The sequence below is a fragment of the Numenius arquata genome, chromosome 7 (assembly GCF_964106895.1).
Source record: "Numenius arquata chromosome 7, bNumArq3.hap1.1, whole genome shotgun sequence".
Lineage (NCBI taxonomy): Eukaryota > Metazoa > Chordata > Aves > Charadriiformes > Scolopacidae > Numenius > Numenius arquata.
In genome coordinates, this window is record NC_133582.1 from 62,153,474 (window position 1) to 62,213,512 (window position 60,039).

Sequence of the window (60,039 nt, forward strand, 5' to 3'; positions counted from 1 at the left end):
TGCAACACCCTCCTTTATTCATCATCTAGGATATACGATTAACTTACTTTTTTCAAAGTTGTTGCCTTAAGCTCTGGGTGGTGACTACCCCCCTGTGAGGAACTACACCTTGTTCAGTGTTGGCCCATGTTTCCATCTCTTTGGGCTGAAAATTCATGAGGCTGGATCTGTGCATTGCATAACCTGGCCAAAATGGTACTGGCATCCAAGGTTTGGTTCCTGCTAAGTGTGTTCCATCCCCCAGTTTATCCAAGGGCTCCACCTTGACATGGAAACTTCTCCAAAGTACCACTGATTTATTGCACCAAACCACACAGGATTTAAGTTCAGGGACTCACACAGTCTTGCCCATGTAAGACAATGCATGTGGAACCTCTAAATAGAATGTGCAACATTCAGTCTGGGTGAGTCAAGTTACATTTGCTACAAATCCTGGTCTCAGCCCTTTTCAGTAAATTTTGTAATAAATTATTCAGTCAAGGGAGATGGAATGGCCATTAATGCACAGGAAAAAATAATTAAAAATCTTATTGCCAGAGGTGAAGATTTACTCACCCAGCTTGCATTTGCCAATGTGTGCTCATCTAGCCCATTGTTTTCTTTAATAATTCCTCTGGAGCTACTTCTGTGCATCCAGGGAGTGTATCATCACCTAGATGCACTCCAGGGCCTCTGCTCTGCTAAAAAGAACAAAAAAAAAAAGAAGTTAATTCAAAGTATAAATATTCTCTTGTTTCCACAAGCAGGACCTCTGAAGTGCAGAGGACCTTACTTAGTTGCATCACCCACAGAAGGTGTATAGCTTTGGGCAGCCACAGATTAGCAGAATTTAGAAGTTCTCATTTTTCAGCCATAAACTCCAATAATTGTATTTCACAGATGCTTTTGAACAGACACCCACTCTTACCTTCCCAGGTCAGGGAGGTTTGCTTTGATGTGGATTACAAAAAAAAAAAGGCTGAAACGAGGAATTTTTGTAGATAACTTAAGAACTGATGAACAATGAAGACACAAGAATTAGTTCAGAATTTTTACCTAATTTAGTCATCAGACTAACTTCTCTATGCAGAATTTACAAGAAATTAAGCCAAATTAAAACCTAGAGATTTAGGAACGGCAGAGCTCACAGAAAGATGAAAATATTAATTTAGTGATACTCATATTGGACTAAGTAGCCTACCAATCTGAGTACTGCAGACATTTTAAGAGATTCAGATAATGGTTCTGCTACTATTTTTTCACCCGTGATAAATCAGTAGATGTACAGTATTTATTCTCTGCACCATCATACAAGATGCAGCCTTGCCCAATACAGAGCAAGGAGAGAAAAATCAAACTTACCACCGTCTAGCTATTTTTCTGTTTTTCTAGAATATCAGTTAAAAACACAGATAGAAATACTAATTCTTTGAACCAACTGTTCCCTAAAAGCTTTGACCACAGGAAAAATTGTGTGAGGGAAATCACAGTCTTTTTTCTTTTAAACTAAAGCAGGAGCCATTCAGTGAGCAGTATGGTGTGTGAAATGGAAGTCTCTCATAAAAGCAAAGCACACCTTGATATTGTCTGGCTCGCGGCTGCCCAACAGTGCCCTACGGAGGGAGAGAGGGGCTGTCGAGGTTTTGACCGGATTGACCAATGATAATGACAGATGGCCCCTCCCTCCCCCCTCTAAGGAAAGGAGAGGAGAGGAAGAGATAAAAGAGATTTATGAGTTTAGAAAAAACTAAACTACTTTAATGAAAATATTAATAAATAATGAAATAATAAATAATTAAAAAAAGGTAAAAAAAGGGGGGGGGGGGGAGTATACAGTATATACAAAACCGTATCAAGCTCCCAGGGTGATGATCACGTCACCAACAGCAACAGGCACAGGGGAAAGTCCCAGGCTGGACTCGGTGATGGACAGGAGCTGGATTCCGCATCTGGAGTCAGGATTGCTCGGATCGGGATCAAAGGCAGACGAACAGACAGGGTCCTCCTCAGATGTCGGCCACTGAAGGAAGAGAGATGACCCTTTGATTCCTCAGCTTTTATACTGAGCATGATGCAGATGGGATGGAATACCCTGTTGGTCAGTTTTGGGTCACCTCTCCTGTCCGCTCCTCCCTACAGGTGTGACCCCTCTACGCTTTTCCGCTTCCGACCCTCCAATGGGGCAAATAACAAATTTACCTGACCTTGGTTGTTACAGCAATAAGTATAAGCAAGGGCCTCTCTGCTCACCATTCCTTGGTATTATCAGGTCTTACCACTGTGAGAGCGAGCAGTTTCTGAACAATGTGCCGTTAATTTCAGAGTTTAGTTAGTTAGAAGAGGCCCAGCTGAAAAGGAAAAATTACTGAACAGAAAATGAGTTCTGTTTTACCTCAAACCAGGACAGGGGCGAAGAGGGGCCATTTGTACACATAAAGAGAATGGAAACTCTCCTGAAATGTTGGCAGGAACCAGTATTTCAGGTGCGGGAGCACATGTTTGAAAAGCCACAAGAACTACTCAGAGGTGTGAAACTACAACCTCTCTAGTAAGGGCAAAGTCACCGACACTGAGGGCCACTGGCTGTACAAGTGCTGGCTGAGCACAGCGAAGCTGCCTGTGGGCTGCTTTAACTCACACTGCACTTCTACTTTCTTCCAAGCTCTTTTTTTTTATTATTTGTTCTTGTTTACCACATCCCTATTTGGACATATGTAGCCTTCTTGCTCCAAACATGTGGTATTTTCCAAAATACATGCCAAATTCTAGAGAAAACTACTACAGTACATAATTCAATCTTTTGAGCTTCTCTTAACCATTTAAAATTCCAGGAAAAGATAAAATACATGGGCTAAATCAGCTAAAAAAACAGCTCATAAAAACCTATTTCTGTTCAACTCTGTAAGTTAATTTTGAATAATGTGCTTTGTTTCAATGAGCATCTGTTGGGTGCATTTCACATAATATTACAATTCTTCAAAACCTAAGTTTTTAAGATTTTTTTTGTTGCGTATAGTGTCCTGTAGCACCGCTGCATATAAAACATATAAACACTGCATAAAAACTAACAGTCACAAATTACCACATTAATGTGCCAAAAGGCTTCCAGTAAACTTTAGGAAGACAGAAGCAGAAAAGAAATAAGAATTCTTGGAATGTGATGAAAGGTGGTGTTATGAACTCAGGACTTGCAAACTGGAACACAAATTGTAGTTGTTCTTTTTATGTCTTACACAATAAATTGCTATACGACTTGCTAACCTTACCAAAAGCTATATACAGATGCACAAATATTTTCCCCACAAGAGGCAAATGGATCAGCCTGTGTTCCTTCTGCATGAAGCTGGCAACAGAAGGTGTCTGAAGAACAAAAGAAATCTTTGAACCACGGCTGCAGAATGCACGGGGAAACAGTTATTGTCCCTACTGCATCCCTCAAAAGTGAGGGGGTTATACTCCAGAATTAAAAAAATTTTAGCTAAAAACTCTTGTAGTGTTAGAAGACAGCTTTTCCACTTACCAAAGCAAATGCACTATATATGGAATACAGAACAATTTCTGTAAAAATGTCTCATCACTGCATCCCTTTCCATTAATTTCTATTACAGGCTGCTAAATTACAGTAAAGGAGAAAGAAATACTGCACCTGTACGGCTTTGTACGCTCCTGTAAGGGAACGAACCAAAAAATCACACAGCACTTCAGAGTGGCAGAAGGTCTACTCAAAATTACAACATGCTGCGGAACAGAGAGTACTTCAGGCAGAGGTAAATGAAGGAGTGTGATTTCTGCTCTTAAATAGCTGTATAGTCAAATTAAAAATGTAAATATATTCTGAAAGAAATACTTTCTTTCAGTGGAAAGAGAATAAAGGATCCTTTATCTGGGATAATAAGCTGGCTGACTAAACCAGAGTATTTTGCACCTTAATGTCGGGCAGAACTTCTATACTGAAGGAACTCTTACTGTGTAAAGTTCCCCTTCATGAGATGGATTCATGGAAATTTAGAGACTAAAGCCGGACAGGGTAAAGCCTTCTAGTTGTCTTTTTTCCCCCTGATTATATAGAGTTCAATAAGGTCACTACAATTTGAGTAAGCCAGTTTATATGTCTTCCTTCCAAACCTCAAAAGCACAAAATTATTATTATTTTTTGCAAATGCATTTGGCGCTCGAGTGGAAGTGCTTATGAAATTTCATGAGGAATCAAAATTCTGTATGCAGAACAAAGGAGGGAAGGTCATTTTCATGGATAATGGAAGACTTACTGCAATTTGCAAATATCGAACATGACAATGTCTTCCTCCAGAGGGAGAAAATACAAGTAGAAACAGATCTATTTGTTGAGCTGGGGCTTTAGTTGTGGAAGGCAAAAAAATATCTTCAATGGTATTCTATGCAATTCCAAGCAAGTATTTCACAGAAACTCTCCATCCAAGCCTTGCCCCTATTTAAATGTACTTCTATACCAGTCTATACAGCAAAACATTTACAAAGTATTTGTCAAAAAATCTACTCTCCCATGCATAACTCCTCTAAGACACCGCAAGTTTAAATAATGAGATAATCAGACCTACCAAATAATACATAAAAGCAGGGATGGCTCTGGATGGGGTTCTGTATGTAGTTCTATTACAGGGACTACTCGTATATATACCATATAGAAAGCTGACAGAGTGGAGATCCCTAAAATATAAAGCTGTATTTACATAGCGCCGTGTCTTAAGTGGTTATGTATAACATATACACACACCTACCCACAAAATACATCACCATTGCCAGGAACTGTATTTGACAATATTCTTCCTTCCCGCACAGGGGGGTTTGCTTCCACAGTGGAGCAAATACCGTCACAGCTTTTGGGCTACGCCACAGACTGACATGGCAGTCAAAAATCAGTAATTAGTCCAGACAGCATAATGAAGGCAGTGTGAAGTGAGGCAACGCGGAATGATCAGGCATGATTTAGGAAAGCGGGTGCAACTTTCAATGGAGACACAAAGCTGCAAGAGGAGCGACCCGTCTCCACGCAGAGGGGACCCCTGACCATCCACCCCCTCCAGGCACCCTACTCACTCCTCCGCCACTTTGGATTTACGTGTACAACAGGGATATAGGCTTAAACGGGGGCAAGGTGTTCAGAAAACTGAGGATGCAAGGGTTTAGCCGAATGTCCTCCAAGGGCACACCACAGCTGGGTGCAGCAGGCAAACCTGAGGTGTCCTGCTTTCACGGGTGGGATGGGACCCCTCAGGAGAAGGGACGGGGCCGCCAGAGGCTACCTGTTGTAGCCAGGTGACACAACCGCCGCGTTCCCTTCCCCTCCCGGCCCACCAACAGCGGCTCGCTTCCCCGCGACCTCCTTCCCGCCACGTCTGCCTTAAGTGAGACCGGCCGGGCCCTGGCCGCCTCGCCGGTGAGATAGCGCCGAACCCCGGCAGGGCCGGGCGGGCACTTGGCCCGAGAGGCCCACAAACCGCCTTCAGGGGAAAACGGGTCCTCTGGACTCCGCTCCCTCAGAACCCCGCACCGGTCGGCGGAACACCCTGCCCCGGCTCTCCCAACATGGCGGCCGCCACCGGGGTGCGGCGGCCAGCTCCTCCCGGCATGCCCCGCGGGGCCGCCGCGCTGCCTGGCGACCGCCGCCGGGGCGGGGCGGGGCGGGGAGGATGCTGCGGCCGCCGCGGGGCGAGGCGGTGGCGGGGCACGGCGCGGAGGATGCGGCGGCGGTGGTGGCGGCAGCAGCCGGCGGAGGAGCGGGCAGCGATGTGGTGCTGCGCGGCGGGGCCCTGGCCGCACAGCGGGGGAGCCCTCACCACCCTCCTGCTGACAGGTCGGTCGCGGCGGCGTTTCACCGCGGCTGCGGGCCTCGCCTGCGGTGCCCCCCCTCTCCTGCGGGCTTCGTGTCCCCACCCCGCGCCGCCCCTCCTTGTGCCCCCCTTTCCTTCCATTCCGTGTCCCCTGTCGGTGCGGGGTCTGAGCTGCCGCGGCGGAGGACACCCCGATGACGGCCCGCCCGCCCCTCGCCGTCCCCCGCGGGGAGGACCCCCGGCCTCGGGGGGGAACGCTGAGGGGCTGTGGCGGAGGCGGCCGGGCCGGGCCGGGGGACGAGACCTCGCGGTGCGGGAGCGGGTTTGCCGGCAGGGCCCGGGAGCCGAGGCCTGGCTGAGGGCCGCGGGATGGCGGGGGCGGCTCCGCTCCCCGGGACAGGGCCGGGCCGGGCCGGGCGGCAGCGGCCGCTGCTCCCCTCCCTCGGCCCGAGAGGGCTGTGCCTGTCCCCGAGGGGCCGGGCTGTTGTGAGCACAGGGGGGATCTCTCATACCCCCACCCCCGGAAAATTATTTCCCGGTTTGACCACTTAATCCAGCTGTGTCAGAATGAAGACTTTGAGACTGCACGAAAAGTGTTAATCCTGCTCCCTAATGCATGTTCCAGGAGCTGTCATGCAGCAAGGCGGGTTTCGCACCCACAAGGTTCTTCCCAGTGAAATACTTCAAAGGGGTGACACTTAAGAGCAGCCCAGCCACGGGAGCGCCTTTGAGAGGCTGTTGCTGCCCCAGGAGCAAGTTAACAGCAAGAAATCTTTTTCTTTAGGTTATTTTGTGGTCTCTGGGGTTGGTGGTGTGTCATCTGAAAGCTACCGATCTGCTCAATTTCTTCTTCAATAATATTTAGGTACACTTCCAGTACTTCTTTAAGTATATGGCCATACTTGTCACAGGATGCTGACAGCAGGAGTGACACCAGGCATTGAATACATTAGAGATGCAGTTAGCACATAAGTGTGAAGTTGCTCAGCGTGAGGATAACACTTTGCATTTGTCAGATGCAAGACACTGCTTTCTCCATATGTGGAAATATATCTTCCTGCCTCCTCTGCCTCCCTCTCCCAAGGCCAGCTGTGGGATAGCGACCAAGAAAGAACTAGGACAGTTAGGATAAGCTTTCGGAATTGACTAAGATAGTAAGTTTAAAAGAGTTCAACTGAAATGAGCTTCTAAAAGCTGAGTTTTGAGCTTGATCCACAGGTCTCTGCCACCCTACATGGTAAGGGAAGAGGTCTTAAGGCTTTTTTTTAGACTTAGGCTTTTTGCACTTAAAGATGTATGAAACATGTACTTAAAGGTGTTTTGGAGGGGGCTGGCTGCTGTCAGAAGTCCAGATTGTCCCCCTCCCACTCCTCCCTACCTTCCCTGTGGCAAAACATTATCTCAAAATCTAGGCATTTCAAAAGATTTAAGAGTTTAAAGGGTGTAAGAGTGATTTCAGAAGTCCAACATGTGCTCCTAGGGGGCTAATATGGCACTCAAATTGAAGGTACTGCCTCTCAAACACTAGCTGATCATCCTTTTCTCCACTGCTAAAAGTGGGACATTGTTGTGAGAAGTGACATTTAGGGTTAAGCATGTCTAATACAAACTATGTAGTTGTTCTTTGACTCTAGCTTCACCGTAACAGATTTGATAGAAGTTTACTAGATTAAACTAATAAAGGTGTTTGGCAGAGCAATAAATTGGTGCATATTCTGCTTCTGCAGAGAAAGTGGTCATCAAAATGTTTGAATGACTGTGGCCGTTTTATGGTTGTTGCCCATCTATTTGTACACTTAAAGAAGTAGTTGTTGGTGCCTGTGTAACGTTCTTGATCTGAAATCAGTTTACTGACCAGGACCGGCACAGGATCGGTTACACTGGTGTGTGCTGGGTGGCCAAGAACATCCTGGGAATCCTGCCTTTCAGCAGGGCTGCGAATATATCCTACTTTAACACAGCTGTGAAATCAGGGGCCAGGATGGGTGCTCAGGACTCTGAGCTAGGTCCCTGCGCTCATCCCGCTGTTCCCCATCGGCAACACTCAGCTTCTCAGGCGTGCCAAGCAGAGGGAGGCAGAACTTTTCACGGAGGATCTGTTCCGTCAGTGTTTTCAAACAAATACTACAGCGGACCTGCTGGTTTTTTCTTTTGTGGGTGTCACCGTTAGGGCAAAGAAACAGTTTATCTTCATACAAGGCTCTCAGTCTCTGCCCGTGAAGATGATGCCTGTCAAGTCTTTGTACTAATCTGGCCCAGATCAATAAATACAATCTATTGTCAGTAAGTACTTGCTTGAATAAGTAATTATGGAAGGGAAAAGCCAGCCATTGCATTAGTATGCTTTTCATTACACAGGCACGTTATTTATAGATGGTGTAGTTTACATGGAGATGTCTTAGAGGCCCTAAAGTCAGACAATAAGAACTCAGCTTTACAGCAGGAATTCGTCTCCTAGATGTAACTTCTAGTATGTGAAGAGAGGCTTATTTTTGCTCCTTAATGTTTTTTTAGATTTGGTTAGAAGTTCATTCAAGTACTTTAGAAGTTACGGTTGCCAAAGTAAAACTCTTTCTTCTTAGTCCGTTTGTGAACAATCTATAGAAGAAAGAAAGGATTTCAAACCTACACAAGAGTATCTATTTTGGTGCTGCATTTGGGCTCTTCTTGAGTAGATATCCATAAATTCAGGCACAATCAGTCTACAGTGCCGCCTTTTGGCAGAGCTCTAGAGAAAAGGAGGGCGTTGGTAGTTTTGATGACTTCCCTAGGAATTTGAAATAAACAGAAGAGCCAAGAAACCAGAGGACGCATATTAGTTTACCTCCTCAGCAGCTGAACTGCTGTTCAAGCAAGTAGTAGCAAGAAGTAGTAGAACCAAGAAGTGCTCTAACCGGAGAAGAGTTTTTACATGATTATCTTGCTGAAGTGTTCCCGATGCACAACAGGCTGCTGCAGATCCAGAGCTGAAGGTCTGGGTTTCAGCATTCACTGACGAGTATTGCTGTGCTGGAATTAGCATGGACGTAGTACAGAGGTTAAAAGCACACATCGTTTTGTTAACAGCGTAGTTATGGTGCTCATTATGTAATACTAAAAAAAATTCTTTACATAAACATAGACTGTGCCTAAATGTTGTTACAATTGCAACACAAACCACCAAAATGCCTTTAAAATGTAGATTACTTTTAGTCGCAGTCCAAGCCATGAAGACGAAAAATTAGAAGGAGCAATCTAGTGATCAGACAGAAATCTCGGCGTCTTGAAATCTATACCTTTTCTGAATTTCTGCAGTCTTTTAAATCAATTGCCACCTCTGAAATTTGGAATATAATTGCAGGGATACTCTGGTAATTCATATCAAGAGAGGGTAGAAATGGAGGGAGCATCCTGGCATAGCAGCTTTAGAGGATGACCTGGCCATACCCCTTGGTTCCACCACGGCCTTGGCACTGACTGCAGGAGCAAGCAATGCTTTCCTCGCCTTCATGGAAAAGCTCATCTAAATCGGTTCCCTTGTCAGGCCTGCAGTAGGAGGGAGGACGGTGCTGGGTAAATGTTACTATTAATAACGCAGGAAGGTTTTGTTCTCCCGGTATTTAATTTGCAGCATTCCCCAGAATGTAAATGCCAAAGTTTCACAGGGAGACTGACAAAATACCTTACTCTGTTATTTTCTCCTGTTGTTACAAGCCCTGGTGGGTGCTGCAGCAGCTGTGGCAGTGTGTGTCACAAACTGAAGAGCATGACACTATTAACAATTTTTTTCCGTGTGAGTACAAGGCTGATCAAATTATTCTAAACAATCTCTTTGATAAAATGCATAGTTTGAATCCCTGCATTCTGTAGTGTAAAGCCTTTCTTGTCATCCTTTAATCATATTCACAGATCTTCCCTGAGCTTTCTTCACGTTGTCACCGTGCTTCCTGAAGGCTCTGTGTAGGTACCAGGCACAGCGTTTGAACAGTGATGGCATCTGTGTCAGGTGCCAAAATATAATCTCGTTCCGCCTTGATGTTGTTGTATCCGCCTTGGTTGTGTATCAGCCGTAACCAGCCTTCTGCCGAGAGCTTCTCTTCAACCGCGTATTACCTGACATATGTCCCCATTTTTTGTCAAAGTTCAGCATCCCTGAGGTGCGTGGTGTGCATATGCTGGGCCGCCTTTCTGCCTGGGTCTGCATTCACACTTGATTGTGTTGAAGTGCATCTCACTGATCACCTTTTTACCAGACAATGCAGGCTGTTCTGCGCTAGTAGTGTGTCATCTCCATTATTTGTCAGTCTGCTAGCCTTCGTTTTTACCTGCAAATTTTATCAGTATACATTATACATCTAGGTCATTTATATATATGTGTGTGTGTGTATATATATATATACACAATATATATACATTATATATATATGTGTAGGTCAAATTGCATAAGGCCGATGCCAGAACCTTGTGAGGCCCATCAGAAATCTCATATAACAAATTAACTGTCCAGTAGCCCTATTCCCTTGCTTGTGGTGAAGGCTGGTCAGTGGGCAGTGTGCTCCTGGATTGTTTCATTTCACACCTGTCCTTTGAAATCAAATAGAGTTTAATGTGTGTTTATATTAAAACATCAGACTGTAAACTCCAGGACCTGCAAAGAGGCACACTGGGTGCTTTTCCAGTTCCCTTGTGAAATGCAGCATAGGGTGGAGAGGTGATAGGGAACCTCCTTAATGCCCACAGCTAAACCAAGCACAACTTGTGAACCCAAATCAAAGGCACTTACCGATCATTTATATAAAAAAATACACCTTAGAACCTGTCTTTATTTTTTTTCTTTTAATTCCATTTAAATATGCTAGAATGATTTTGTATCTAGTTTCTCAGACGAAGTGCTAGGTGATACGCTGTATATCTATGGGTAACATGTCATTATTGATGTCTTTATCAGAACGTTGGCTCATCAAAAGCATCTGAAAAAATGCATTAAATCCTTGTTGACTGCAATAAATACAATAATCAAATCTTGTACTAATCGCTTTGTTTGGTGCGGGTTTTAGCTGACAAGCCTCTGATTGCCCAGTTTATCCTGTTGAAATACTGAAATAACTTTATTTTACCTTTTTGGAATTTCTTGAGTGCTTGAAGAATTGTGGAAAATGTACAGTAAAGGTCGTACGCAGGACTGGGTTGGATCAGCGCTCGGATGAGATTACAATAAGACTTGCAATGTGTGCAGGTCAGTTCAGCGGGGAGAAAGTTGTCTGTCTTGCAAGACAGATGTAAACCATGATGTGAATAATACCTTTTTCATGGAATCATAGAATGGTTCGGGTTGGAAGGGACCTTAAAGATCAGATCCATTGTTGACATTGAAAATCTAAAGAAGCCTAACAAATTCATCATTTAGAAATGTCATTGTGTTGGTATGGTAATTTGAACACGTAATTTTTTTATTACACTTCATCTTCAATTCAATTTTAGGTGTTTTGTGTAAAATATCACTACTAAACGGCTCGCTCAGGCGCACAGATCGAGTACTTGTGTACCTTGAGTACTGCTTAAGACGGATCTGCTGGGCCTCCTGAACTGTGTTTGGCGAATGCGGCACCAGTAAGGGGATGGCTGACTGGTGTACCTGTCAGCAGAAGTTTCCAGGGATGTTTAAGCTTCCAGTGTAAATAATATTTGCGTACTTTGAGCGTTTGCCAGTAAGTGTTTGTTCCTGCAGACTGGTGTATCTCAACACAAGTACTGCTGTTTGTTTGTTTCTGAGGCTGCTGTTTCTACAAGGCAGTTGAGATGCTAATCCAGCAGCACCTCGTCACTGGGGTTTGACGGGAGTTTTCACTTGCAAACTATTTCAAAAGAAAGACTATTTATTATGGCCGCTTTCCCTTTCCCACCGTCTGACTGCAGTACCTTCCCTTTCAGTTGGCAAGTGACTGTACAAACAGCTGATATATCAGCTACCGGTCACAGAAGAAAGGGAAGAAAAGATCAGAAAATGGGAGGTGAGGGGGGAGCGTTCCCAGGCGGTTCCCCTGCTGCTGAGGGGGAGTCTTTCAGCCAGCTCCACAGCTGCTCTCCAGCTCCTCTCATCATTTACTCCTTACCACCTTTAAACCCTCCTGCACCTCCAGCTGCGCTGATCCCGCTGTTTCCAAGCTGTGTTCTGGCTGTGTGGGATGAAGACAAACTTTTTTACTGGTTCTTTTTCCAAAATTGCTTATTGGTTACACCTGCAAGGCAAGGCCATCAGCCATGTGTCTTTATCTAAGCAAAGCTGTGCTCTTGGTTATGTTACTTTCCCTACTTTGGCCAAAATGTACTATGCCAGTGAAAGTAACTTTAGATACATCTTTCCCTGTATATGAGGTTTTGCCAGTGCAAATATATTTATCAGAGAATGCTCTTTATCTTTATTATCAGTGTAATTCTGTCAGGAGAAGTGTCTGCAGAAGTTTAAGCATGTAGTGTAAATTAAGCTTATTTGGAAAAATGAGTGTCGAAAAGGTGACTGTCAGAGAGATTAGTATATGTTGACATATTCAAATCAAACACCACCAGGTTCTTAACCTGAGGTCCCTAAACTCTGACTAAAGCCAAAACCAGATTTCAAGGGCATCCGATCCCTTCTGGTGCTTGGGTTGTGGGAGTCTGTTGATCTGACTAATTTTTTTTTTTTTTTTGCATTTGTTTTATTCTGAAAAGCTTTTTTGTTAAGCTCTGCTGATGGCAATAATGGAACAGTTAACTGGACGACTAAGCGAGCCCACAGTTATATTATCAGCAGAATAAAGGCTGTTGAGAAGAATGGTGAGTTTAGGTTGTAAATTTAAGTCCCGTGTTGGTTCAGTCAAATCTGCTTTTAATATTACTCTTGCTTTTTCAGTCATGTCCTTGTTTTAGGAATTAGGTGCTATTTTAAGGTAAGTGATTTGGAAAATTTTACGTTTCTTCAATCTTTTAAACATTCACAGACTTGTGTGTCTTTGAGTCTTCCCCAACTTTTCCTGTTCCTGTAGCTTTGCTTGGAATAACGGCTGTGTGTGTACCTAATGTCGCACGGTTTCTGACCATGGCTGGTTGCTTGGAGGTACCGCTGCAGTTTGCTTAATACAATAACTCGTCTGTAACATTTAAAAAAAAAAGCTTTTCATATACGTCTGCAAAAAGACTATTTTACTGTCATTTATGCGGGTACACACAGAATATTTTAACTAGTGTACACTAGCTGAGACAAGGCCTGGCACTGATTGCCCGCCCAGGACGGCCATCTGGATTGGCCCCCAAATCACGTTATTTCTGGGATCGTGATTCATCTGCTAAAAATCCGTGGGGAGAGAACCCACTGAAATTCTCAGGAAAAAAATTCTAGGTGGATTTTTTTTTTTTTTTCCTGAAGATCAGCAGCATACAGGCTTCAACCAGCACGGTAAATCTTCTGAAATTTCTGGAGACGGGGTGATCCGTACGTGATAACAGGCTGATACAATCCTAGCAGAATTCCTGGTGCTGCCCATGTTCAACACCCCCAAGAAGAACAACTGCCATAGTTTCTTTATATGTTTAAAAAGAGCAAGGTGTGTTTTCCAACCTTCAGTTCCCAGTTAATCTACTTCTTTCCCAGTCTCCAGAACTTCTAACCTTTCTGCACAGATCTATCTTGGGATCTGCAGAAAGTCCTCCAAGGGATCTGGAAACAAGAAGGGAGAAGACGGTGCTGGCGGGGTAGCTGATAGTGTCTTTTTTTCTAGCAGGGATCTGCTACATACATAGTGAAGAGTTTGAATTTCCCATGGTTAGTTTTACAGAAGCCTTTCACAGTCCCTGAGATTTTTGTCTACCCCAGGGAATTTGCCCAGGCAATTCCCATCTGGCAGGCTGCTTTATTACACTAGTAGCTAGAAGTTGGTAAGTACGTTCAGCGTCATCCCTAGATCACCTCAGATGATGGCACATTCATCTCCAGTCTCAGGCAGGCTTATGAAAATAATTCGAGGTTTTAAAAGCTTCTGAAGAAACTAGCATTACCGGTTTGGTTATTGAAAAGCAGTGATTGCTACAGTGGGGTGAAGACTCGTCATTTTCCTTCTGATGTTGAAGGAAATTCACAGAGGGACAAGAAGAGAGCTGCTCTGGTAAGGAGGGCGAGAACTTTCAGATTCTTGATCTCCATACTCGTGTCATTACAATGTGTTTGTTGTTATAAGATAAAATAGGCTTGTGGATTTTTTTCCTTCTGAGAGGCATTTTTAGACTTCCACCGAGATGACCATTTTCTATCTGCATGTGATCCCGCCTGGTATGTTTCCCAGCAACAGAACTTCTCATTACTGGGAATGGGCAGGCATTTAGTGGTGGCAATAGATTTCTCTAACAGACAAAATAAATATGTTGTATGGGGTTTTTTTTCAGTAACTGCTGATACTAACATTCTTCTTCCTTTCTAAAACTATTGCTTATGGAGGAAATAGACATTATTTTTTCACTGTTCTTCCTGTTTGAAATGGATTTTCATTGTGGAGTCAAAGCATCAGAAATGGAAAAATGGATTTTTTTTCTAGATATTTGAGGCATTTTCAGCCAGCCACCGTATTTTTGTTGGCTTTTCTGTTATATTAATGTTACAAATTACTTTTTATGCTTTTCTTGAAAATATTTTAAAGGAAATTGATGAGTTTCCTTGCTCTATTTACAGCTCGTTCACAGAAGTGAGTGCAAAAGTTTTTTTGGGTCATCAATTTACAACTATTGATTATACAAATCAAATAGCAATGTTACTGTACTTAAATCTGCATAATTAAAATTACATTAACTGGTTTATTAACCACACAAAATTGTAATAAACTATTTAAATTTCAGGATTCATTTTAATTTTGTCTTTATGGTAGAAGTATTAGAAAGGTACTCTGTTCAGTACTGTGTTAAAAGCAGTTTCCAAAAGTGGGGAAAGAGACTGCTGTGGGATTTGATCAGTAATATATCCAGAGCTTGGTATATTGATGATGTGCTATTGATACACTATTAATTCTGCACTGTCAGGCTGGAGGAGAGGGAAGTAACTAAACATAGACTAAATCTGCCTCTCCTCCCGGCAGCCTCTGCAGCCAGTAGGGATCTAGTCAGTGCAGTCAGGAATCTGGGACTTGTTTCATCTCATTTTACAGGAGAAATCAAATTAATCAACCCCTAGAAGCGCCTGTTTCTTCTCCGCTGACTATAAAAGGAGCTTGACTAGCTCAGTGGTGGATGTTGTTTCTGTAGGCATCTAAAATTAGGTGAGAGAGATTCCACACTGAGGACGTGGTGGGAGGGATGGAATTGCTGTGATTATTGCCTAATTAGCAGTGGCTTTTTAAGCAGATCTCCAGTAAGAGGGTTGGTGTAGTGATAAGGCTGGAGAAATTATACCAGGATTAGTAACTGACACCAGCTGGATCCACATTTCAAATGTATCTTGCATATTGATGCAAGTGTTGAAATGAGCCCGTTTATCTTCTAGGAGGTGTCAGTTTGTTCCTAGTGGGTTTGTTACAAGGGCTCTGAAAGCTCTTCTGGAGTTGCTCTTCCCCGTTTGGCAAGCACGGCGGGTAGCCGTGTGTCCCCCTACCTGTGGCGTATCTCCATTTGCCACCTGTGTAATCCTCACCTCGTTGACAAAAATTGTCAGCAGTGATTCAGGGCGTTGACTTAAATTGAATCATGATGTGGAACAGTAGTACGACCTACAGCGTGTCCTGTTAAGACACCATGAGAAACATCTATTAGATCAGTATTCTCCATTTATACTTTAAACTTGTCGATAAAGTGGTTTCTTATCCATTTAATGCATCACAATGATGTTTGTATTCTAATTCATCACAATGTATATATAGTACTATGTCAAATGTTATACATAAATAAGATTTGCGTTTATCAACTAAATTTGTAATTACATAAAAAATAGCATATTGCTTTTTACATATGCTGCTGGTTCTGAGTCAAGTTTCCTTCAGGTTTCTGATTCTGAGTCCTGTAAAATATAGCTTCGTTTTTTTGTTTGGTATCAGTGACACCTGACTGGGCTGTAATTGCCCATGTCCCTCTGTTTTATCCTTCAATACAAGCGCACCTTCAATAACGAGCTCTGTAGCCAGGTTTTTAGCTGTATGTTACCTGAACTTGTTGGGCTGAGAAAGTCTAGCTTTGAGAACTCGCAGAAACCCTGAGCTGAACGGAATCCCTTAGTCCTTTTCTGCACAACTGAAAAATCTGGCACTTCCATTCAGTGGGGTATCAGTGCCATTGGTTGGTAAGGTTCCTCTGTAGTTCTCATGTTCCTCATTTTTATGTAAAATAGCAAGAAAACACGATTGTATGGTTCATTTAACCTACTCTTATTCATGTACCATTACAAATAAACCAGTTATAAAATTACAATAGCCTCCCTTGTTTGGTTTTTTGTTGTTGCAATAAAACCAAAGAGCTGGTGCAAGTCCTGCAATCCTGCCGCAGCCGGTTGTTCATGGCAGTGTGGGACCGGAGAGAGGGTTTGCTCTGTGTTCTCTTCCTAAAGCTCTGCAACCTTTTAAAACAACATATTAACAGTATCTAATATTTGTTGTTTTCCTTCCCCTGGATTGCCCGCGTTGCTGTTGCAGTGCATGCTGTGTTCTCTAGGGCATGTCTCATTTTGGCTGTTTTCTGTCTCTTTTCTTCCCTTCTGCCTTTCAGTGTACACCATTCTGTCTAAGGTGCACTCTGACCGGAATGTCTACCCTTCTGCTGGAGTTCTCTTTGTTCATGTTTTGGAGAGAGAGTACTTTAAGGGGGAATTCCCTCCTTACCCAAAGCCTGGTATGGGATGCTAAGATCTTCCATATTATATAAAAATGCAGGAAAAAAAAGTGTTTAAAAAAATTCAAGTTTATTTAGCGTACCTTACAGTTCAGCATGTAACGTATAAAGGACAGGTTTTAATTTCTATTGAAATATTGTCAAATAAGTGGCCCTACGAGTTTAAAATGTTCTGTTTTGTGATCATCATTTGTGAAAAAATGCATATAATTGTGTATTGGGAAAAAATACTTAATAATTTGGGAAGGCATAATAACACATTATATATCTGGGATTAGGAAATATACTTTTTCTTCACTTTCACATTAAATATGAAACTGTGGAAGTTGAATGGCTGTTAAATATGCCATTTATCTGATCACTGTTTCAGATGTAGTATGGATGAGGCTATAGGAAGGAGTGCTTTAAAAGCATATCGTAAACTTGAGACAAAATAGAAGATTAAATCAAATACGAGACTACGTAATGATCGTTTCTTTCATTTAAAACAAATGCTCCTTCGGATTCAGCCTCCTTCCTGTACTTCGGAACGGTTTAATGTTAGTAAGCGGTTTGTTTGTAGAGAAGGAGCTGTGATTTCCTCGGTGTGGTGTTTTGACGTACCCCCAAGGCAAGCCTAGAGCATTGGTCACTGGCAGGTTAGAATGTGTATGAGCAATCTGGGGAGGGACGAGAAAAAGAAACATTCAGCCCCACATGCTTATTAACAATGAAAAGGAATAATAAATATAGAAATATATCTTATTTATATAAATATAACTATCCTATTTTTCTATAAAATTAGGAAAAACCTATAATAAATGTGCAGCGCACACATAATCAAAACCTATTTTGTTAATAAGCTTTTGAACTGATTTGGAAGTATGGTTTTCAAAACTCAAAGAAAAAATAAGCTTCTGTTGGCATTGGTTAAATTTTGTCAGGAATAAACCCAAATGTTTTAAAAATTCCCTCTCCTAGTCAATGAGTGCGAGCACAGGGCGTTAGCCAGGGCTCTGAGAAGCACAAGCACATTCATCTCTGCCCTTGGCTGCGCTCCTCAGATACTAATTGCTTAGTACCTGCTGGTGCCGAGCGGGAGTTCACCTCTTTCTGATACGGGGAAGGTTAGCAATTTTTTTGTTGTTTTCTTTTTGGAAATTTTTAGAAGATGTAACTGGGATACTAAATAAGATTTCCTAATGGAAACATCAAAATCAGCGTATAGTATTTTCTTGCAAGTATTCTAATGCAATTTTTCTTACCTAGGTGAAATAAGTAATGATCCTATAACGTTTAATACCAACCTGATGGGTTACCCTGACAGACCCGGCTGGCTGCGCTACATACAAAGGACACCCTACAGCGATGGGGTGCTCTATGGCTCCCCAACAGTGGAAAACGTGGGCAAACCAACCGTCATCGAGGTATTGTCTTTGAAAGGCTCAAAAGGATTTATCTGGGTTTAGAGTATAAGATTCAGAATTGTCAACAAGTATTGCCTCTTTTTTTTTTGAAAAGTTAATCTTTCTCTTTTTTAATTGTAATTATAAGGCAGGGACAAGGACTTGTTACGTTAACATTTTCTCTTAGCTACCATTGTATCCTCTTTGGAGAGTAAGCCGAATTGTGTGAGATTCCATATTGTACTTTTAAGGTATAACTAGTAAATAGCAATAACATTTAAGCTTAATATTCCTTGATGAAATACCTTTGGATTCTTGCCCTTCATCTTTCTGAGGGGCATTTAATTTCAGTAAATTAGGAATATATTAAAGTTGTATTAAAAATATAGGAAAAAACCTTTTGTAAACAAGTGTACTTGAAGACTATCTGAATTTTGAACTTTGTGACGTTCCACCGTAAATATGAGCCAGACTTTTCCCCACTGGAAAATACAGCGTTCAGTCAATAAACAGGCTTTGGGTTTGTTTTTTTAAATTAAATTATTTTTCATCAAATATTTTCTGGTTCATTATTCATGTTTATTGATAGATTTAATTTTAATTAGCACTCGCATGTATTTAATTCTAGCCTTATAAGCGTAACAACGACAAAACCCACTAATTTATTTTTGACAATTAGCTATCCAAATGTTTAAAAGCGCCAATTATTCCTTGAGCAGCAATTGAAAGGGAAAAAGAACTGTGTTTTCCACCAGGCGTGTCATAGACAGCAGCCTCAATCAGACTCTGTGCTTCACAGTGTTAAGGAAAATCTGCTCGTTAACTTGCGCCAGGCATTTTGCTGCTTCAGCAGTGTATTTGTCTTAAACCCTCCATGAGTTTCTTTTTTTTCTAAATTGTATTTGGTATAGTTGTTCTTCCTCAAGAACGACGTCTCTAAACGTTAAGTAATACTGTGGATAATTTCACCCATGCTTAATTGAATATACATGATCGGGTTTTGATTTCAGCAGGACTAATGACATCTGTAAAATTCATCATGTGCAGAAGTACTTGTCGATGGTTTGTGTTGCGTATTTTGAGTACAACTTCAATATATCCATAATTTCTGCGCGGCAGCTCTCAGGGCTGGAGTGCAGACTGCCCTGTTCTGTATGGAGCTTGCGCAACCAGAGACTTAGTTTCTCTAAGTATTAATGCTTAAAGTGCTGTTGAAACAACCCTTTGAAAAATAAACAGAAATGAGGATTTGACAAATCTCAGGAATTTATTTTCTATTAATTTTATAATGAAATCGTTACATAAGATGTAATGGCGTCAGGTAAGCTTTTCCCTCTACTCTTAAATGAACCTGCAGAAGATATTCCAGAGCATTTTGTTTCATCTAAATCCCTTAAAAGAGGTGCAACATCTCTGACACTGTTTAATGATCATTGTCATGGTGCTTTGGAGCGCTGTTTGCTGGGGAGCAGCAGAGTTCTGTCACTATTGCTGCTCCTCTACCTCTCCTTTGGTGCTGAAATGAACGAACTGTAGTCTAAAATGAGGAAGACGGTCGATTGCAATTTGTTTCATGAAAGATTTATCACCTTTCAGGAGCAAAAAAAAAAAAAAAGTAGAGAAAATACTACTTAATTATACTGCTGTCCAGCCTCGTTCTGTATTTGTTATGAACGAGTACATCATCCCAGTACAACTTCGGAGTACAGTCACCACTGATACATTCACATACATCCTTGGATATATGTGATTATGGATATATCCTTTATATTCACATAGACCTCTTGGATAATTGTATTTTGCTGTAGACTGGTCAAGAAAATTCCAGTATTTTCACTTGAAGGTAGTACCGCATGAAATAAATTGATTATACCTTTCAGATTTTATATTTACATTTCAAAATAAAGAGGCAAAGCATTTAAAAGGGCAATAAGAATTTCTAAATTATCAATTTAATTTTCATTGATGTTTCATTTACATGATTTTCATATTTACATTGTTGTTTTGAAATCACATCTTTTATTTTTCCCCCAGATCACTGCATACAACAGGCGTACCTTTGAGACAGCAAGACATAATTTAATCATTAATATAATGTCAGCAGAAGGTATGTACGGAAAATAGCTTCATGTGTTTTGAACTGAATGAGCAAAGCCATCTCATGGGCTCCTATTCTTTTAAGTTTAAAAAATTAATGTAAAATAGTTGTCTGGTGTCCAAGCCAAATGCGAGGACACAAAGGAGGAAGTAAGAGAGTTTTCTCTCTTTTGATTCAATTTGTTAATTTTATCTAAATTTTTTATAATTTCATTTTTTTCTCCTGTCTTTTCAAATGGACCTTGCATGAAGGATTTTATTCTCTGTCTGCATGTTCGTTATGCAGAGAGTGATCCTATTGGCAGATGCAGAAAACAACAGATTATGGCATATATGGACATTACAATTAAAAAAAGTAGGATAGTTTATATCCTTAAAATTAGTTCTCTTCATCATGTTTACATATTTATAGTCATATTTATGTATTTATATCTATATTGCAGGTTGGGATCCATTGTCACTGCAGATCAGTTTTGATCCCCCAAATTAGCATGAGAGTAATTTTACCTGTTTAATGAAAATTTACCAACAGAGACTCTTCTTCAGTCTGCTCCGTCATCTCCCAGTTGCTTTATAAATAGCCGGTGGTTTTCAGCTTAAGTAACAGCTAATAGTACTAATTATTTAATTAAACGTAATCACATTAGGTTGAAAAATGAGCTGGTTCAAGTACAAGATTTTTGGAAAGGTGTGTCAATCTTACAGCGGTACTGTGTTAATAGTTACTGCAAATTCTCTGTAAGGGAGCCTTTGTTTAAGGCAAAACCCTTCCTTTTTTACCACAACTAGATTTTCCTCTACCGTATCAAGCGGAGTTCTTCATAAGGAATATGAACGTAGAGGAAATGTTAGCAAGTGAGGTTCTCGGTGACTTTCTGGGAGCGGTGAAAAATGTGTGGCAGCCGGAACGCCTGAACGCCATAAACATAACCTCAGCCCTCGACAGGGGAGGGAGAGTCCCCCTCCCTATCAATGACATGAAGGAGGGGTAAGCACGGCTTTGCTTTATGCTTTTTTTTCTTACTTAAAAGCTTAATATTTTTTCAGGTTTTCTAGAAACTTTGCAATTGCGGTTTTGTATTTTGGAAATCCAAATTGGTATCAGATAGGAAAAGTTTCCTGATGTTCCGAGCCCCCGTTACAGCATGGGTTTATCACGGTAGACACCATTTCAGGAGGTGACAGTTCCTATAGATTGATTTCACAATCCAAGGAATACCGATAAATTCCACTAATCATAAAACAACTGGTAGTAAGTATGCTGATTTTGTAACTGCAGTCTTACTTCTGAGCAGCCATTTGACATTTTCGAGTATTCAGTAGTTCCCAATTCACAAAACGTCATGGTCCTGTGGGGTTGTGGGGGTGTCCTGACGGCTGTCACTCGTCTCCCTGCAGCGTCTACGTCATGGTCGGGGCAGACGTTCCCTTCTCTTCCTGCTTGCGGGAAGTGGAAAACCCACAAAATCAGCTGAGGTGCAGTCAAGAAATGGAGCCCGTTATAACCTGCGATAAGAAGTTCCGTACGCAATTCCACATTGACTGGTGTAAAATCTCCCTGGTGAGTTTATTACTGCATAAACATGACGTTTGTAGAAGTACAGTATTTTATGCCAGGCGTGGTTTAGGTAAGAGTTTTGCCGGCCCGGCCAGACAGCTCTGCCAAATTCCACTTCACCATGACTGATGTATGTTGTCTTTCATCTGGCAGGCACCCTTAAGATTGGGACAGGATCGAAGGGAGGACGGAGCTGTGCTTCCCTCCGCCTCGTCCCAGCTTGCTTTTCCCAAGCCAAGCCAAGGGGCAGGGAGTCCCCCAGGATCCAGGGGCTGGGAGGGAGGTGGGCTCCATTGCCCACAGCCACAGCAGAGACCAGCGAGTGAGAATGCAACCGTCGCATCCTCTTCCTCCTACTTCTGATGGGGTGGTGTTGGGGGTTAGCACCTAAATCGGAGAGTAGATTTAAGCTTGTGGGTGCCAGATACTGGAAAGAGGGGCAACTTATACCTGTTTCCTCTTAAGGCTGCTTTCCCACGCTGTGCATGGGCCTCTCAGTCACAGCAGTAGCTTCACTCTTCTTTCTGCCTCTGCTTTGGGCTTGAGATTCAGCCGAGCAGCCAGGTAGAATCCACAGTTCAGTATATTAAAATATACTGCCGAAGTTAGTAAGTCAAGAATACCTAAATTAACTTCTGTCAAACTGCACTTTAAGTTAACTGATTCTATATTATAGATATTATAATATATATATATGATCTCTATGCATTTGAAGCTCAACATAATACTATTTCTAGACTTCCATGAAAACATGTTCATCCATTGCCTAAGTTTTAATACGGCATTTTATGACTTAAAGTGTAAATTATAAAGAAATGACCATCAATTGCAAGATTTCTCGATGAACAGTCAGGCAAAAGGTCAAGCGTGTAGCAAAATATAATTTATTTTTATTAATGATCTGGAGAGCTTGATTTTCTGAGCACGGGATGCAGAGCTCGGTAGGAAGGAGGAGGAAGGAAAAAATGCAGAGGGACCTCCACTCTTCATCTCTGCCACCTTCACACGGGAGAGGGCAGTAGTGTTACTGAGGAAGACCAGTAGGAAATGCATTAATTCAGCCAAAAGAAATCAGTATCAGATAATTAATCTGCATAAAAACGTTTACAGCATTTTTACTCAAATACTGTTTGTGTGAGAGATCCCTAAAATTAAACTGTAAAACACACAGTATCTCTGATAGGCACAAAATAAAGTAGTAATGTGATAAAAAGTGCTATTTCTTACTGAATTGATGAGAAGCTTTCAATGAAATGCAAAGTTTTATTGGTTTAAAAAAGTGGTTGGATGAAATTGTACAGAATTTGTCAGATGTGTGACGTGGGTTGTTGTATCTGTTACGGCGGGGTGAACACTGCCTGGTTTTACACTCTCTTGCTTTGATATATAATTGTCTCTTTTTTTCCTTCTTTTTTTTTTTTTTTTTTCCTGGCCACCAGGTTGACAACACAAAGCAAGTTTCCACCTTTCAGGAAGTGATTCGTGGCGAGGGGATATTACCCGATGGTGGGGAGTACAAGCCCCCTTCCGATACCCTGAAAAGCAGAGACTATTACTCGGATTTCCTAATCACCCTGGCGGTGCCCTCGGCAATAGCACTGGTGCTTTTTCTAATCCTGGCCTATATCATGTGCTGCCGACGGGAAGGAGTGTGAGTACTTTAACACAATAATCACTAATTGTAGATGATTTTTTTTAAGATTATAACGCCCAGAAGACTGTTTGTTAGAAGAATTCCATTCAGTTCATTCAAAACATTTAAAACAGGCCAGAAGATACTTGCTTGAAACACTGAAGTGTGTCTCGTCTAAGCACATCCAGTAATTTCCCAGGGAGCTGAAACAGGGCCTTTAACTGTTCTGGTTGAAAGGGTTAAACATCTTAGCATACACACAAAACTCCACAGCTCTCCACATGTGCACAACTCTCCAAAATGCCCCAAACAAATAAAATACTAATAAAGGATCGTCGATTCAGGAAAACATTAAATAATTTCTAAAATGCTAACTTAGAAAATAACTCCAGTTGAGGATACGAACTGAACTTAGACGTATCGTAAAAGAAAAACACATAAAAGGAAAGCAGCAAGTAACGCAGTTTCTGCCATTTCTTACACAAACTACAGTTCCATTTTGTCACGGAATTTATTTTAGCCAGAAGCTCGTCCTTTAACTTGCCTTTTCATTTCTGTGTGTGTGTCTGCGTGTGCCATCAGTATCGCACCTCTCTTCCTGCCTCCATCCAAACCCCGCTCCAAATGCTGCCAAGCTGCGCTCAGCAGTAACCTTGTCAGCATTTCCACACCATGGACTATTCTCATCATCAGACAGATTTAATGTTCCAACTATCAATGCTATTATTTAATTCATAAATTTTGTTTTGTTTTTAGGGAAAAGAGAAACATGCAAACACCAGAGTAAGTGTCTTCTTTCCTGTTATTTTTCTTTTACCATTTAATTTTCATTCTCAGTAGCTTGTCATGCTTCATACATGTGTGTCATAATCTTCTCTCATTCTCTCTAATCCATGGTTTAATTCATAATGTGAAAGCTGCTTTTAAATCAGAGTCTTGGCGAGGATAGAAGCCCAGAATAAAAAGGGTTTGAAATTAACAACTGTCAATTCAGAATAAAATAGTGCTGTTAGAGTAAAATATGCTAATATGGAATTTATACTCCTGGTTATTGGACTTCCCAGCCTATACCTTAAGGCAGTGGAGAGGAGAACAAATACCCTGGGAGGTACCCAGTGCCTGTCTATGGAGTGTTCTAAAAGCAATCTGTGAGTTTTTATGGATCTACCACAAGAATCAGGAGTCAACCAAAATTTTTATTTTAACGGCAGCAAATAAACGGAACATTAGCAGCAAATTGCACATTCTTGGATCCTATGCAAACTCCTTACCTAGCCAGCAAAATCTAATGGAATAATTACTGCCTTAAAAATGAAATAAATCCAATATTTATTAAATTAACTATGTAAAGGTGTACTGTAATTGCTGCACTAGAGCATGCGTCGAGGTCCTTGCATTTTAAAGAAAAACAGTAATCGTAAAAGCCTATCCATTTTGATAGAGCATTTAAAATATGTATTTACTATTTTATTTCCTTCTGCCGTAGCATCCAGCTGGTGCACCACAGCGCTATCCAGAAGTCAACCAAAGAGCTGCGGGACATGTCTAAAAACAGAGAGATAGCCTGGCCCCTCTCCACGCTGCCCGTGTTCCACCCCGTCACCGGCGAGATCGTGCCGGCCCTTCACACGGACAGCTTCGAGAACACCAGCATGCCGCTGATGCAGACCCAGCAGTAAGCGTCCAGGCTTTTATTTTATTTGTTAATGCTCATTAACTAGGGATTCCAGTGCCTGTCGTCTGGAATGTGTTTGTTATGAAAGTGTCGGTGATGACTGTAGTTCGGGATCGCTCTGACGTTGGCATTCCAAGCAGAAGGAAAGGTCTTCTGTTATAAAATTAAATGGCTGGGTTTCAAACGGCAAAGAAGCGTTGGGTGGAACAGTTATATTTCTGTGTATTTTGGAGGAAAAGCTACTTTTGACAGAGGAGTCATTGAAAACTGGTCTATTTTAGACACCCTGCCTCTTAACCCATGTCTTTGGAGTTCTCCTATAAAACTACCACCAGGTTGGTCGTTTCGTATCAGAAAATCCAGACTGTGTAAGTGTTATAGCGCGTGTGACAGGTCCATGAGTGCTGTTCGAAGTGTTAGCATTGACCAGAAGAGCTTATTCCTTTACGCAGGCAATAAACACACACTTGCCAAGGAAGACTTTCAGAATCATAGAATGGTCTGGGTTGGAAGGAACCTTTCAGATCGTTGAGTCCAACCATCAACCTAACCCTGACAAAAACCATCACTAACCCATGTCCCTCAGCGCCACGTCTGCCCGGCTTTTAAACACCTCCAGGGACGGTGACTCCACCACTGCCCTGGGCAGCCTCTGCCAAGGCTTGACAACACTTTCAATGTAAACATTGTTCCTAATATCCGTCCTAGACCTCCCCTGGTGCAACTTGAGGCCATTTCCTCTTGTCCCATTGCCTGTTCCTTGGGAGAAATAAACACTTACACAGGACACAAAAATGCATCTTTGCCTTGATGAGTGCCCTGTCAGTCAGTCAGTCATTCCACGGTCAGTAATTAAGTTGCAAAGACTCTCACTTTTTCTCTGTTCATCACTTACGGAAACGGAACTTTGCATAACGTCAGAGCGCTTTGGCGACTCTTGTCACCTTTGGTATTTCACCAGCTCTGAGCCTTTGAACCCAGCTGACCTGTGAAATAACAGGAACTTCCCCGAAACACTCATTTTTTTCTTTCGTTGACTTGGCTGACCGTTGGCACAGCGAAAAGGGATTATTGCTTCATGAGCAGAAGAATGAAGTTTAAACGCTGCACTTTCACGCGTGATATACTGCAGCCCTTGTATGGAAGCACTAAAGGTACGAAATTGCTTTTTGCAGGAACCTGCCGCACCAGACTCGGATCCCGCAGCAGCAGAGCGCAGGTCAGTCCTGAGGAACACCGGGACACGAGGTGACCGGCGCCGAGGAGTCACCGGTCACGGCGCGGGCAGGGGGAACCCTTCACATCTAGTGAAGTATCACACTGTTGTCCTTCCAGACAGTTTTCATACATCAGGGAAAATTCTGGGATGGGATTGATTGACCGAGGGGCTAAGGATGGTGCAAGGACAGTGTAGAGGCCAGAGTACCATTTCTGAATATTCGAAGCCGTATTTCGGCAGAACTCTCTGTATTTATATGTATTGAACATAATTTGGGAGCTGTGGCTCCAAGAGGAAGACTTGTTTTAACTCGGGAGTTACAAAAGCGACTCTTTTCATTCCAACTCCTTTTTCTTCATTACTGCTTTCGGGGATTAAAGGAGAATTTCGTATGACAACATTTCAAAGATTTGAGGCAAGTATATAACAGACGCTCCTGCCCGTGTGGTCGGGTCTTTTGTTATCTGGAAATTGAATACGCATTAAAAAAACAAAACGCCAAACAGCCCTGGGTGCAGTTCTGCCATTTGTGAGCTGGTTTTGTGCTCTGTTCCACGTATCTGGCTGGCTGTGGATATACTGGAAGTGGCAGATGGTCCCGGTGGTCTCCACCCAGAGCCCCCGGCGCTGGCTGGGCTTGCTTTGGCGCTTGTGAGTCGCTCTGAAGAGCTGCCAGAAAAATAGTTTTGAACTCCTGCTGTGCCTGTGTTTCTGTAGTACCTTATTTTGGTAGAGGACACGTCTTCTGTCACATTCATCACAGACGCTGCCTGTGACGAGCTCTCAGAAATCAGGGGGACGGCAAATGTTTTAGGGACAGAGGGTGTTTCTTCTTCCCTTAGCTTACGCCGACACCTCCCCTCGTCACCCAGCCGTGCGGGTGACGCTGCAGGTGACACTGCGGGCAACTCCTTGACATAGTGTCTGCTGAAGGGTATCCGTGGCTCAGGTGGTCGGGAGGTTGGATTTTTAGAATGTTTTGATGTTGGACAAAATTGAGGCACCCCTGAGAGTTGTGGTAGCATCAGCACAAACTCCGCAATCGCTGTTATTGAGCTGCTCAGATAAGAATTTTACAGAAGTAAACCACTTTGGGCCAAAAAATCTATAGAACTAGACATTCAGTGTTTCGTTTTCTTCCTTTCCTACAGAAAATTCCCAATAATATACCCAGGATTAGCAACACACTCTCAGTCACCACCACCAAAGAAGATACTTCTATTTTAAAGCTTCCGTAGAGCGTATCAGTAATTGGAAGGGCAGCCCCTGGCCAGTGACCCCTGTCCCCCTCAGGAACCCCCCGAGGCCCCAGTAAGAAACAGTTTGGTTTTAACCCGTGTATGAAAATGCAGATTTAGCAGCTGAGCGAATGCTTGATTGTTTCACAAAGTGAAACCGTAATCGGGACAGAATTACACGCAAGCGACGACTCCCAGCTAAGGTTTCTATTACCCTGGTCTCCAATATGGAAAGGCGCATTAAGGTTTCCGATTGTCCCTGTGTCAGGTGGCAGAGTCGATGAGCCCTGTGTGAAGGTGCCGAGGGAGGGGTTTGTGGGATATTCCTATAATGGCAAAGACTAAATAGTGCCCGTGCACCCCGTACTGCATCTCTGCATCTGGAGCTTCACGGTCTCCCTGGGAAGCCCGGTAGATCCCGAATAGAAAGATAAGTTCCCGGTTAAACCATCTTTTCCCAGGTCTCTGCCATCCCAGAAGCAAACGAGCGAAGCTTTCTGGTGTAAATGTTGTGTTTTGCTCCGGGTTGTGGTGTTTCTCGTGCAGGTGTTGCTAAAAAGGACTATCAGTGCCGTGTGTGCTGTGCCGCCCGGTGACAGCTCAGCGGGGCTTCGGCCGGGGACGGGGTGTAACCCCTCTCCTCTCTCTGCAGGTAAATGGTATTCCTGAGGAGCGGAAGCTGACGGACGCCATCAATTTGTAATCGGAAAAGGCGGCGAATGGTCTTGTTTCCTCCCTCGGCCTGACGGACACAGGAGCGTTCCGGGTGCGGCGTTGGGGTGGTTCCGTGCTGGAGCGCGGGATCCTTCCCGAAACTCGAGGTACCGGAGCCTTTTGTACCGGGCGCTTCGGACGATTTGTAAACACACCCATAGCTTTTTATATTTGTTACATTCAGAAAATAATCTCTCACCCACATGTATTGATAAATACCCGACTTTATTCTGGCTTGTGATCTCTCCTGAAAGTTTTCCCAGGGAAATCAAAGCTTCTGGAGAAGGGTTTCAGGGTGGTCGGGGGGGTGATGCCACTGCCCCACCTTACGCTGTCGCGCGGTCCGGGCGAGCAGCAGAACTCGGGCGACAGGCTGAGGCTCAGAAAGAGCGTCCCAGATTTATTCAGCAATAATGTTGGAGAGATTATCAAAATGTAACGAACAAAAGTTATTTTTGAAAAAAAACCCCAACAAAAAACCTAAAGAAAAACCTAAAACTATTCCTGTTGAAGATTGGATTTCTGTTTCTGTACCCCATTTGACAACTCGTAAGCAATAAACCATTTCAAATCTGGCCATTCGTTCTTCTGGGGGAGAGGGGGCTCAGGCCCCGCTCCCAGCAGTTGAAAAACAAAGTTGTTTTTGAAGCCGTTGGGATAAAGCCCATTCTGGGGCCCGGAAGGTACCGGGGGAGATGGTTCAGTCGGCCCCCGGGAGCCGTGCCCCCTGTTCCCAGCAGCTTCGGGTGGGCGCCGCTGAAAAGCAAATGAGAAAACTGTCCCCTGAGATTGAGAGGAAATGAAAAATGTCCATCCTTTATCCGAGCTGTGAAAGAGCCGAGTGGAATTGGCGTTTGGTTTCTATTCCTCTTCCCAGCTGCGTGAGCCGGCAGCGCTTCGGAGCAGACATGAATGGAATGGCTTTTAAATCATGTTTTTTAATGCAACGTAAACCTGAACTTTGTAACTCGTACTGGGTTTGGGTCATACCCATTCCTGACAATCAACGGGGTCCCTCTTCAGCTGCTCGCTCGTATTTGCATTAAGGGGTAACAGCGCAAAGAGCCCGAAGGCCATTTCCTCACCTGTTGCTGCAAAAAGAGCCCGTTTGTCCCAGCGGGGGCTTCACCTGCTCCGAAAAGAGCCTGATGGTGTTGGGGTGTCGGGCATTAAACACACCCCGACTGGTCTGTGACTGAAAACTTCATTTCTCTGAGATACGTTTAATACCAAATTGTTTATTTTTACTTAGGGAAACACTACCTATGGCAGCCTGGCTGTATAGAGCTGGCTAAAGACAAAGTAGTTAGAAGTGCTGGAAGTTAAAGGTGTAATTTCACAGCCTCGTGTGAGGGTGTGACCCCACGGTGGATTGGTGAAGCGACACCTGGAACCCAGTTAAGCAGCAGGCACCACCCCCGCCTTTGTAAATACCTGAAATGTAAAAGCTAATAAAGAGGAAACCGTTAAGCAGCGACGCCTCCGCCTGGTTATTGCCGGTGCTGCCTGAGCGGCTTTGTGTCACCGCTGTTACCGGGACGGACAGCGACGGGGACGGCGAGTGTGTGAGGACGAGGAGGAGCCCCTTGGGTTTAACTGGGGGAGATGCTGAACTGGGGGCAGTAACTGGGAAGGACGGGGAGCGTTTGCATCACAGAGTTCAAGTGCCCACCTCGGGTGGCGTCTCCCCGATGACACAAGGAGCCTTGGGGACAGGAACTGCCCCGAGTCCTTTGACTGAGGAGCCCCTTCCTCTGTGGGGGACTTGAATTCCCAAATCAAAAGCTCAGTGGCTTCACCCAGACCTTACGGGTGCGTTTCCTGCCGGTGCCAGGCGGAGGGAAAGCCGAGGCAGCTCCTGGACGCTCACACACAGCTCAGCCATGGTTTTGGGCTTGTAACCCTGGGGGAAAGAGTATTCACCCCCCCCCGTGGGGGCCGTGGATTCTGCTGAAGCCCCAGCTCCTGGGGGGGAACTGGCTTCAATTCCCTCCGACCCGGACAGCGGGATTCACTGCAGAGGAATCTCCCTCCATCGCATCTGAAACCCTTTGTGAGAATCTGCCCCTCAGCTGGAACAGTAATACCCAAACCACCACTCCGGAGACACGTCTGCGATTTAAGGCAGGCACAAGAGGGAACTCGAGCAATAACGAGTCTTTACTTAATTGATGCTGCTCCCATTACAAAAATAAGCATCCACAGCACATTTATTTCATGTTTAAATTACATCATCTTTTTACATAACCTGAAAAGAAAATATATTTATCCCACGTACAGTCATAGTAAACAAGTGCATTATTTCCAACATTAAAAATAAATCTTTTGACCAAGTCTGTACAACAGATAAATAACATTATATCTACAATACTTAAGTTGTGAAGAACAAAACAAAAATTATCCCTTGAACTCACCGTTCCCCATTGCTCCTAATACTGGCGTAGATGAAGGTCCTGGGTCCTGTCCCCCCCCAGCGCTCACCGGCACCGCCTCCTTCAGCCGCTCGCACGCCCCGACGGAGGAGTTTAACACGTCCCAAACGCGGGCAGTCGCACACAAACACCACACGGCTGAGCGTCCTCCCAGTAGCTTCAAAATTAGAATTAGTAAAACTCCTGAATCCGGGGGAAGCCAACGATTCGTTTTCTCTTCCATGATGAGTGACTGGTCATTCTTTAAAGGAACCTGATTCTCCACCAAAGAAACGTAACTGAAGCTGTTCTTTACGTAATTTTTTTTTGCACTCGGTGGTGGCTGCGAGTTTGAATTCCATTTTTTAACCGGGGTGAGATGAAACGCATGTCCACGACGGCCCATCCGGTACCAATCGGGATCCGCGTTGTTTATAATCACACGTAATGGCACGCACGCTCGGAGAACAACACTGCGCTCGTGGCTCTGACCGCCAACGAGTAACCAGCAGAAGAATGCAGCGAGAAAGCAAGGAGAGGTCAAAATACCACTTGAACCAAAGCCACCGACAGCAAAGCGATTTGGAGATTTTACAGAGGGTTGTACACAGTTAAATCAATTGGTGAAAAACGTATGAAAAAGCAAACCATTTTAGGGAAAAAAAAATTCTTTATAAAAAAAATTCACCTCAGAATTCACACTATTTGCTGAAAACATCTTAAATTCCTAAAAAAAAAACAACCCATAAAACATGATGTAAACTTGTATATAATCCTAAATCACTGAACTGGTGATGGTTTCTTATTTCCACGTATAAAGGGTTTCATCTAACGCACACTATATCCACCCAAAATACTCATTTCCAAACAAAAAACTGACCGTTTGCTGGGAGCGCCGCCCCGGTTGAGCAGTAACGCCGTGCTCCGGGCCGGCTGAGGGTCTCCCTCGGGGAGCGATCCCAGGTTTGCCCTCCTGTCCCCGGCTGAGGACGGTGACAGCCCGCGTTCCCCACAGCCGCCTGGAACTCCCGCTCCCCGGCCCCGGGGATCCCGGGACACGCACACGGGGTCGTTAAACCACTTCACCTCTTGGTGCCACCTCCAGAGGGGTTTGTAAACACAAATCCAGTAGAAAAGACTCGTTTTCACATGCAGTTCTGTCCAGTGCATTCTCGTCCCTCGGGTGACTCGAGAAGGCCGTTTCCACACAAAATATGTACATCTGCACTATATACATTTTTCCACACACATAATTTAAATGTCTTCTTGTACCTCCAGTTGAGAATTCCGGTTCAGGCAGACACACAGGAAACCTGAAGAAAGTTCCCAAGAATCTCTTCAAGTTAATGCCGCGACTGCTCTTGCATCGCTGAGAAGAGGAGAAGTCCCGAAAAAAACCCAGCTACGCACAGCAGCCTCTTCAGCAGAGTGGAGTTGTCTTTCGGAACCACAATCTGCGCCAGGTCGTTGGTGATCTGAGAGATTTCGTGGGCCACGCACACGAATATGAAAGTGCTGACCAGGACGTTGAACATGGGGTACCCGGGAATGAGCACCAGGATGCCCTTGGTGTCTGCCGCCAGCCAGATGTGGTACTGGCAGATGAAGAGCTGAGAGAAGATAAGAGCGTCCTTAATAATACTTAAATATATAGATATTTTTTATTTATATAAAGACATATAATTATTACATTGTCTCCACGGGGTCAGAACAGCCTCCGCTCAGGCACTGCGTCTCTGTGAGGGGCTGACCTAACGCGCCTGCAAATAAAGATAATGCTTCAACTGCTGAGGAACACAACGGTCCCGGGAGCCAATCAGCATGTTGGAGTTCACAGAATCACAGAACGGTTGGGGTTGGGACCTCTGGAGATCATCCAGTCCAACCCCCTGCCAGAGCAGGGTCACCCAGAGCAGGTCCCACAGGAACGTGTCCAGGTGGGTCTGAATGTCCCCAGAGAAGGAGACTCCACCACCTCTCTGGGCAGCCTCTTCCAGGGCTCTGCCACCCTCACAGGAAAGAAGTTCCTCCTCATGTTTAGATGGAACTTCTTATGTTCAAGTTTGTGCCCGTTCCCTCTTGTCCTGTCCCTGGGCACCACTGAAAAAAGACTGGCCCCATCCTCCTGACAACCACCCGTTGAGTATTTATAGGTGTTGCTCAGATCCCCCCTCAGTCTGCTCTTCTCCAGACTAAACAGACCCAAGTCCCTCAGTTCACCAGGAATCAGAACACTGAAAATGGGATCCTTAAAAAAAAATAATCTCAAAACCGTGTGTGACATCGACACTGTGTTACAATGGGTTCCTCCGACAAGTTCCTTTCCCTTTTGAAAATCTATTTTAGTAATACAATAACATTAACCATTTAATATTACTAAACAACAAATAAAATGGAACACCAGATAATTCCCACTGTTTCAGAATACACACTGGATGGAACAAGGTCACGTTCGCACTGAGAAGGGGTTGGTTGGGGGAGTTCCATTTGTTTATCAGCGCAGGAAGGACATTCCCAGCAGTAGTCACTCCGCTCAGCGTAGCTCCTGCTGGTCCCTCAGCTGCCCTGAATTCTCACCTCCCACCTGCGCCCGTGCCAGAGCTCGCTCCAGCCTTGAATCCCTGCTCCCACAGCCCCCATCTCCCCCCAGACCAGCGTAAGACATCGGTTGGGCGCTGGGAGGCCGATGTTTCAGCTGTGGTTTGTAAGCGCAGAGGGAAGCTGCGATGCCAGGAGAGGTGAAACAGCGTGGCACTGAATAACCCAACACACGCCTTCCCTACTCCCGTGTCACCCCACAGTTTAGGTGACAAAGCCTCCTCACAGCTCTAAGTGTCAATTCACTGAACCTCCGATCATTCCACTTACCTCGAGGGAGATCTTGCCGAACCAGGCGAAGAAGGAGCTATACACAGATCGGACATAGCCGGGAATGTTCCTGATGAGGATGAAAGCTAAAATCTTTTTTTTTTTTTAAAAAAAAAAAAAAAAAGAAGGTAAAAAAAAGGTGACCGGATGACAGGCAGGTTACACACACACAAAGAAGATGCATTCATTTTCCCTCTCTAAACTGAAGCGCATCATGCATTTAATTTTCTTTAAAATCTAATAAATATATGAAGCAAATAATAATCCATGCAGTTTACACTTCACCAAGCAGGGCTTGAAACCGCAGATCTCTCACACACACTGTTAGAGCAGAGCAAGTCACATTTACACCTTCAGTAGAACGGTGGCCCCGACGCTGACAGATGTCACCGTACACTTGGGAGGCACCGCCACAGAGCACGTTACACCCCGCCAGCCTCAAAAGAAGGCGGCCACAAATCTGAGGTAACCCCCAATTTTTAAAGAGAAGGTGTCAAGATGGACAAATGAGTATTAAAAAAATTAAGGTACACATGCTGCCCCTCAAGAGAGCAGGGCAAACCGTTAAATAAAACAGGGAACAGTCAGAGAGCTGGGGTACACTGGGGCAAGGGACACAACCAGAGGAAAATCTAAACTTAAGAAAACCACACGCACGTCCCCGTGGGCCACTTCTTCTCTGTCTAAAAGTGTCTGCAGGGTCCCAGAGGTGGCTTCCTGCACTAACACCCCCCAAACACCCGTGTGTCCCTGCTGCTCTCCCACTGCCATGCCACCGGGCAAAAGCTGGGTTTGGACTTAAACAGTGCTAAGGAGATCGGGGTTCATCAAAAGCCCAACCACACCATGGGATCTCAGTGCTCAGAGGCACTGACAAACAGCGAGCAACGGAGTTAAACCCTTCTCCACTCTCAGACAGGAGAATGAAGCTCACTGTCTGACATTCCACGCTAACGCAAAAATATCTTTAAAAGCCCAAATAAGAACAGAGTAGAGACTATCACCGTAAGGAAAAGGACTAGAGTGATAATTACCTGTACCACAGAAACAGAAGGATGTAATTCATTGCACTCTGTCTTGTTTTTACAGCTACTGGCCCAAATAGAGTAGGTCTAAAAGATAGAATCACAGAATCATAGAATGGTCTGGGTTGGAAGGGACCTTTCAGATCATCGAGTCCAACCATCAACATAACTCTGATAAAAACCATCACTAAACCATGTCTCTAAGCTCCGTGTCAACCCGTCTTTTAAATCCCTCCAGGGATGGTGCCTCAGCCACTTCCCTGGGCAGCCCATCCCAAGGCTTAATAACCCTTTCAGGGTAAAAATTTTTCCTAATATCCATCCTAACCCTCCCCTGGCACAGCTTGAGGCCATTTCCTCTTGTCCTATCAGTCCACTATATGTACCATTTCAAAACGAAACCAGAGGTAAGCTCTTCTGAAGTGCTGCAGCAGCAGCTGGTCACTAAGAAGTGTAGCAGCAAGAGAAAAAAACGACACTCTGTTTAGTTCTGTGTCTGTCTCCAATCCCTCTCCGCAGCCGACGGAGAAGGACTGGAGACAATCCCATTGCCCACTGACACCCCGCGGTGCAGCCCCGGCGCTGACCGTTCGTTCATTCCTCACACAGACATCAGGCAAGAGCCGAGACTAGAGCCGCCTTATCTACCAGATCATTTTTATCATCCTGCTTTCTTGTAGCCTTTGCAACGACCCGAAAAAGCGATGATGTTTTCATCTACAGTTGACTGAAAGGATAAATATTTGAGTGAGCAGACAGGTAGGGCTGTGCACAGAACCGCAGCTGAAATATCTCCAGATCAAGATTTGCTTTTTTAAAATCAATATATTTCCTAAAAAAGAACTTCAGAAAACTTATTCTTCAGAGATTTACCAACCTGATTGTGCTAGTTATACTCGGTACGTACCAGAAAGGATACAATTGAAATAAATAATAGAACATTTGAAACTCTGCTGGAGAAAAGAGGATCTCCCTTTCCTTCTGAGATCATCTGACGCTTCTGCAGTGCCAGATAAATAAAAGCAAACAGCATCCCATGAAAAACCACCTGTAAAAGACAAACAGAACGCAATGAATATTTCATGGCTTTTACAAGTACTTCAGGTACAAACCCTTAACAGAAAGGCTACAGGAGAAACTATCTGTAACACCAAAACTCAGGTGTAAAAAGGTCTTTTCCCAAATTTAGTGAAGCAAACAAACCGAGGCTTTTCTCCACTCCACTGCCATGAGCTGCATTTGTACCTCAGCTCAGAAACGATGACTGAAGCACTCTCAGGAAGGCTTCACTGAGCGCTACAGGCACGGCAAGGAAATCTCAAGAAGCTCTCCAGTATCTCCTGTCCCCTCTGCAATCTGTGCCAGCCTGGAAAAGGCCTTCTCTGGGGAAAAGCCACCGGGATCTGGCTGGTGAGAATGTTCCCGAGACGCCACCAGTGCCTCCGTCCCCCAGACACCACCCTTGGGCAGAGCCAAAGCACTTTCCCACTGCAAAACCATTTGAAAATATGTGCAGGAATAATCGGCTTTTGGCATCAAGGCCCTGATTCTGACAGTGTTTTAAAGGTTACCTTAAAAGAAATATATCCCTAACTGATACGACTTTCAGAAAGCATTACTAAGAAAGCCACTACATAATTCCCCCTGCATGCCTACAGCCTGAAGTGCTACAGGGGGTACATTTTCACAGTAAAATTTTTGAGAAAAGACAAATCTAGGTCACTTTATGACTTTTTTTTTTCTTTAAAGCAAACTAAGCAGGATTCGCAAATAAATCAAGCCCCATGTTTTAAGCGAGGCTCCGACAGATGTTTGCAGAGTGAGGTGGATGCAGCTTAGCCTTCTGTTAAACCATCCAGGGGGACAAACTCCTGCTTTCCCTGGAGGAAAGGAAAACAAGCCCTCCCTCCACCCCCTAATTAAAAAAATACACTTTAAAGTGTATTTAAATTTATGAAATAATATATAAATATATATTTAAATAAATTTTAAATAAATATATATATAAAATAAATATATATAAAAAAATATATAAAATTTTTGGAAATGGTACATACATAGCGATCCAGTTTCCACCTAAACCACCATTCATAGACATTCCCATTCAGTTCAAAACACTTGGAGAGTGGCCAAAAGGAAAAGATCTTCTCAAATGCACCCTGTAAAAAATAAACCCAGTAGAGGCATCAACACCGACGTCAACCACATTGATCAAATATAAATCAACAGGCTGCCTTCTAATATCACCACATCCTTATTTCACCGGCTACGTGGCATTACCAAAATAACAGGTACTCCCTCAACAAAAGAAATTAAAAACCACCCAAAAATACTTCTTCAGCTGAGAGAGGATTTGGGTTTTGCTTCCCGTTTGCCCTGCAGGCCTTTCCCTTCAGAGCATGGGCCTTTCCGTTTATTACATTTGTAATAAACACTCAAGTATTACACACAAACGAGTAAGCCAGAGAATTGTGTTTTTTCCAGCACCCACACCAACTCACATATGAACAGAAACAGAATCATAGAATCATTCAGGTTGGAAGAGACCCTTGGGATCATAGAGTCCAACCATCTTCCCTACTCTACAAAGTTTTTCCCTATACCATATCCCCCAACACCACATCTAAACGGCTCTTAAACACATCCAGGGATGGTGACTCAACCCCTCCCTGGGCAGCCTGTTCCAATGCCCGACCACTCGTTCTGTGAAACATTCTTTCCTAATGTTCAGTCTAAACCCACCCTGCTGGAGCTTGAAGCCATTCCCTCTCGTTCTATTGCTAATTACCTGTGAGAAGAGACCAGCACCAACCTCTCTACAGTGTCCTTTCAAGTAGTTGTAGAGGGCGATGAGGTCTCCCCTCAGCCTCCTCATCCTCATACTAAACAGTCCCAGCTCCTTCAACCGCTCTTCATAGGATTTGTTTTCCAGGCCCTTCACCAGCTTCGTTGCCCTCCTCTGCACTCGCTCCAGCACCTCGACATCTCTCTTGGATTGAGGTGCCCAAAACCGGACACAATACTCCAGGTGTGGCCTCACCAGGGCTGAGTACAGGGGGGACAATCACCTCCCTGCTTCTGCTGGTCACACTATTTCTAACACAAGCCAGGATGCCGTTGGCTTTCTTGGCCCCCTGGGCACACTGCCGGCTCATATTCAGCCGCTTGTCAATCAGAAAGGTTCCCTTTTTTTTTTCTTCTGTATTTATGGTACAGGAGTAAATATACAATTATGAGCACATTAAAAGTAGAGATAGGTAACATACTCCTAGGTAGTTAAGGATAAAAATAGTCAAAATTTACAAACCTGAGAATACGACAGAAAATATATACATGTCAGTAAGCAAACCAGCTTCAGCAGCAAACCCAAGTGCCACAAGCAGTGCCCTGAGGAAGAAATAAATTAATCAGTATAAAGTCATCAATTTTTCAATAGCAAAACCCAGGACACATTAAATCATAATTGCTAATTATTTAGTGCAGCTATGCTTACTAAGAGATACATTCACAAATAAACGGTCAAACATTACTAGCAGTATTTTATCACTATCTGCACTTTCATATTGAATTTTACTTTAAGCAACTAAAATAAGCATTCACAGCAATTAACAGCCTACTGATCCTAAATTAAGTCTGTCAGTGAGATTTCCTAGTTTCCCAGTACGCTCCTGCTCCCAAGTACACACCCTTCATTGCTCTGTATCTGCAACACAAGTGCCTTAGTAGAAAAAAAATAAATATAAATAATGGAGCTATTTGCCTTTGAGAGATCTTGTAAAGCTCTCTCTAATTATATTTTTGCAGCGTCTATTCCTAGCTGACATTTGATATAGTCCATTGTCATATCTGCAGACTACAAAATTTGGATATTGCTCCATCAGTAGGGAAGAAGGATCTAAGAATCTTAAGGTTTTAGTTCTAATTTAGGTGAATTAAATAATAAGCATTTACTACATGATGACAGCTCTTCAAATCAACTGCAATGCATAAAATAAACTAAATAGATATAAATAAAAATATAAAAAATATATAAAAATATATATGTAAATATATATATTTATATAGTTAAATAAATAAAAATATATATGTAAATAGATATGTAAATATATATTTATTTATATATTTAAATAAATAAATAAAAATAAAATAAACTGGGATTTCAGTTCAACTTTTCTTTAAAATATCAGTATCACAAGGCACACATCTGACAGTTCCCTTAATCTAAGACACAAAGATAACAACCCTCAGGTGCTGGTCTGGCAGGACATGGGGAAGCCTGAGCACTGCCTGTCCCTGCCGTGCCCATGCCACGCTGCAGCAACACCCCCAGCTGGCACGGATCACACTGCCTGTGTTCAGTTTGCATTCAGTAACACTACAACTCTTGATACCACAGATTTCTGATGGGCAAAACCTATTAAAACATATACTAATATTGCTGTAACCAGCGACAGACTTTAGTTATCAGCTGTTGCATTTTCCAACTGACATATAATTCACCTGAGACAAACCACATTTCTGTGAGCAGCTGTTTAACGCATTTTTACTATGTTAAAAGAGATGAGATGAACCAACAATACATTTTCTTTATGGTTATCATTTGTAGTAACATACAAATGGTTTATAGCAGGAGGGGGAAAAAAAAATCCCTTACCATTTGCTTTCTTCTGGACTACCTGAGGCCATACAGCCAAGGTGGCATAAATGATCATAAACCAGACAGTGACTAAGGGCACAAAGTAGTAGAACTGGTAGGGCCGGTCCATCACGATGCACAGCACCACCACCAAGAAATTGAGACGAAATAAAACCTGGAGGGAGTCAGAGGAGAGAAGGCAGAGGGTACATAAACCCAGAGGCAAAGCTACAAGAGACGCGGGACGTGTTTCTCCTCACACGCTGCTTATATTTCAGTTGAAACAGGGGAAAAGCATCTCAGGGAACATCAAAAACCTAATACTTTGCTTTCACGCCGTAGCAGCTGGGCTCAGCTAAAGCCAGGGCAATGTGCTGCACCCGTACCTTTAATAAGCACTACGACCTGAGGTACATGAGAGCACAACACTTAACACCAACTAAAGATTTATTTTTAATTTTTTAAACCACCACAGCACACCCTGCAAAACCTGGGAGGGAAAACAAAAATAGGAATGTTCTGCAGAACTGTCACAGTGTGAAAATTCTTTTTCTTTATTAACAAGCGTAGGCTCCAATACACTGTCTTTGGAAAATGACCAAAAAAAAAATCTGGAAAGTTTTTGTTTTCTCCTTATTTTGCACTTTGAGTGAAAACTCAAAACCGTAACTGAAAGGGCTTTTGGACCAAGAAAAACACCAGTTTTAAATGACAAAAAAAAAACCAAAACAACTCCTGCATATTTGTTTTTCAAAGGCAGCAGATACATCTGATACTTTTGTGAAATTTCATCTGTCTCTAAAGAAAGAGTTGTGGTATTTCTGACCCTATTCTGTCTATCAAAGGGTTAATCATAGTTATACAGAACTACCTGTCCCAACAAAAAAACCCCCAACCCAGCAAATTCTCAGTTGAGAATGAAAGAAAAAGTAAGGTAAAACATTTGGCAACTTTGCTATGTCTTGAAAGAGGCAATAAATACTACAGCGATGGCTCTTGTTCATGTATTCATAATCTACTTCAGTGCAAAACAGCTGGATACTAAATAAAATAGCAATGTGAAGAGTTTCTTTAACGGATCCAAAAGATCACTCATCTGAAGGAAAGACAGACATCACAAGTGCTTTGGGACGCTATTCATGGCCCCAACTAACCAGTCAGGGAGTTTTTCAGTTCACCAACAAGTGAGGAAAATTCCAAAGCGCACACAAAAATTGGAAGTGTTAAAAATTTAAGCAAGTGGAAATCACTTCAATTTAAATCAGAGACAAGGCAACGTTTGTTCCGTCTACATAAAGGCTTGCCATGCTGGGAGCCAGCAAACCAATCCGCTGAGTAACTCCCTCTATTCACAGGAGAGGCCAACACCAGAAGTTCTGTACACAAGCGTCCCCTGGATTCACCAAACATTTATCATTTACTTGTATAAGAAAACTCTAACAGAAACACCCCAGTAACTAAAAAAACCCAAACACACAGGAAAATATCAACATGGAGCAGACATGTTTTAAGAACAGGGTGAGAGAAGCAAAATGAAGTATTTTGAGGGGGGACCTCATTGCCCTCTACAACTCCCTGAAAGGAGGGTGTAGAGAGGTGGGTGTTGGCCTCTTCTCCCAAGGGAATAATGGCAGGACCAGAGGAAATGGTCTGAAGTTGGGGCAGGGGAGGTTTAGATTAGATATTAGGAAGAATGACTTTACTGAGAGGGTGGTCAGGCCCTGGAACAGCCTGCCCAGGGAGGTGGTGGAGTCACCATCCCCGGAGGTATTTAAGAAACGTGTAGACGTGGCACTTCAGGGCATGCTCTAGTGCCCGAGATTGATGGGTTGTGTCCGTTTGTGGTTTTTGGGGGTTTTTTTGGTGTTTTTTTGTTTTGGGGTTTTTTTTTTTGTTGGACTCGATGATCTCAAAGGTCCCTTCCAACCATGAAGATTCTGTGATTCTATTTCCAATGGCTAATTTGGGAAATCTGTAAGGTTTTTTTGTCAGCAGGGAAGAGGAGCTGAGAACACTCACACCACCTGAGGTTCTCAGTGGGAACTGGAGAAAGGCTGTTCAGAGGGCGATCCAGAACATCGCAGCTCCTCAGGAAAACCACTCACTCTCCAGTATCCACGGAATAAATCCAGAAAGATTTCACAAATTAGTGTGCTGGCAATGATACCCCTCTTTGCTGACAGCAACCCTGCCTGGATCCTTACCTATATATTGCTATACACTGTAAACTGCTACTGCCATGAAGGCTCCACTTCTATATAGTGGAAAGTGTCTGTCTTGATATTTTAAAGTCTACATACTTACATTTTTACATTTATATGGTATATATTTGTATTAGATAAACACTGTGGATTAAACCTGTCAGATTACATAGAAACAGCAGCCATTTCCAATGTGCAAGCCTGGGTTAAGCAATCTCCTACCACATTATTTAGGGAGTACGGGTGTAGAGTGGATATTTCATTACCTGAACAAATTTCTTTATAAAAACTGGTAAGTGGATAATCATACCTGGCACACTCTGTATACACCGAAGTCCCCTTTTATCCAGAAATATGAGAAGTGTCCGTAACCCGTTTGGAACAGATATGCAGCAACCAGAACGCGAATGTGCATGTACACCGGCAAAAACTGTCGAGAAAAATAAAGTCCCTTTTATTAATGCTTTGGATTCTCCTTTCTACCCCTTTATTTTATGCTTTTTCTGCATTGCAGTAAATTAGGTTTAACTAATAAAAGAAAAATTATGCTGCGTTTCCCAGGTTCTTACTAAGCCCTTTTGTCGCCCTGACCTCTCTGGTGTTAAAATGAGTTTCTGCTATTAACTGCTCTATGCTTTCCGTATCCTGTAACCAGGTAAGGGAGGGTTAAGAAAGGCTCTTCAGACGCTTACCTTCAGTGGTTTCATGTTCCACACATAAAAACAAAGCATCGCTAGCAATTAAACTAATGTCATATTCTACTGAGAGGAAACAAGTATGTATTTTCATTGGCTAATTGATGCATAAAATGCTCTTATCAAAGAAATCTACATTTAAATAGAGAGAAAAACTAACTTTGCTAATAGTATTTTTAAAACTACAGGAACAACAGCATGAGTTATTCATTCTATTCAACTCTAATACATATTTGTACTATCTTTCTTGTGAAGTAACATACCCAAATTGCACTCCCACTTTTAGAAAAAATATGAAATTCAAATGACTTACAGTGCTTGCTCCAGAGATATGATAAATCAAAATAACAAGTTGCATCCAGCCCTTCCATTCATCAGTCTGTTCTCTATTTAACACTTTAGTCTAATGCAAAACAAAACAAGAGTGTTGCTATTCCAAAAAGTACAACGAACATCTACAAAATGAGGAGAAAAAGTTCAAAACAATAAACCACTTTATGGGTAAATAGGTCTCAAGTGTAAAAGAACTTCTGTCTAGTGGACACAGCTCTGCCAGATTTCAACGTGCGCGACACCCTCTCCAATCTGAGCTCTCTCACTTCTGATCTGAGTGAGTGACAATGACAGTGGCTGAAAGTGCCCCTACCCATACACTCCCAAGAACTTTTTGCATATAATTCCACCCAAAAGTTACATTGCTTGTGAGCGCATTTTTTGCAGATGTGTTATACTAACTTTGAAAATTTAAATATTTAGCAATTAGTTATTTACACTTAAACTGGGAAACAATGTTAGAATTAGGACGTCAACATGATCATTACCTCTTTGGTATTTTCGGTATAAAATACCCCCAAAACCAAGATATAGACGATGGGTATGAAGAAAGACGAATGTGTATAAAATTTATTTTCCTTCATGAAAAGATTTGCTCTGTCACATAGATAAAAATAGGTCATGATTAGACCCAGTTTGCAGAACGAGTGTAAGAGCATCTCCAAAGTAGAAACGTTAGGAGTGCTGATGGCAGGTTTCTTCTCCTCTCCACTTTCCAAGTCCGTGCATGATTTGTTCTTCCGAAAATTATTCCGATGAATTAAACTGATAATTAAATATCCAATAATGGAGAAAGTAAAGAAACAGAAAGCCAACTTCTGTATGAGAGTGAGAGGAGGCTGAGGCTGACAGCAGGAGCCATCAATGGGCTTCATTATCTTATTGCAGTAGACGTTCATAAGAATCATCGCATTCTGTCAAAGGAACAGACAGCTTTGTCGATAATAAAGATCTCTAATAAAGATCATTTTCATCGTAAGAAATTTTCTTCTAGATCATGCACTGACATAAAACATCTGCAATTCTCCCTTATCATGACACAGATGAAGTTTCACAGTACCCTCATATATCCAGTTGCATTCAACAGTAGAGTCAAAACACCTCTTCCAAACAGGAAACCCTTCAGCTTCTTAAGGGGAGCAAAAAGAGCTAATCCTAATCCTTCCAGCAGAAGGCTTCTCTCTGCCCTCTCAACTAGAAGTGACACGGCGGGAGAGCTCAGTCACAGGAAGGGCAGACGGACAAAGTGGGGCTCACTGCAGGCACATATACACGTGTGTAGGTAAGTCGCTAGGTTAAAGATAAACTAAGAAATACAGTCAGTGGCAGTCTGCGAACCCAGGAAGATGCATACTGTGTGTTTTCTTAGCCTTTTCATGCTCCTTACTAAACAAAATGATATGGGCACATAGGGGAAAAGGTAAGACTGATTTCTTAGCACCACTTTAAAAATCATTATCACTCCAACTCATTCATGCAGATGAGGGCATGACGTTTGCACTCGGGATCTAAAATGAGGAGCAGATTAACAGCTATTTCAAAATAGCTACACACTACTGTGTTTGCCGTTATGTTCTTTAAACATCCTATATAACCGACTGCGCTCCCACCTTTGAGAACTCCTGAGTTTCTTGAAGAACCTGCAGGTCCTCACTACAGCCACAGCATGTGGCACTTCACAACACTCACTTACAATCTTCTTTTACTATTATTACTTTTTAAGGTTGACAAGTGATAAAAACACTTACTGTATCTCTGCTTGATTCAGGGAGATGCAGGCCATCTGCAGACTTCATGATGGTTTCTTGTGCTATCAATTTTGATACACTGAATAATTTAACTTTAGCCTTTGAATTTCGGGAGCTGCTGTTCAGAATACGAACGGCTGCTTCATTATAAGCATCTATTTTCTCATTAGTGATCATTTTCCGACTATCACTCAGCATGTCTTCATAAACAGGGTCTGAATTTGAAAGGACAAAGAATAGGCACATTAATGTTAATAGCTGACACACACTTGGCTCAGATTGCCCAGGCTGCTTTCACTGAGGCACTCACAAGAGTTCAATGGTACAGAAAAAGCATACGATGGGGACTGAGTGACTGTCACAGTAACTAGAGCAGTATCGAGAGCTGTTTATGATTAAATGCTCTTATTGCCATTCCCTGGTCATGCATATGTACTTATAGATTAGAAACCTTTAGCCAGACATGAGTGCCTGTTTTATTTCCCCACACCCATGGAGAGAGCACAATGCTGGAGTGCTGAGCTGCTGATGCCTTCTCTCAGTAATGGAATCCCCCAAGGAAAGACTCCAGAGCCAAGAGGACAGAAGACAGGCAGCAGAACAGACACGGGTAAAAAAAATAAATCTCTCAAACCCTCCAGTTACTGCAGAAGAAACAGCTCCTCATTTCTCTATGCCGCAGTCCATAAGCATATTCCACTCGCTCCTGTTGATTCCAGATTAACTGATGGTAGAATTTGAGTTTTTCAGAAGAACAGAACACCACTTAATTGCCCACAGGCTTCAGAAATTATGCAGAGCTTAACACAAAGCTATGCGGGGTTCTGGATCAAAAGGTCAGCTGGAGATTGATAAATTGCTATGAAAAGCTCGTGATGTTCATAACTCTGGTGATACACACTCTACAAGCTCTTAGTTGATTTACTTTAGCTACCTCAATGTCTACTTTTGGACAATCAATGTCTAGACAACTCTGTGTGCACAGACTGCTTTTCCTCTTACTTGCTCCATTAAACAGCTCAGCAATGATTTAAATGGACTGGATATTTATCAACTGGGACATGTCCATGTAGATAAACATGCTTTTGAAAGGAACGCGAGAAGATCAATCTGCTGATTCAGGTTAACTTCTAGAGCCAGCTTCGACAGGACCCTGGATGTGGCTCTCAGGGTACAGCTGGGTATATTCCTACCAAGGCTCAAAATCTGCCCCTGTTTCTAACCGAGGGGGCGATAACATAAGAACTGTCCTTTATGGCAGAGAAACCAGGAGCACATCCTACCTATGTGCTTGTTGTTCAGTGTCAGAGACATACCTTAGACTTACTGAAAAAAAGCAGAAGAATGTAAGCTTGGTACCATAAAAAATATCACAGACTCATCTGGAACCATGATTTCTGGCTCCCAGTCTTAGCTCACCAGTGCTTCGTGTGCAGAAGGCACCTTTCATTCTAGAGACTTAAATTCCCTGTATTCTCTGGAGCATGTCTATTCATTCTAGACACACACAGATACACTTGTTGAACCTCTCCTATTATTTATGCAATCTGAGAATTTAATTGGACACAAACACAAGAATACAGCTGATTTATGCACTTGTGTTCTTGACTCCCAGGAGGCCCGTATGGAGCACAGAAAAGGGAGAACAGGCCTGGCATATCAAGTCTGAGAGTGAGCTAACACAGAATTAGGAGTTCAGAAGGCAAAAGATTTTCCTGAGAGGGCTTTAAAATCTCCATCAGTAGCACCAGCTAATCAGGTACTGGCTAGTGAAGGCTGCAGGAATAGCCAGAATTCAACCAGCACCCTTTTTCCTCTGCAAGTCAGCAGCATGGACTAAGTTTTCCATAGGGTACAAGAGAATGAGTCAAGAGGCAGTGGCAGTACAGATTGTTACCTGCTGTTCTTTACTTTACCTTGTAAGACCCAGTAAACATCACTGCTTTTTGCTAATTTTTCCAAAAGAGGTGCAATGGAAGTGATATTGATTTTATATTGTGTGAGGGCTTCGTTGCTGCCATTGTGAATCTTGATAGACCACTGGAGAAACAAAGAGATTCAGAAGCTGAATTTAAATTTCAGACCGTTTAAATGAGGAGTATATAAAATTCAACATGACGTATATCTGATTTTTCCTAAATGAAACGATGCAAGCTGTTTTAATTAAAAGCCCCTTGACTTTGAACAATGAAGAAGTAGCAAAGCCAGTCATATTATACAAAAATCATGGCCAGTTCAGTTGGTTTTACTCAAGGAAACCTGACCCTGGCAAGAAATGTGTGCAAGCAAAACCAGACGTTGGCATCAAGTCAAATACTTCCATCTGTTTTACAGGTATACGCAAAAAAAAAAAAAAAAAAAGGAAAAAAAAGAAAAAGAGCCATTTTAATTTCTGAATCAATCTTCTATGTGATACGACTGGGGGAATGCTACGGCCACCCAAGAATCTCTCCTAACTTCTGAAAAATCTCCCACACTATAAGAAAAACAGATTCAGTATTTTTTGAAATATTACTTTATCTATACTTATTTAATCAAAATCTATAAAAAAAAAAATAAATAGTTTAGCCTGAATGTAGTGAACTCTCTAGCTATTTCTACATATCTACATAAAAATTTTGTTGTAGGCCAGTACACTGATTAACCCACTTCCTAAGAATGTTATCAAATATAAACGAATACTTCATGAAACCAACCAGCATCGCTGCCGAAGAGCAAGTACTGTACATCACGTATAAATACAGAATAAGCTATAATAGAATATATCTGATAGTTTACAACTACTTGTTATAACAGCAAATTCATTGAGAGTATATTTTTTATTATAAATTGGGTTTAATAACTTCATCACCTAACTTTTATGCTCCCAAGTTGGTTATCCTAATAGAACTTACTTTACAAAAATACCCGTATATGTATAACTTACCGTGGCAGCTCCTGCTACAATTATATGAGGTTTTGCCACAGAACCCTAAGACACAAAGTAAAATGAAGATAGTTAAAAATTTTCACAAATTATACTTATTATTATATTGAGCAGGTTAATTAAGACTCATATCTTAATTAACTATGACTCAACTCGTCCATCAGCTAATGGTTACAAAAGAACAGACTGCAGATCTATTACACAGAACATCAATTTGTGAAATACCACCATTTCCACATCAAAGAATCTGCAAAAAACAGAACCACCAGGGGCCATCACTAAATAACTCCAGGCTTTTTTAAAGGTCAATAAAGGAAGTAACGAGAGAAATTTAGTTTCCAATCTATAAACATATTACTCATTATCACAATTACATACATAATTTTATGATTAATAACATGCCAACCTACATCACAACTGAAACACGTAAAATAATTAGTAAGTAATTTGAGGGAAATACTGAAAAAAAAAATAATCAAGGCGTTCTTGACTTTCCAAATTGCCTTTGTCCTTCAGTTTGGAACACTCAAATTAACACAAACATTAAATCATAGAATCATGGAACATCTTAAGTTGGAAAGGACCCATAAAGATCAAAAGTGTTTGGTCAGATAAAAAAGGAGCCATTGCAGACAAAGAGGAAGAGAAACATCAAGTCAGAGTAAAATTCTTTCAGCTCTTAATAGGACGAATCAATGTGCTCCTGGGAAGTAGGGTTTTTCTGGTTTGGTTTGGGGTTTTTTTTGGCCCAAGTGAAGCCATCCTTGTGAGACCAGGAGATGCCCAGAAACATACACACCATGAAACGTCTCCCTTTTACTATTTTGCTGTTAAATTTTAGATTTCTGGAACATAACTGACTGAACATATGTGAGATGCTACAGTAGTTGGATTCCTAGAAATTATAGATGTGTCTATTAAAAAAAAAAAAAAAGTTAGTAGCCCTCAGACAGTTGCTGTATTTTTCTAAAATTAACAGTTCTTTAAGACAAACCTCAGTCCAAGATTTGATGCGTTGCCTCATAGACCCATTAACTTCTGGGTACCACAAGAAATCCTGTAAAAAAAATGCAGAATTGCATGTCAGTCCAGCATGGAAAACAGAAAGAAAAAAACCAACAAAAACCAAATGAAAAAAACCACCTTTGCCCCCATGACAAAAAGAAGAAATTTTCATTTGTAGCTCAGGAGTTGGCATTTCACCAAGAAGGCAATTTTTTAGCTTCTTCCAAATGGGATGTCCTTGACCTCCCCATGCAATCAGGGCTAAAGCTGAGCTCACATCTATAACTTATTTATTACAACTTGCTTTTTGCTCAGTTTCCCAAAGCTGTTACCAACAAGTGTTTTTTTTTTTTCTTCCAGAAATTTACATAATGTGATGGATAGCTTGAAAACACAATTTTCAAACAAAAATAAATCCTAACACTTTACATTACCGCTTCATAAATTATTATCTGTTTAAATCTAATAGCACTATGCACATTAAATGCATTACCTACAGGCAGCCATCGGCTGCGGCTGAAGAAGGAACGGATCAGTATGATGACTAGAAAGGGCAAAATTAAACTCTCTGCTTGTTCTCAGTGATTTTCTCTTTTTTTGGTCAAGTATTTTCTACATTTCGATTATTGGGTCACAGGCAATGTGTCATCAGCTGCCATGTCAGTGATGTCAACAGCAATATGGCATTAAAACAAGGAAGCAGCAGACTAGAAATATACTCTTAACTACCCAGACATCTCCCAAAAGCTCAAATCACCTACCAAGGCTTGAGGAGTTTTAAAGCTGTAGTTCTGTGTCAGCCTACGCCAAGGTAAATCCCACTGCTTTGTCCTCTCTGTCCCGCCTTGGGTTCTGCCCCATCTTTTCCAGCACTCACATGACCATGTGATGAGCCACACCAGACCTGACCAAATCCAAACCCTACAAGGTGAGTTTTTGGCTGCACTGTCTCCCAGACCAGCCCACCCCAGAGCTGTACCAGGGCTAGTTACAGCACAAACACAGAGACATGCTGTGAAGGGCAACAGAGTGGGACAGCATGGGCTTTAACCGCCATGGGCTCACACCTTCAAATGTTTTTCTGTATCCTAAATCTTAACCATGGACACAAATAAGCACTGAAAACTCATTTGCAGACAACTCAGCAAATACACTGCTGCTTTGGTTTTCACAAACACAGAATGAGTTGTCTCCAGGGAATAAACAAATCCACTGCCAGCAGAACCCCAGCGCTGCTGACAGCTGTCGTGGGAAGCAACGACAGCAATGGAGGACACCATTCCCACTGCCAGGGCAGAGGAGAACAGAGCCCCTCACAAAACCCAACCCCGAGTACTTTGTTTGTTTTCTTTTTTTAAATATCCACATGAAAATCAACATTGTAGTCATTTCTGCATGCAAAACCAGCGGCAGGAATACTTGCTGGGAGAGCAAAGAGCGCTCCATGGCAATTATGCCAATTACCACTCCAAGGGAGTTAGCCCCAGAGGGGAAGAGTAAACTTCCTGGTAAAAGCTATTTTTGGGAAGGCCAGCTTATAAGATCCGACAAAAAGAAAAATCCAGCTCTAACTGCAATTTGGATTGCATTGTATGAATAATAATATGCATTGTTATGGCTTGGAATTTAATGCTAGATAATGACTTACCACTTTAATTGAAGCAGATTTATCTTCAAAAGGAATATTTCCATGCTGTCAAAAAAACCCAAAACAATAAAACCAAAGTAAGACAGACTTTCAGAAGGAAAAAAAAAATATTTACATTCATATGTTAATTTGCTCTCACCCAAACATTTATCTTCAGTAGAAAGGATTTTTCTTGTATAAACTCGTCAGTATATTAATGCAAAATGTTTATGTTACCTTCTTGAAAAAACAAGCTGTTTGTATAAAGGGTTATTTTTCCTGGAAGAGATCTATCCAACAAAGTCTGAAATGCTTTCTGTTCACTCTGTTACAAAGGTATAATTTTTTTTTCCTAAATTTAGCTTCCCAAAATGAGGAAAAAAAATTTTTCTTTCTTACACTTCCTTTCCCTTAGCTCTCCTTTTGATCTGCCCATCTCCTTTGCACAAAACAACTGAAACAGTTTTAATTAAAGAACTTTAAAAAAAAATCTCAAGCAGAAATAAAGTCTGGAATGCATTATTAAATTTGCTGGGTGAGACTGTAAGAAATCAGAAAGGAAGTAGTCAAATACCACATACACAATCCTCCTTTAAAACATTGCTAAATACATATTGGTTTCAATCCTGGTCTGAAAGAACAAGTGTATTTCTCTTCCACAAACCGAGAACTCGATTTCATAAAAACCTGACAAAAGGTACCTCTCAACTCAGAAACCAACGACAGCACTCTGTCCTCTCACCACCACTGCTGGGCAGCAACGGCAACTGCCCAACAAGCTGGGAACAACCTTGCTTTCTTGTTTTGACGAGTGGAAATGACGGCCTGCTGCCTGCTGAAAAAGCTGCCAGCTTGCCCTTCTAATCAGCAGAAGTGCGAAATAATGGACAAATCTCACCTACAGTTGAAAGTGGAACATCTTTTCCCTCCCATATGTACCTACATCCATAAAGGGAGATGCTCAAGGAGAATGATATAGCAAAAGAAACGAATATTCTGTTTGACAAATGACACAGCTAAATCCTTTCTTGCTGCCCCCAGCCCGCCAGCTGCAGCTTACCTTCTGCTCCTGATCAAATTCAAACAGCTCCTCAGCAGCCATCAAAAGGAAGGTAAGACCAGAAGCTATTTTTAGTTTCAGCCTCAAGTTAGACCTGGAAATCTGTCTTTGCCCCAAGGATTTTTATGAACAGATTAGATCAGCAATTTAACTGACATTTAACATGACAAATTATAAGGCATGAATTACTACTATTTAAAAACACACAAAGGAGCAATCATTTTCTCATCAAGAAGCCAAATCTGAAGCACAAGTTGCTATGGGACAAGTCAGCTTCAATAATTTATTCCCAGACTGCTGCGAGCTCTCCCTCAAGCTCTCTAGTTCACTTCTCAGATTCCCCATCATCTCATTAGTACCCAAACAATTATCTTGGTTTAATCTCGTTCTTCTCCAAAAGACCTTTCTATGGTTCTTCTTCCTGACGGGTAACCCAGCAAATGGCATAATTTCTTGCCTTTTTGAAGTTCAGATAAGAGTTATGCGGTAAATTAGGAAGAAAGAAACAAAACCATCATCAAAATAAACTCTCTCACCTTATTTCCTTCTTCTTTGACTTGAGGATTTATGAGTTTTATAAATGAATAGAACAGCTGTCGAATTCTAGAATCTCCTATAAACACAATATGTTTGTCTATGAGGCAATTTTTTGCTTCACTGTAAAACAAAACAGCAATCGTCATGTTACAGGAAATTTAGATTTTAGGAAAGTCTTTTAGAAAATCTACAGAGCAATATAGATAATTCTAAGCATTCTATCCAGCTCTAAGGAATGATAAATCTTTTTTAAAACATGCTGAATTAATAAAAAGTTCAGTGTCATTTGCATAGAAATGAAAATAAGCTCTCCTGCTAACGCGATTAGGCAAACAGCCAAGCAGGCTTTCCCGCTCTGTGGTGCTACAAACACAATAGTTTCAAAACAGTAATATACAGCATAATTCTAAAGAATAAAGTGCTGTTACAGGTAGGTGGAAAAAGTGAGTGGTAATTTTATTTGGGATTTTTTTTACTTGTGATTCTACACATAAGGTCAGCATTCTCCCTTCCAGCAGTCTGAGAGTGGCATGAAGCTCTTGTGGCTCTCCATAACGTGTCAGTACTACTAGCAACAACATTTATTTGTGTTTTTATATATAAATACAACTGCAGTTAACACTGTAGACACACAGATAATATACAAGGAAAAGACTTCCTTCTGATATATATTATATATTTATGAAAGCCTAGAGGATCAGCTAGAAAGCAAAAACCAGACGACACTGCAATTACTACACTGCAGTCAAACAGCAATTATTCTTCTTTCCAGGCAGATGAACAGGAGTTTCCTTACCTGTTTTTATACTTGTGCATCATACAACTGTGGGGCTGCCATACTTTCTCTCCAAGAAATCTTCCACTGGAGAGAAGATACTCACATGTGTCACCACCTTTAAAATGTTATATAAAGATTAGAATTCAGACACATAAAAGTTAAAACACAGCCTCATTGCTGTCAAAGAAAATAATCTGACAATATTTGAAACACAGGAATTGATGCAATCAAGAGCAGTAAACAAATTTAACTTTTGGTAAAACATCTTGAAAAAGTTTCTGCAAATTGCCTTCTTGTTATTGTACTACACCTCTCTGTAAATCACTCCACCCACAAAATGTTGGTGGTCCCATTTCTGCTGCCAGGAAGATGCTGTGACATAGAATGGCGTTTCCACCAAAAGATGCCAAGCCACTGTGCTATCTACTGCCCAGAATACACTAACATGAAATTAAAGAATTACACAACAGCTCAGTATAATAATCTTCTACACAGAATCACCATACACAGCAGCTACCTTTTTCCAGTCAAGAAGTTTTACACCAGTTAAGATTAATCACTTTACAGGCAGGGATGTTTCAGGGCACTTTAAGTTCCTGTAAATAAAACACCTCAGTTATGAAATGCGTGAGGTTTATCTTCAGCAAACCCCAGGTCAGATTCTGCTGCCTCAGAACTGAACCCAGGGAACAGCGCTCACAGCAAGAGAAGCTGCTCTCCAGCATTTCTGTCATACTTGGCATTTCAGAGCACCGACAGACAAGGACACTGGTGGTGAATGAAATGGCCAGTACCTGTATTAGCTTGTGCACGCACAACGTAATATAACCTACACTTAACACCCTCTGTGAAACCGCATCTTCGTTAAACTCAACGAGAACTGCTCTTATACTCCACCAAAACTTGCTCTAATCCTAAAGAACGAGGTGATTTCTATCTACTTATTTTCAGGGCTGCTGGAAGCCACATGTTATAACGAGGCAGACTGTCTGCTTCCATTACTACGAGAAAATCTGAAGCTTTATCTAAAACTGCAAATTCGACCAGGTGAAGAGGAAGAGATGCGAGGAGTGCAGGGCTGTAAGAATGGGAAGTTACAACAACGTCTGTTAACACCCGAACTCACAGCCCTCAACATCAGCACGATAGGAAAGCCTTTCAGAAAAACAGAGTGAGCCGTGGTATCACTTCCCTTATGCTTAACAGGACCACAGTCCAATCACTAAAAAAAATGGGAAGAAAAAGGTATAGTGGATAAAGAAAGGTTTTCTGTGTAACGTTCTGATAAGAAAACACATCCGAAGTTACGGTTCTGAGATCACAGAATGGTCTAGGTTGGAAGGGACCTTTAAGATCACCTAGTCCAACCATCACTGTGAAAGCTAACAAATTCTCACATGCACCGGATCAACTTTGTTGTTGCTGTTGGGGTTTTTGGAGTTGGACATAGGATAATTGGGAAAATTATTTATTTCCATAATTTCTTAATAGTGGGAAGAATGACAGTAGTATCCCTATGGAAATAATTTTTCTATAAACATTTTAAACCTATAGGTAATCAACTTCAGAAAACATTAATAATTACATGGGTGAGGGAAACATACCGTATTTCCAACAAATATGGAACTAGGATCTTTATAATTCTGCATGACCACAGATGTTTTTCCGATAACTCCTGCATTAACACTAGCAATGATGATGCTACTCTAGCTTGTGAGCTGACACTCAGCTGCCTGCTCCTCCACAATCCACCTGGAGAAACAGAAAAGTCAGGTTCCCATCCATGAAGCTGGAAAAATGTTACAAAAATCATAAAACTAGATGCATGTTTAAAGTATAGCTGACACCCAAACCTCTTAGTTCCCTCTTCAAAACTCTAGCTCTCTCCTCATCAGGGTGCACGAAGAACATCTTGAAGGCAGAGGCCCAGAGTGAGCAGCTCACGGATACTGCTGGCTGAAGAACATAATATTTGCTTGCAGGAAGGAAGAAGCTGCACGGGATGTGGCACAAGGCCAGATGGAGAGGGCCACACGCTTCCGAACATTTCAGGAAGCTCTCATGAAAGCACCCTGAGACCACAGATGTAGGCTTAACTCCAGAGCTTTCCAGAAAGGTATGCTCTGTCACTCTCCCATCTCTCAAGCAGTACAGGTCACTCCAGGCCAGCAAGAGCATCTTTTTTCCCCAGTCACTGCCTGTTTCATTATTCAGTACAGTGCCACTTCTGAACAGATTAAAGAAAAAAATCTTCCAGAAGCAGTTTATCAATGTCTTTCTGCTCTTCTTCCAGCTTCTATTTACCTGACAGCAGCTGATCTGCTGCCAAAGCTTCTGTGGCAGCAGCTCAGAACACAGCAGATGGCACCAAAAGCTGAACCTTTACCTGTTTCTTAAATAGGATGGCATAGCTCAGATCTGCTGGACAGATACTTTTCTAGTAGAAATCGTACATTCAAAATGACCATAGTTTCAGTTTTTCTCAATCATTTCAAATAAAATCCTGTTTTCATACTTTGGCTTTCAAGCAACATAATTTCTTTGATTCTCAAACATATAAACTATCATTTCTAGGAAGATGCATAAAAATGAAACTGTCAGGAAATAATAAAAAAATTATCAAACTCATGTTGCTTGTGATTAGATTATGAGAATAGGTGATTTACGGTTTTTACAGCTACTGCTACAAACCCCTCCACTTTGCAGGTGATGAAAATTAGGAAATTTATCAGAGTAACATAAGAGCAAACTATGTAAAAGAAAATCCACCACTGATTACACTCCTGAAATCCACTAATTTGCTGAGGAAGATGCGTAAGAAAATAAGGACAGTTATCCCCAGTCAGGCCAGTGGTCAGTGTAGTCTGGTTTTCTGCCTGCAAGAGGGGCCATCAGCCCATGCTCAGGGATGAAGACGAGGGCAAGTAAACATTATGTTCTTGTCTGATATTCTTCCAGCTGTGTTCAGTGCAGGGACTCCTTGGGTAGAACACAGTTTCTATGTATTTTGTAGAACCTTCCACAGATTTCTTCCCAACAGTCATGCAGTCTTCTCTTCATTTTTTTAGCATCCACAGCATCCTTCTGCCATAGGTTTCCAGATGCACAGCTGCTGCTTGAAGAATCACCTGCCTTTATTTCCAATATGGTTCTACAATATTTACTTGGCACTCCCTGGTTCTTACATAGAAAGAGACAGTTTGCACTCATGCCTATCATGTTTGTAGACCACTAGCAAACCTTCCTCAATCAAGTTTTCAAGACTGAAGAATCTTAGTTTACTAATTCTTCATAGGAGAACATGTTCTGTACCTTGAGTTCACGATCCAAGCTTGGTAGCTCTGTGCTCCACAGCACTCCCATCATAATTACCCACAAATAAAACAATCCCCCATCCTACAACATGTTTACTGAGTAACATTCCAAACATCACACACTGTATACATAAGCATAAAGATAATATTTTAGACCAAGAAGTTACACCTTCTTTCCCAACTCCAGATACCAAATATCTTACCACTTTCCCAAGCAATGTCAGAAAGCTATTGAAACTCATTAGGAGCATTACTGATGTCTGATGTCCCTCTTTAAACATAATAGTAGAAGTTTTGGGGGGAAGAGGAGGGAGGAGAATAAAACAAGACTGAAACAGGAGCCAAGAGAGTAAACGGCCAAGACAACACCTCCAGGAAAGCCTAAGTCTTACTAAGGCAATGAAACACAGAGCTTGGTTTAATATAGAACCACTCTTGGTTTAATATACCACACCCTCCTCTTAACCATTCATGGGATCTTAAAAGAACAAACAGAACAAAACAAAAACCCCAAAACTTCATAAAAAGAAATCTACATGCCATTCTATAGACATTACACAGACCAATATTTTTAAGTCCTTCCTTTGAGCTTTGCTTAAATCATCCTTCCAACATAATACCTTTTATTGTCATCAAATGTTGCACTTGGATACACTACAGTATAGTTATACAAAGAGTATAATTTCTCTGAATTTTATTATGCTTGTTATTCTAATTTATTATTCCTCAAAAACATGTTTTTTCCACTGAAATTGTGAAATCGCAACATCTTTGCTCAGTGCCAGAACAGTCTACGTTTCACAACACCTCTAAAACGTACACTCTCTGTTTCACAGAAATTGAAATTCAACTGCTCTCTATTATTCAAAATAAAAACATAGTTTTAAACAGTATCTCTTAGTGCTGATTTTAAGACTGCAACATTTAAAAGGAGATTTAGGACTGTCCCTTTGAAATATGGTAATAATTGAAAAATACACAGCACTAACTTCACTGGAGAGTATATAAACATTTAGTCCAATTACCTCTTCACAGAAGCTGTGAGCAAGTTAAAGACAGCCCTTAACTTCTCTTCATTGACTAAGTTTTGGAAAAAATGTAAGCGAGCCCTGGGTGTGACCATCTCCCTGACCATGAATTTGACTTTCCACGACCCCAGTCCAGCATCTTCTCCCACAAGTAACTTTTATACAGGGAAGTTTTCCTGGGCTGCTCCTGTCCATCATATGTATTTGCACAACTGAGGCCAAAATTAGCTGAAACTTTTACATTAATTGCCCAAAACATTTGCTAAATTCCAGGTGTTTGGGGTCACTGAAGAGTTGCAGAATGATCTCCAAGCACCTGTGCTTTTATCTGCCCTGAAAACTTGGACATGCTCCACCCTCCTTCTCTAAACTATTTGTGTCTTTTGAATGTTATTTGTTCAAAGGAGCCCAAACTGGTAACTCTGTATTCACTCTCACTCTATGCCCTATCATTTAACTAGTTAGTGGAAAGCCTCTCTCTTATCCTGTAACAGATAAAAGAAACTAGAAGCCTTAGGCAAAGGAACTTGGCTGAAAGCTTTGTGAAAATCCATACAGACCATATCAACTTGCATAAAAGCCTGCTGATTCTCACCGCTTTGTGATCTGTGACTCAACCCATCATATATTGTACTGTATACTGTGTAACTCTCTCATCATATGTTGTATTTATACACACTCCAGTTTCCTTGTACCCTGCTCGATTGGGCAGCCTCTGTTTTCTGAGGTCAGTCTCACAATCCCTCTTTAAAAAAAGCATCACACCTGCCATCCTCCTTCCATCTAGTCTGGGGACTGATTTGGGCCTTAAGGAACTCAGCACAACAGGAAAGTTCCATTTCTTCGTGCTTGAGCTCCTCTGGAGCTCAGCAAATGCTTCTGTGTCTCGCAACTCCGTACTCTCCAGTTCATCAGCCGTACTCGCGTGCCAGCCGGAGGGTGGATCTGGGGAACTGTATCCATGTTAAAGGCTCCCTACCCCTTTTCCCATTTCCGCAACAAACTGCCTCAGCCTCATCTTCCAGGGACGCTGGCAGCAAGCGTGAGGACATGAGGATGCCAGCTGTCCCAGAATGAACAGTCGTGGCGATCTCCCTTTGGATCAACTTTTTGATTTACCCACAAAAACATACAATATTTTTTTTTTACCGTGAACTGGAAACAAGAAAATATTTCCTTCAGCAGTTCCATTAGCATTTGCGCATCGTGCCAAGATTCACAGCTTCGGGGCCAAAACAACCCAAAAGAGGAGGGATCAGCAAAGCTGCCCCATAACCGCCATGGCCCCTGGCACAGCCCTGTCACGGCCACCAGCGACAGAGCCCGGGTCTGGGTCACGGGCTTGTCTGTGGCCACCAACACCCCGTGAAACCAAACAGCCCTTTATTCCGCTTCACCCACCAGAGAGGCTGGATTTTGTTACGCTTGAGGTTCAAGCACTAAAAACACACACCAAGCCTTACACCCATTAAGACATTAATCACTAATTGCCAGGTAAAGGTTGTTAATCACCCTGTACGGGAACAAGTGACGGGGAAGTCACGCTCTACCCCCGCACTTCACCTGCGGCCGCGCCGCCGCTACACACCCCGCAGGCCGGGCCCTCAGGGCCGCCTGGTGCCGGCAGGGAAAACATTCCCTCGCCACACTCACACTCGCCCGAGCCCCCGCCCGCCCGGCGGCAGGTCCCTGAAGACCCCGCGGTCGGGCCCTGCGGGCCGGGTCCCGCCGCCGCCGTCTCCCCGGCTCGCCTCCCGCCGCCGCCACCGACCTGTCCCAGCCCGCCGGGGCCGAGGGACGCCGGCGGCCCCCGCCGCCCCCCGGCCCCGCCGCGGCTGCTCCGGGGTGAACGGGGGGAGACACGCCGCTCTCCCTGCGCGGCCGCGGTCTCCGGGGCTCCGCCTCCCGCTGCCCGCCAGCCGCGGCCCCCCGCGGAGCGCCCGCGGCCGCCCCCTCACCTTGGTAGCGGCGGGAGGCGGCGTGGCAGGCGGTGAGGAGCAGGACGGCGCCCAGCGCCAGCGCCTTGGCGCTCCTCACGCTGAAGTAGTAGTTGATCTCCCGCTTGCCCAAGGTGTAGGCCAGGGCCGCCATCTTGGCTCCTCCATGACAACAGCGTGCGATGGAGCGGGCGGGCGCAGCGGGGCAGCACTGGGTCCCCGCTGGCGGCCAAAGGCAGACCCCGCCGCCGCTGCCGGCTGCCGCCGTCCCCGCCGCCGCGGCGGAGAGGAGCCCCGTCACCCCGCTGCCGGGGCGGAGCCGCCGCCCTCCGCCTGCCCTCGCCGCCGCCCCTTCCCCTCGCCCGCCAGCGGGCGGCCCCAGAGCTCGCCTCCCCGCCCCGGGGCGGGCAGCGAGGGTCCGGCGGAGCCCCCTGGAGCTTGGGCCGAGGCCCGCGGCTGAGGGGGCGGTGGCGAGGCGGACACCCTGCCGGCCCCCGGCCCCTCGCTCCTCGCCGGGGGTCGTTGGGACGGTGGTTCCTGAAGACGGTGCTGTGCTCGAGCCGGGACGTGACAGCGCTGGCTTGCTTGCTTAGTTACTTACTTATTTATTAAAGACTTGTAACTTTTCAGTTGACATGGAAGCAGTCAGCCCGGGCTCGGTGATGTTGACTCCCTCTCCAGGGAAGCTGGAAAACATTCAGAGATTTACCTGGGATTACAGGGGAAAAAAGGACCAACATTAAAAAAACACACAAAAAAGGTGTGTGTTGTGAGTGAAATGCTGAAATGTTACAAAAGGGAAGGCCTGTTCCCCCCCAAAGGGTGCGGGGCAGCAGCAGGCCGAGGCCCGGCCCTCAGCGGAGGCCAGAAGCAGCCCCTGAGGCGAGCGGTGCAGGCCGAGGCGGGAAGCGCCTCTCCACAAAATAACGTGGCCGTATATAAACCATCACTGAACACGCGTAAGGCTCAGGAGAAGCGTTCAGTATGTAGTCACATAAATATGAGAAATAAAACAGCCAGCAGCCAAGCCCTAGGTTCGCGTGGAAGTACTTTCTGTGCTTGGCAGATTTTGAAATACTTCTCCCTCAGATCCAGCAGGTCTTTTCATTAGGACTGGCCAAAAAAATTTAAGGTGCTCTTAAAATTCTGAATTCTTTATGGGGCAGTCTTTGGAAGCCTACACAGCCTCTGTCAAAGCTGGGTCATGTCTGTGGAGCATTAGAAGCCTTCTCTCCTGACTGCCAGCAATGCAGGTGCCATCGTAATTACCACGTTCTCTTTAAAACAGAGAGAGAACATAATTTCCACTTCTATCAGTGCAATCTCTAGTAAAAATCATTAACACTAATCATCATTAATGTTCCATGCAGTACGTTAGTAGTTTGTCTGATACTGATCCATTAAAAAATACTTAGTGGATACATAGGCAGAATAGTTTTTATAAATGTAATGGAAGGGAAAACAACTTGGTAGTGGTTTTTTAACATTTTAAAATGTTAAAGAACATTAGCTAAAGAAATGTTAAAAAAAACACTAGTAGGTAGTCCCAACTGTGAAGGATAAATCTTGCCACAGATTCAGATGATGAGCTGTAGGAGATTAAGAAATCAGTGTGTCCTGAAGTGCAAGCATCTGAACCAGCAGGGGGTTAATCCCAGAGGAGCAATGCCTGAGTGCCCATCCCTCCTAGGGGCTAGTGTCTGAGCACTGATATAAAGCTGCGTTACTGCAAATCTAACAGGAGAATACAGCTGGCGTTTCATCCTGTCTCTAGGCCAACTATG

The 60,039-nt window shown here is 42.8% G+C and overlaps 2 protein-coding genes across 3 annotated transcripts; one reads left to right on the plus strand and one right to left on the minus strand.

The window, feature by feature from the left end:
• Nucleotides 1–5,648: 5,648 nt before the first annotated feature.
• Nucleotides 5,649–28,115, plus strand: SGCE (sarcoglycan epsilon). The gene is given in 14 exon segments (XM_074150251.1): nucleotides 5,649–5,677; nucleotides 5,679–5,812; nucleotides 12,480–12,584; nucleotides 16,485–16,607; nucleotides 17,856–18,013; nucleotides 20,027–20,099; nucleotides 20,879–21,077; nucleotides 21,488–21,650; nucleotides 23,087–23,298; nucleotides 24,037–24,063; nucleotides 24,767–24,955; nucleotides 26,131–26,174; nucleotides 26,555–26,589; nucleotides 28,065–28,115. Coding segments are annotated over 14 exon segments (1,542 nt in total).
• A 2,155-nt stretch (nucleotides 28,116–30,270) lies between these two features.
• On the minus strand, nucleotides 30,271–58,552 carry CASD1 (CAS1 domain containing 1). 2 transcript variants are annotated; one of them, XM_074150481.1, is made up of 18 exons: nucleotides 58,277–58,552; nucleotides 51,995–52,091; nucleotides 51,198–51,318; nucleotides 49,623–49,667; nucleotides 47,964–48,026; nucleotides 46,970–47,014; nucleotides 45,960–46,083; nucleotides 44,044–44,258; nucleotides 42,784–43,209; nucleotides 42,276–42,365; nucleotides 41,578–41,697; nucleotides 39,085–39,241; nucleotides 37,738–37,817; nucleotides 36,488–36,589; nucleotides 35,338–35,478; nucleotides 34,440–34,517; nucleotides 33,406–33,498; nucleotides 30,271–32,147 (listed from the first exon to the last, which is right to left on the minus strand). In XM_074150481.1, the coding sequence occupies exons 1-18, from the start codon at nucleotides 58,407–58,409 to the stop codon at nucleotides 31,881–31,883; spliced, it is 2,397 nt and encodes a 798-aa protein (XP_074006582.1). In that variant the 5' UTR covers nucleotides 58,410–58,552; the 3' UTR covers nucleotides 30,271–31,880. The 2 variants fall into 2 exon arrangements, with proteins under 2 accessions (XP_074006582.1, XP_074006583.1); XM_074150482.1 differs by lacking the exons at nucleotides 44,044–44,258; nucleotides 46,970–47,014; nucleotides 47,964–48,026; ... (2 more) ...; nucleotides 51,995–52,091; nucleotides 58,277–58,552 and having other exon boundaries at nucleotides 30,320–32,147; nucleotides 45,960–45,980.
• Between the last annotated feature and the right edge of the window lie 1,487 nt (nucleotides 58,553–60,039).

Bases quoted from the DNA above. Each gene is read 5' to 3' on its own strand.
- CASD1 (XM_074150481.1), bottom strand. From the start codon at position 58,409: ATGGCGGCCCTGGCCTACACCTTGGGCAAGCGGGAGATCAACTACTAC. The intron at 36,590-37,737 runs GTTTGTAAATTT...TATTTTTTACAG, and splicing joins ATTTTCTGTCGTATTCTCAG to GGTGCATTTGAGAAGATCTT. The intron at 32,148-33,405 runs GTAAGTGGAATG...ATCTTCTCTCAG, and splicing joins TCGGCAAGATCTCCCTCGAG to CTCTTCATCTGCCAGTACCA.